The 64,542-nt window shown below is 41.1% G+C and overlaps 6 protein-coding genes across 11 annotated transcripts; 5 read left to right on the top strand and 1 right to left on the bottom strand.

Annotated features, from left to right (window-relative positions):
* Positions 1-13,652: 13,652 nt before the first annotated feature.
* On the top strand, positions 13,653-14,768 carry LOC114706719 (olfactory receptor 52M1). Its single transcript, XM_028889209.2, has one exon. The coding sequence runs from the start codon at positions 13,662-13,664 to the stop codon at positions 14,613-14,615; it is 954 nt and encodes a 317-aa protein (XP_028745042.1). The 5' UTR covers positions 13,653-13,661; the 3' UTR covers positions 14,616-14,768.
* Positions 14,769-26,371: 11,603 nt separating this feature from the next.
* LOC114706715 (olfactory receptor 51H1-like) lies at positions 26,372-27,319 on the top strand. Its single transcript, XM_028889205.1, has one exon. It carries the CDS (start codon positions 26,372-26,374, stop codon positions 27,317-27,319), a length of 948 nt encoding a protein of 315 aa, XP_028745038.1.
* Positions 27,320-35,619: 8,300 nt separating this feature from the next.
* LOC114706694 (olfactory receptor 52I2-like) lies at positions 35,620-36,614 on the top strand. Its single transcript, XM_028889184.1, is given in 2 exon segments — positions 35,620-36,460; positions 36,463-36,614. Coding segments are annotated over 2 exon segments (972 nt in total). The 5' UTR covers positions 35,620-35,640.
* A 5,756-nt stretch (positions 36,615-42,370) lies between these two features.
* Positions 42,371-43,784, top strand: LOC114706618 (olfactory receptor 52I2-like). The gene has a single exon (XM_028889095.2). It carries the CDS (start codon positions 42,790-42,792, stop codon positions 43,759-43,761), a length of 972 nt encoding a protein of 323 aa, XP_028744928.1. The 5' UTR covers positions 42,371-42,789; the 3' UTR covers positions 43,762-43,784.
* Positions 43,785-44,122: 338 nt separating this feature from the next.
* On the bottom strand, positions 44,123-54,293 carry Trim68 (tripartite motif containing 68). 6 transcript variants are annotated; one of them, XM_028889089.2, is made up of 7 exons: positions 54,086-54,293; positions 50,955-51,418; positions 48,925-49,020; positions 47,397-47,657; positions 46,905-46,927; positions 46,260-46,360; positions 44,123-46,053 (listed from the first exon to the last, which is right to left on the bottom strand). In XM_028889089.2, exons 1-7 carry the CDS (start codon positions 54,180-54,182, stop codon positions 45,506-45,508), a joined length of 1,590 nt encoding a protein of 529 aa, XP_028744922.1. In that variant the 5' UTR covers positions 54,183-54,293; the 3' UTR covers positions 44,123-45,505. The 6 variants fall into 6 exon arrangements, with proteins under 6 accessions (XP_028744922.1, XP_028744925.1, XP_028744926.1 ...); XM_028889092.2 differs by having other exon boundaries at positions 54,212-54,293; XM_028889093.2 differs by having other exon boundaries at positions 54,204-54,286.
* An 8,957-nt stretch (positions 54,294-63,250) lies between these two features.
* Positions 63,251-64,289, top strand: LOC114706704 (olfactory receptor 51D1). The gene has a single exon (XM_028889194.1). It carries the CDS (start codon positions 63,263-63,265, stop codon positions 64,235-64,237), a length of 975 nt encoding a protein of 324 aa, XP_028745027.1. The 5' UTR covers positions 63,251-63,262; the 3' UTR covers positions 64,238-64,289.
* The last annotated feature ends 253 nt before the right edge of the window (positions 64,290-64,542 follow it).

The following is a 64,542-nucleotide window of genomic DNA, read 5'->3' as shown; positions in this document are numbered from 1 at the left end:
GAGCTTTCCCTAAAGACAAAAGAAATACAGAAATGGCTTCTAGGTAATAGTTAAATGTAAATAAAAAATAACATGTTTATTCAGTATTTCTATATGCTTTTCTTATCATTGATCAATAACATTGATATCAATAATGTATACTAATTAGCTGTTTTAAATTTTAATTAATGTAAATAAAGCATTGCTTAAATTTTAGTTTACACATTTACTGAGTTAGAATTATATGTACTAATAACTGTATGTATTTTCTAATAGAATGCTTATATCATATAATAAGAGAGGGGATACCAATAGGCATGATAAACTATGATTTGATTTTACTAAAGTGTGTGGCATATAGAATTATATCCTTACGTTGAGAAGTGTCTGGGAAGATTTGCATTGTGCTTTTTACCTGTTGATTTTTATGTAGGTGGAATTATGGGTCCTTTTAATTTTCTTCCATATGTATGAATATATACTCTTCTATATGTATATACTTTTAAAAATAAAGTTATAAATTATCAAAGCCTGACAAAACACAAGGGAATAGTCTTATTAGGAAAATATGTTGGTGGGATAGCATTATAAAGATTTGACATAGTGGTTGGGGAGATGGTCACTTATACCGATACAATGGCTTGAGTTTAAATCCCCACAATTCACATTAAAGCCAGGCATGGTAGCACACATTTGTAACCCCAGAGCTCCTGTGGTGAGATGGGAGGCAGAGACAGAAGCTCAGGGGTCAGCGGCCAGCTGCATAAGGTAGGCAGATGGTACAGCAGAGACCCTGCCTCAAACCAGGTGGAAGGTGAGGATGGATAATGGAGGTTATCCTCTGATTGTCAGTGTGCACAATGAGATACATGTACCTGCCCACATGCATGCTCATGAGACACAGACAGACAGTCAGACACGCACGCACGCACGCACGCACGCACGCACACACACACACACAGATTTGACATCAACCTAATCTCTTAAAGAAAAAGATCTCACATTTCAGGTTGCTGGATTTGAAGCTTAAAGAGAATGAAGAAAAGACACAATTTCTTGACAACGGTTCCTCTAGGGAAAACCACTGTTAGTAAATTTTCCTGGCAAGTATTGAGCACCATTTGTGATTTGACTGAAGAGGTCCATTTTCTTTTCTTAGAATAAATTTCATTTAAGTTTTCTACCATCTGCTATTGGAGAGTAAAAAGAATGGATTGAACTAAAGGGATTAGGAAGCTCCTTCTTTGCATCAGAATCCTTGGTCTGTTGAGCACCAAAGCCCCAGCCATTGCCTTTAACAGGTCTTGTCTGCTTTCTGCTTTTCAGATGTATCTGCTGAAAGCCCTTATTTACATCCTCATTGTTCGGAGTTTGAGAGCTCCTAACATCATTCCCCTGTCTCAGGCTTGCTCTCCTGACCCTTCTCATCCGATCCTTGCTAAAGAATTTTTACCACACCCATGTGTCCATGGTGACTTCACTCAACTGTTACAGCCAAGAAGTTTTTCATTGTTTTTGTTCCCATCTAGGGACATTTTCCCATCCTTCAAGGCCAATTTCAGGTCACCCTTTCCAAAGTCCTCTATGGTATCTTTAACTTATAACATGTGTGTGTGTGTGTGTGTGTGTGTGTGTGTGTGTGTGTGTTATGGAGGACCCTTATAAACTCTCAAATTGTCTCAAACACACATTTTAGTTTTTGTCTAAAATAGAACTAGCCATTACATTTCCATACCAAATAGTAGTAAGTCCCAATGTAGCTAGCCTCTGAGGCTACTATATCAGACTCCAATACACAGTTTAGTTTAATGATTCATTTGCTTACTCAATGGCTAGACATTGGCCAGATATGGAGTAGAAACATGCAAGTTTTGTGAATCTTAAAATAACTTGCAAGATTTTTTTATATTAAATATTTGACTTGGATATTTGAATATGCACATTTCACAAATAGGTAACATTTCCCTGTGCTTGTTACATCTCAGAGGATGCTACCAAAGTGCAGGAATAGGTTAAATGGACAGAGATTTAAGGCAGTCCTTAGGCAATAAAGAATTTTAAAACTGGGAACTGTTTGATGTATATTCTGACTGTATCTATCACCATTCTAAAGCAGAAAGGAGCTCATGTGCTCAGTTTCTGGGTGAGTCAAAGTAGTGACCATTTGTCATGGAAGAGTCTGAGTCCAGGGATGGTTTTTAGTTTGCCTCCTTGATTTGTGTCTGAACTATGTGTTCAGCCAATGAAGCTGTGATTGAGCTTTAGGCTAGGACATGCTGAAAGAATGTTGAAAAAAATAAGTGTGTTATATTTCCATCACATTTACACCTGTCATCCTAAACGTCAGTCTTAACCAGGTTGTGGTGACTAAATTACCTCACTTAATCTAGAGCATTGCATAACAATATTTTCTGCTTTTACAAGAGATCACATTTTTACCTGCACGGTGGTGACTAGCTTGCAAGCCCAGGGAGAGGTGGTCTGATGGTCTGAGGCTTCTGAGAGAAATGCTGTTGACATAAGCGAGGATTAGAAGCAAGACAGACCTATGTCTACATCCTAACTCTATTCTTTGCTGTTCTAAAACTTCAGGCAATTTGTGTTTGTTTTTAATTGTGTTGCCTGGCCTATGATTGGGGAGAACCTGAGTGTTTCTTCACGTATTAGCCATCTCTCTCGGTGTTAGGATTCCTAGCCACTGAACAGTGCTGCATTCATTTCCCCCTGGGCTCCTTTCTCTTCCCTCATTCTCCCTTCCACAGAACACAGACAGTGCTACGTCTCCAGGACACTAGTGACTCTAGAACCTCCTTTGCCAACTGAATGACTAATCTCTCTCTCTCTCTTTTTGCATAGTCTTCACTCTTTAGTTTTTAATGGATTGGCTGTAAACATATCATGTGCTTTTTGCTTTCATGTAGTCAGAAACATAGAGTCTTATTTTGAAATTTCACAGCTAGCTTCATTAGCATGAGTTTATATTGATTGAAGAGACATACTGATTGTGTTGGGATCAGCTCAGGGTAAAGAGCTCCTGGAGCCTAAGACAAGAGGCTCAGTTGGGCTGCAGGACTCCAGACTTTCTCTGCTATTCCTAAATACTAGGCCACCATGCCTTCTATTTTGTGGTTTCTCTTTTTCTTTGACTCAACCAAAAAGTATCAACTAACTGCTGCTTTTGACTAAACCCAAGAAGAAGAGAACAGTTTCTAGCTCTGGGACACTGCTTCCAGTGACTTTGCTCCTCATGATCCTGGAATGTGCTTACCCATGGGGCGTGCCCACAGAGCTGTAGGCTCTGTTCCTCACTGTGGTTAGCTTTTGCCCGATGCATGAGAAAATGTAGTTGGCAGCCAGGGGAAGGCCAGGCCCCCTGATCACTTTCTTGCCTTTCCTTTATCTGGGTTCTGCAAATAGCCAGTTATTTCCCCAAGGCTGCATGGAGAAACTTGCACGATTCCCTCTGGATTTTAATTCCCTTTTAGGAGCGGTCTTCACTCCCTGTCCACTCAAACTCCAAGGACTAGAACTGAGGCTTGTTCTTACCCTCTGGTGGGCTCTTAGCTGGTCCTGGCTTTGACTGCCTTCCCTTGGGCCTGAGGTACTCACAGACTCTAAGGGTCTTATCTCATGATCTCTCACAAGAGAAGGGTGGGGGAAAACTACTAGATAGTTATGTAGCTATTGTAGGCTCTTGTCACCACGTCTACTAAACACACACACACACACACACACACACACACACACACACACACACACACACACACACACACATTAATTACCACTGGTTCTTGCTTTGTGAACACAAAGATCTTAGTTTGTTCTCCATAATCCATGTAAAAAAGCTAGGTGTGGTAGTGAAGGCCTGTAATCCTGGCACTGGGGCAGGAGGCCAGCAAATGGCTCCGTGGGGCTTGTGGCCAGCCAGCTTTGTGTACTTGGTTAGTTCTGGGCGAGTGAGAGACCCTGTCTCAGAAAACAAAGTGAACAGCGCATAAGGAATGACACATGCACACAGACGCACTGACAGACAGACAGACAAACACACACACACATACACACTCAAAAGCCCTACTTAAGATCTGACCTATACCAAGAAGAAAACACCAAAATTAAATGTTATTCTTTTAAAAAACTCAATTCATTTCTGTTTCACCCCAATACATACGAGTTGGAAATAGTTGTGTGTGGTTACTTCATTTAACCTTCCCAGTATAGTGAGAAGGCTAATTTCAGTTTTTCCCACATATGCAAGTGGCACAGGCATATTTTTCAACATTATATTTCTGTATAAGCCTAAATTAGATTTCTTGAAGGGAAACTGATGGTTGTGGATAGGGTGAGGAATCCTGTTTTGGTTTTCTCCCTAAGGAATTACTCTAGCCTATGTTCAATGATGTCAAGAACACTCATCTGAAAAATGTCCCTGAAGCAAAACACACATTTTACAGATAAGAAAAAGGGTTTCATTTGCTTTTATTTTTATGTAATGTAAATACTTCTATATTTGAAAGGAATTTGTGGCCAATATACTTATTTCGAGGCATTGTTTTGTTTTTATTTTTATGGAGTTTAAACACTTGGATATTTGAAAAGATTTTGTAGCCAATATACTTATTTACAGTTACTTTTCCCTTTTCTTCAGATTTTTAGTATTTATGACAGTGGGAAGTATTTGTGATTTAAGAAAATACTGAAAAGATCATTCTCTATGGGATGTTGACATACGTACAAGGAGAGAGTCTTACAATCTCTTTCCAGTTTTAATGCTGGAGACTGAACCCAGGACCCTGTGCCTGCCATGCATGCTCTATCACTAAGCTACACTCCAGTCCTGTAAGGATATGGATGGATACAGGTGGAAGAGGTTCTGTAGGTGGAGTTTTCCTGTGTCTCATCAGTTGTTCTCAAATAACCACAAGAGACTTATTATTAATTAGAAATGTTCAGCCAATAGCTTAGGCTTATTACTAACCAGCTCTTATAATTTAAATCAACCCATTTCTGTTAATCTATGTGCTGCACTGAGGCTCATGGCTTTTACCTCTCTTGTATGTCTTCCTTCCTTTCTGTCTGTCTGGTGACTCCTCTGACTTTGCCTTTCTTCTCCCCTGCATTCTCTCTGCTCTGAAAATCCTGCCTAGCTATCAGCAATCAGCTTTTTATTAACAATGAGAGTAACACATTTTCACACTGCACAGAAGGATTATTCCACAGCATTTCCCCCTTTTTATCTAAATAAAAAGGAGGGTTTTAACTTTAACATAGTAAAATTATATAAAACGACAACAGTTATCAAGTAAGAATTACAGTTACAATATCCAGTTCATTTGTCTTTAGAGAAAATATTCTATTTATTTATCTTATTTTTAGGAATTTAAAGTTTTATACCTAATTCATCTTTTTTTTTAAATCACAACTAAGGAAAACTTTAAGTCTAATTATTTAGTCTTAGATTCCATCAAAGATCACAGAAGGTTGAAATGTTACCTAATGACAGGGACTTCTGGCTGTCTGGATAGTCACCCAAAGTTCTTTTATAACACTTGGGTATCCATCTTTGACCTATAGGCCTAGTATATCTGAAAGACTTTTTTGAGAAGCAGGGAATTTTGAAGACTGTCCTACCTTGTCTTGCCAAAGTTTGGCAGTCACTTTTATATGTGTGTATATATCCTGTTGGTCCAGTTTGCACAGTATACAGTCAGCAATTGAGGCAAGGGCAGTTTCTTTGCCCAAATGGCTAGTTTTTGCCACAAAGAAAGCAAACTCCATACAGAGTTTCTTCAATGTCCATTATCTTCTCTGAAGTAAATTGATGCTGCCAGGAGCAGACCTATCTCACGGTCATAAAAAAAAAAAAAAAAAAAAAAAACCCTTATGTTATTAAAAAATTTTAAATGTCATATTCTGTAGGTCTGTGAAGTGTTTGAAGACCATCTATCAAAATATATCTGTGTATGACCTTGAAAACATATCTAACATGATTATAAGTTTGACTATTATAGATGACTATTAATCTATATTTAATTATACATTACATTTATAAATGAGCTGCATAAACACAATACCCCAAAAAGAATAGGATCATACATACAGTATAACAAAATTAGCTTAAATTTGTATCAATAAACTAAAATCCACATTAATGTGAAATACTTTGAGATTTATGGTTTTGTTTTGGTTCAAAGTAGATTCAATAATTCACCTTTTCCCCCCTATTATTCCAATATCACATCTCCCTTTTTTCCATTATTAAGGGATCTTTGAAATTAACCCTTTTGTTTAGCTTTTTTTTTTTTTTACTATGACCAGTAACAACTTGTAACTATTCCTTGCCCCCTTAAATAACAACAAATATCCATAAGGAATCTTTTGTAGGCATTATTTTATTTAGATTGCTTTTTGTGGTTTGGAGGTGCTGGCATCTTTAAGGGACCCTGAGAAAACTTAGGATAATGGTTAAGTCTTGGCTGGAGTAGTCTGTGAGGCTGGATCATCTCAGCCAGCCACTTGAAGCTGTTCTGGATGCTGAATCACCTGGGCCATCTGTTTTCATTGATATCTGGCCTCCTTGTTCTGAAAATATATAAACTCTTAAAGATAAAATACATTTTTTTATTAATATAAGTACAGACTTTGATTGTATACAAATCAGCCAAAGATGATTTTTTTTTAATGTTTGAGCAGGTAAAATATACATTACATGTCTTGTAGTTATTTTAGACTGTTTCTTTATGTCTGTAGTCAGGAATTTCAGGGTGTCATCCTCTATAAAATCTGATCCATTTCAACCTGGAATGGATCCATAACTTCTCATTTCCTGTGGAAATAAAAGCATAACCTTTTCCCCAAAGTAACACATCTTTTGACTTCCATTTTGAAGTTAAGACATTTTAAAAAACATATAGGTTGGTTTAATTCAGCAGTTTCCATAATCCAATATGTCTTAGCAGCTGTCATTCCATCAGTAATCAGAAAATTCAAAGACAACACAGTAACATACAGGATCCAGACTATCTATGTATTTTCCATCTTTACGTGGCTTTTCCCCTTTATATTACTGTATTCTTTCTTTAAAGACTTTATTATTTTTAAGCTAATTTTTGACTGTCTATACCATTTCTCTTTTCTGTCCCAAGTCTATGTACATTTTTAAACACACTGTAACTGGTTTAGAGTTTTTTCTGTCTGGATTTGTTTTTACTGTATATCTATAATCTTTTCTGTCTGCATGAACAAAACTTAAACCCACCATGGGCTTAGCTCATGGTACATTGGTGGCTCAAACATGCAGGCAGCTGCCAGGAGACTTCTCTCTACTGTGGCTGGCATGAGAGACTCGAGACTAGGAAGCCACGTTTGCCTCTGTTTTTGTGTGTTTAGAACCTTTTTTTTTTTTTTTTAAAGCTTTCTCAGGTCTTATGTGGATATATGTGACCCCACATTGGATGCCATGTATAGGCATAGTTTTTCTGTGTCTTGGCAGTCACTCCCAAATAACCACAAGAGACTTATTAATTATAAATGCTCAGCCAATAGCTCAGGTTTGTTACTTATTAGCTCTTACAACTTAAATTAACCCATTTCTATTAATCCATGTGCTGTACCCAGGCTTGTGGCTTTTACCTCTTCTGCATGTCTTGCTTCTTCTCTGTCTGTCTGGTAACTCCCCTGACTCCGCCTTTCTTCTTCTCTGCATTCTCTCTGCTCCAAAAATCCTGCCTGGCTATAGGCCAATAAACTTTTTACTAACAATGAGAGCAATGCATTTTCACAATGTACAGAAGGATTAGTCCAGAGCAAGGTTACAAAGATCAGAGGTGGTTTATAGGTGGAATGAAGGATACATGGGGAATCTCAGGATCTATGAAAATGTTGGGGAACTCATAAAAGTAGTGAAATTCAGGAGGAAATATCAAGGATGGAATAGGGATAAAGAAAAATTAAGACTTGAAGATGTCAAGGACCTACACCCATTAAGTACTAGAAGTGGTGGTATGATAGATGTCACCCTAAGCCGTACTTACCTAATCACCTGACAGGGCATTTCCCTCATGGAAATGAACATGGAATGTTTGTATGATTCCAGAACCTAAATATTGGGTCTTCTGCCTAAGATAGGAGGATTCTAGAAAAATTCTTTACCTATTCATTACCAGAATCCCATTTATGGATGAGAAAATGAACCATTAGTCTTTGGAGATATACATAAATCACTAAAATTATATAGGTTCCTACATATTTTCAATTTAGCATATATGCTAACAAGCTTAAAATTCTGTTTTCCTCCAGAATTACACACAACCAGTGGACAGTTTCAGAGACAATGTGACACTAAGCCCATTGATGAGGTTATAAACTTGAAATCAGAATTTCAAATTATAAGCAGAACTGTCTTGATTTTTGGTATTTCTGTGTTGGCTTGACCAACACACTTTCACTAGTGGTTTGGAAGTTGAGTTCTGTGACAAAGTTGATTGGATGAAACCCAAATTAAGGGCTAAGTAGAATCATTACACAGTTATGAGTCAAGATATTTAGTGGCATCAAACTTGTTTTCCTCTTTTTTTTAAATGTGCACCTACATTTAATGATTACATTTTAGTATCTCCTTTTGTTCTCACTTTAAAATGTCTTTCAACATTTTGTGCAATGTATTTTGACGACATTCACTCTTTCCTTCATTCCTCCCAGATCCTTTCTGCCTTCCCTGGCCACTCAACTTTGTGTCCTATTTAAAAAAAAAATTCAAGCACAGTTTGTGGTACCCATATATTCTTGGATATGTGGCCTTCACTGGAGGCCTTAGCCCACCAGGAGCTGTTTTTTAAGAATGTAGACTCTCTCTCTTAGCAGTTGTCAACTGCCAATAGCTCCTTAGCTAGGGGTGGGATTTTGTGTGCACCTTCCTTTTCTACACTGTTGTTTTATCTGGCTCTGGCTTGCACAGGTCTTCATAGGTTCAACTATCCTACTGTGTCCAGAAAACCCTTGTTAGAGGACCCAGTCTGTCCCTGGTATCATCATGTTTTCAGGTTATGTGCTCTCTTCTGCGCAGGGTTAGATTGATGATGTTTGCTTCTGATTCCAAGAATGTATGTAGGCATCTTCTGAATACATATAAGTTTAAGATCATTTTGTGGGTTAAGGCAAGGTCTTTACTATTGTTCTTCACATCAAATGTGCACTTTTCTCTATTAATTGGGAAAATGAAAAGGTTGAGAGTTGGTACATGCCAATTAAAGCATGAGACTTTACTATAACTTCAAAAAATGCCTTCAATATAATTAATGCAAAATATTCAGGTATAAAAGGCTTACCTGATAAACTAAGTTTACCAAAGGCAGAATTCTTCTGTCTGAGGTAGAAATACTGAACCAAGACTCAAAAGCAACATATGGAATGAAGCAGAATCCACCTTCTTCTGAGGTTGTGTAGCTGTAGGATGTCATGAAAGAGAGAGGAGGAGAACAAGCCCTTCCTGTAATGACTCTCCTGCGTTGCCCTCTTTCCTAACTTACTGGATCCTGAACTGAAGAAGGAAGCTGGTGTCTGCTGGGCTTCTGAGAGCTAATGTCTCCTAAGGATGCAGAAAGCAGACCACTGATGGGACGGTGCTGTTTCAGCATGCTTGTTTCCCCAACTCTTTTATAGAGAAGAACCTAAGTTACAAAGAGACACTTTGCTTCATGGAAAGCAAAGATTCTAATTTTCTACCTGAAGAAGCAGAATTAGAGCAGCTTGAATTCAAACCTTTGGAGTCTTGGAGACTTCTTTGTTCCATGATCTGGAACACCCATAACCCACAAGCATCCCATTAGGATACCCTGAGAGAGACTGGCTCCTCGGCTTGGCTATATGCTTTTGTGAGGAATGGCACATTTTGTAAAGTTAGTGCATATAAGTGTGCATGGAGTGGAATATTTCCTTTATGAACACCTGGGGACCTTCCTGTAAGATGTAAATCAGAGATAGAAAAAAGTCTCTAAAGTCTATTTTTTTTTTTTTTTTGTGATAATGTCCTTTGATACACCTTAGTGTTAAGTCAGGACTCACCCTGCCCCCAAATACTGTAGAGAGAAATGTCAGGAATATATAGTTTTCATAAATATGGACCTTCAATCCCTTCTGAATCCAGGAAGACTCATCTAGGAGGACTTTCTGATTTCTGCATATTGTCCTTAGAATATCTGCCAGATCCAAGGAGGCCAGGTCAGGGGAACAGAGCAGGACTTAGATCTAAGGAATTATGACTCAGACAGTCTCTCCTTTCCCTCTCTCACTCTGGACCAGCCATGGCATGCTGGGGTGAGATGTGCACATAGGCAGATTCTCTGTCTATCCTCCTGGGACAGGTCTGGGCATTATCCTTCTGCACTGGACCCCGAGCCACTCCACAACTCTCAGATGGAATCCTCAGGACTACTGAACAGAGTGTTTATAAGTCTCTGAAGCACTTATGGAGCTCTGGGCTCTTCTGACACCATCAGAGCATCTGATGGAGAGGAACCAAGAAAAGGATCAGTGACACCAGGAAGACCTGCAGCTGGTGAGGATGAGGAGACCTGGAATTCCTGAGCATTCAACTCTAGATCATGCCTCTATTTAAGTCTCCAAGGTAAGAACCAAAGGGAAGGAATATTCTTGGAAGTGGACTAAAAGGGTAGGAGCCTCATGGAATTGCAGCACATAAAGTGCTTGGAAAAACTTTTACTATACCAATGCAAATGTAAGACTTAATACTTCAAAACATCTCAAGCATTTTAAACAGACACAGCACTTTATTCTCATTCAACAGAGCCAGACTAGGGAAGAGTTTATAGTAGAGAATGAGATAGACAGAACCCTTGGCTTTCTGGCACCTGCATTGTATTCAGAGAAACATGCATGCATATCAGCAGGTCAGAGAATTGTGCATCACAGAAGAGGCCTAATTAAGGGTTAAAGCAGGCTTTCCTAAGATCATAATTAGGCTACAGCAAGGGGATTGCCAAAGGATTTTCCAGGTGAAGAAGATCGGACTGCCTCAGTGTCAGAAAATAGCACGGGTAATTCTCAGGCATAGAAGATCATGAACAGTTGAATAAATACTTAGCCTTGTTGGAAGGTAGCAGGCAGGGTGAGGAGCAGCGAGAGCTGCGGTTGGTTAGGGGGATGTATCTGGATAGGGGTCTCAGGCGGGAGATTGTCTTAATGTGAATACTGAACTCTTACATCTCTGCCCTCCTGCATGTTTTAAGGTACAAGGCTTGCTTCTGACTAAGGGCATAAGGATATATTTAGTGTTAGGACCCTAGAGAAAAGGTTGATTCTGTCTACTTTCATTTAGCAGCTGAGGTGCAGCTCTCCAGTCCTGAGTACCGTTTTCACTGTCACAAAGTGTTTGGAGATGGTTTGGAGAGATGAAATGGAGGTGGAATATGCAGAAAAATAGCTCCACATGTGGTCAGGTATAGGGAAGAGGAAGAAATATTCCACAGTGCAACTTACCTGCTTAAATCTAAAAGGGAGTCCCCTCCCCAGGGCAGCAGTGCAGGGACTTGCATGGCATTGGGAGGGAAGATAGGATCTGAAATAACTCTCTCATGAATGCAAGAGTTGCAACAGCCATGCAGAATTGTGGGCACAAAGGCACTCATCTAACAGTCTATTCCATTCAAGGATTTTACTGGAGCAGAGCAAAGCAAAGCTATTATGTTCCACATTAAAGAATTGCTTAGTGTAACCTGCATAAACTATGAAAGTAATTTGATTAGAAGCAAGAGGTGAAATAGACAAATGTCCATTAATTATAAATCTCAAAGTCATGGACAAGGTTATCTAGACTTTGCCCTCACATTGTAGCTGTTTTTCCTTTTGATTCAGTTCTGTGACTGTCCCCTCTCAGATTTTATGTCCCACTAGGGAAACAATCTGCTTGTCAGGAGACAATACCGGATGAAGATTGTTCACCATAGGATCTGATCTAATATCCACAAGAGAACACATGGCATGCTCATGGAGACAATGACCATCCACAGAGGTGCAGGCAGGGTTGATGGGTTTAAGAAGTATCCAGATGAACAGTGAGCATGATTACTTAGCCCCGGTGTAGTCAGCAGAAGAGAGGAGGGGCCACTTTTCAAGAGCTGGAGCTTTTGGTAAAAGAAAAATACAATCTGAACATGCCTGGTGGGAAGGGAATTTGAGAACAAGTCTCTGGTTTCTATTATTACCCCTCTATTTCTGGCTGGTTCCTCATCATAGCAGGGCCCAGCTAGAAACAGGGGAATCTGGATGATCCCAGAAACAGTCATCTTCTAGATGCACCATGCTGGGATCTGGTGGGGCAAATAGACGATAGCCAGTCCGTAGGGTCAAGGAGCTGAGACGGACTTACCTCAGGTGTGGCCCTGCCCCACTCTGTTCAGTGAATTCAGAGACCAGTTGTGATGCACCCTTCCTTCTGGCCCAGTGGTATACTTATCACTTATTTTATACTCATTGCTAACACTAGGTCTATTTAGCAATCTCTGTGGAGCTTGAGGGTGAGTCCACTGTATGGAGAGAAGTATTGAGCTACAACAAGCTTACAGGGCAGCAGCTGCCCTCATGCCAGCGCTGCTCCCTGGGATAGACAGCTCCAAGTTCTTTGAGGGTTGATGAGCATATTCTTACTTTTGCACACTGCTATGAAATGAATGAAAGAGCTGGGGCTTATCACCACTTTGTTGGACATGATGTGCAATAGTCATAACAAGTTTTCTAGGCTACAGCTTTTAAAAACTGTTGGGAAGTCATGCTAGTTGTATTTCAACAAGAAAAGGTAAATAGTTAATAATTGTTCCCAGATTAGTTTACCAGAGTCTAGAATTCTGACCTTGTGTCTCAGCTCTAGTGAGTTTCTTTTAGGAATGTTTATTGTGAAGAATCACTGTTTCTAGCTGGCCCCTGCCATCCTGAGGAATCAGCCAGAGATAGAGGGGTGATAATAGAAACCAGAGACTTGTTCTCAAATTCCCTTCCCACCAAGAATGTTTAGGATGTCTTTTTCTTCTACCAAAAGCCCCAGCTCTTGAAAAGTGGCCCCTCTTCTCTTCTGCTGACTACACCTGGGCTAAGTAACCATGCTCACTGGTCATCTGGATACTTCTTAATCCCATCAACCCTGCCTGCGCCTCTGCGGATGGTCCCTGCATTGTCTCCATGAGCATGCCATGTGTTCTCTTGTGGATATTAGATCAGATCCTATGGTGAGCAATCTTCATCTGGTATTGTCTCTTGACAAGCAGGTTGCTTCCTTAGTGGGACATCAGAAGATCATTCTAATATTATCCCCAAAAGCTACTTTATAGTATACCCAGAGAAATAAATCACCAAATAAGTTGACTCCTGCCTCAGGACAATTCATTTATTGATGTAAAATATCACTCATTGAGGATTATACTATAAAAAATCATCCATTCATTCAAACACATATTTTTGATTATGTTTGTATCCATTTACATGGATAGTTTAATGTAACATGAAATTCAATGTCGTATGAAATGTCATAGTTTCTTCTAAAAGTTGTGTTTCACTGTATATTCAATGATGCTTTTTTTATCTGTCCCAAGAATACTATCTTTTTTTCTTTAATTTCCAGGGGAAAATGTCTTGCTGAGTGTGGGGACACAAATGAGATTTACTTATAAATAGCGATGCCCACTTTTCATAATGTCTGCTCAGTCCCCAGCTCGTTCTGGCTCACCGGCATCCCAGGACTGGAATCCCTGCACATCTGGCTCTCCATCCCCTTTGGTTCCATGTACCTTGTGGCTGTGGTGGGGAACATCACCATCCTAGCGGTGGTAAGGGTAGAGCACAGCCTGCACCAGCCCATGTACTTCTTTCTGTGCATGCTGGCTGTCATTGACCTGGTTCTGTCTACTTCCACTATGCCCAAACTTCTGGCAATCTTCTGGTTTGGTGCTGGCAACATTGGACTGGATGCCTGCTTATGTCAAATGTTTCTTATCCATTGCTTTGCTACCGTTGAGTCAGGCATCTTCCTTGCCATGGCTTTTGACCGCTATGTAGCCATCTGCAACCCACTGCGGCACAGCATGGTGCTCACCCAGGCAGTGGTGGGTCGTCTGGGGCTGGCTGCCCTCCTCCGAGGAGTCCTTTACATTGGACCTCTACCGCTTATGATCCGCCTGCGACTGCCTCTTTATAAAACCCGAGTCATCTCTCACTCCTACTGTGAGCACATGGCTGTGGTTGCCTTGACCTGTGGTGACAGCAGAGTCAACAATGTCTATGGGTTGAGCATTGGCTTTCTGGTGTTGATCCTGGATTCAGTGGCCATTGCTGCCTCCTATGTAATGATTTTCAGAGCCGTGATGGGGCTGGCCACTCCCGAGGCCAGGCTTAAAACCCTGGGGACATGCGGCTCTCACATTTGTGCCATTCTGATTTTCTACGTTCCCATTGCCGTTTCTTCCCTCATCCACCGGTTCGGTCACCATGTGCCTCCTCCAATCCACACGCTGCTGGCCAACTTCTATCTCCTCATTCCCCCCATCCTTAATCCCATTGTCTATGCTGTTCGTACCAAGCAGATCCGAGACAGGCTTCTTCAGATCCTAAAGACAGGAACCAAGATCAGGTGACTGCCACTTCTTCTTCTCTCTCAAGTAAGTCCCTGGAGAAGAACACATTCAAATATGGACGGCTACTTTCCAAATGGGAAACCCAGACTGAGCTGTTGGGCTAGTATTTATAGTCCCAAACGAACAACGAGAGGAACGCATAATTCTGAAATATCTGAGGGTGGAAGATATTTATCTTTTTATTACTGGAGGGTGCTTGAATTGTGAAAAGGTAAATCAACAATGATAATGACATCAGCAGCAAATAAATAGCACTTTAAAAATCTCACACTTTCCACACAATTCTTTTTAAGATTTATTTACTGTGTACAGTGTTTTGCCTGCATGTATGCCTGCAGGTCAGAAGAGGGCACCAGATCTCATTACAGATAGTTGTGAGCTACCATGCGGTACTATGAATTGAACTCAGGACTTCTGAAAGAGTAACCAGTGCTCCTAACCTCTGAGCTGTCTCTCCAGCCTTCCTCAAAATTCTTATAAAATACTCTCAGATCTTATGAGGCATTATTGCTCATATTTTATGTATAAGGAAATAGGAAAAAATGCTTTATAATCCATATACCAAATGACTTAAGCATTCTAGCTCAGTGTTTTGAAATTTGTAAGACACTTTAGGTCATTACTAACCCTTTGTATTCAGTTTGTTTTCTAGACATACTTTCATAAGTACATTTGAAAATCTTACTCATTTCAAAGTCACCATAGCCACAAAAAAGATTTCCTGAGTTAACTGTTGGCAACTGAAATGCTGCTAATTTTTTAATAATAGATAGAACACGGTGTTTTAGAAGACCGAACTGTATACACAACTGGGTACAGATCCCACTTACGGAAGAGAAGAAGGGTTGGCAAAGCTATTGGTTTTATAAGAAAATGACTGTATTTGCCAATTGCTCTTGTAGTTTTTGCTCTGGGCACATGAGGCTTCAAGGAAGAGAAACTGTCCCTTCCCACCCAAATCCTGCCTGCCCTCCATCTCCACCCTGATCCACCTGTAGGATTTCTGCACAAGAGGGATCAGTTTAAAATAAAGTTGCAATTTATACACACATTGGGTTCTAAACTTCCAGGTTTTATTAGATCAGTACTTCAAAAATAGTTGTGTTAGCTAGTGTTTTTGTCAAGCTGACACAAGCTGGAGTCAAGTCATTGAAGAAGAGGGAAACTTACCTGAGAAAATGTCCCACCAGATTGGCCTGTGTGCAAGCCCATGGACCTTTTTTTGTGATTAATATCTGATGTGGAAGGACCAGGCCGTTGTGAGTGGTTACCATCCCTGGGAAGGTGGTCCTGAGTTGAATAAGAAAGCAGGCTAGTAAATGGCATCCCTTCATGACCCCTGTATAGGCTTCTTCTGCCTTTAGGTTCCCGCCCTGAAAATACATTTAAAAAGCCTCCAAGTTAATCAAACATCTCCAGTGGAGTGTCACTAACTATGTCAACAACAGTCCAGGGTACGTTCTAGTCTCAGGAGTAGAAAAGTGGATCACATGGTTCTTCTGTGTACACTTTCTGTTTTGTTTTGTTCTGGTATGTTCTTTTTGTTTGCTTTGACATTTTTGCTTTTTGTTTTATGATTATGATTTTGAGAAAGAGAGAGAGAGAGAGAGAGAGAGAGAGAGAGAGAGAGAGAGAGAGAGAGAGAAGTGTTGTGGAATAATCTTTTTGTATACTGTGATGATGTATCTTTGCCAAGGTGCTGAACAGCCTTTTTTTGCTGAATGGCCAATAGCTAGGCAGGAAGAGGTTAGGTGGGACTTCCAGGCAGAGGAAGAGGATATGAACCAATGCACAGGAGAGACACAGAGGACAAGGAGAGGAAACAGGAGGTGCAAGATGGAAAAGAGGTAAAAAGCCATGAGGCAAAATGTAGATTAATATAAATGGGTTTATTTAAGTTATGAACTAGTGGAACAAGCCTAAGCTAAAGGCTGAGCTTTTATAATTGATAATAAGTTTCCATGTTGTTTTCTGTGAGCTGGCTGCCCAAAGGAAATTCCGACTACATATAGTGCCCAACATCCAGCCACATGTATCCTTATAATGCCTGAGAAAGCTTTAAAAAAAAGTTCAAAACATGGAGTCAAACATGGCTTTCTGGTGACCATGGGTACGCTCAGCGATGTACAGAGACATGGCTACCAGCTACTGCCTGTGGGCTGGAGCCAGCTGCCAGCACCATATGCCAGTACCAGGCACTAAGCTGAACCACCCAATGGCTGACATAGCTGTTTAAGATTTATCTCATGTGTGTATGCATGGTGCTTGGGGGTGGGGGGAGGTGTGCATGTGCATGCATGTGTGTGTGTGTGTGTGTGTGTGTGTGTGTGTGTGTGTGTGAGAGAGAGAGAGAGAGAGAGAGAGAGAGAGAGAGAGAGAGAGACATTTCAAGCTAACTATTCAGTACCAGAATTAATAAAAACCAAACCCACCTAAAAGATATTCAGCCTTCAAGAACTTAACGCTGAATTCTATCTCTGACTGACTCTTCTCTTTTTGTTTATTTGTATGTTATTTTGTTTTTTGAGATAAGCTTTCTCTGTGAAACAGCTCTGACTATTTTCAAACTTGTTTTGTAGGTGAGGCTGGGATTAAAGGCGTGCACCACCACTGCCAGGCTGACACTCCATCTTAAAGAAAAATACTAAAGACTAGGGGTGGGAATTATGTTCATGTGGTTAGGCAACATATTATTCTGTGCAAACAAATGGTTGTCTCATCGTCCACATAGGATGTTTTATTCATACTGGTGCCAGGACTCCCTCCTCTCTGTGGTCCTCCCTCTCAGGAGGGGGATGGAACCTTCCCATCTAAAAACATATGAACGGAAAACAGATACCCATGGTCCACCAAAAAGGGAAATTACTAAAGTGAAAACAACCCTGGCAGACTGGATTCTTGTCCAATAGAGACTCAACACCAAAATCAACTGCAAGAAAGACAAGGCATGTAGGGCCAACTGATCTCACCACATAACTCACACACCTCAGTTTTCTAGGACTGAGGAGGAAGGTGTTTCAACAACTGTTTTAGCTTCTGTATTTTGTTTTGCTCCTGGAGCTTCAATTTACTTTACTACAATTTTAGTAGTATTTTTATTTCACTGTATTAATATATTATGCATACATTAGTCTAATTTTGTGCACATTTTCTTTCATTATTGGGCAATTTTTTTTAGCCTTGTTTTGTTTTTTCCCCTGGCGTCCTCTCTTTCCTTTGTATTGTAATTTTAGTTGAATTTGGTTTTGTCACCTTATTCCTATTATAAAAGAGTTAGTTTACTTCCATTTTTTATTGCCTTCTTACATTGATCTAAGTTTACTTTTGAAGTTACTAGGAAATTTGGGGAATTTATTTTCATTTTTATTTTTATTGTTGCTTGTTCCTTTCTCTTTCTTCTTAAAAGTAAGCTGCCCATGAGATCCTCAGATAAAACTTGGAAGCACTGAAGCCAATAAATGTGCCAACAACAAAGCAAAGCCTACAAAACCATGAAAAAGAAAGACAACGTGATTCCTCTAAAGGATCCTAACTTCTCAGTTACTGATCTCAAAGCTACGGAAGAAGAACATGTCCAATGAAGATTTTAAACCAATGAGAGCTAGGAAGGAACCCATCATGTCCACAACAACAAACTAGCAAATGCACAGTTCCAACAGGGGATTAAAAACAAACAATAATCTAACAGAACAGAAAAGCAATGAAAATTACAGGAATCAGCAAACATCTCTCAATAATAACCTTAAATATAAATGGCCTCAACTCCCCAATGAAAAGGGATAGACTAGCTGATTGGATTAAAACTACTCTCTTTCTATCTATTGCCTTCAAGAAACACCTCACTGGCCAAGGTATCCACAGGATAAAGTCTAAATTTCAAGTAAACTGAAGCTGAAAACAAACTGGTGTAGATGTTTTTGTATCTCCTAAAGTAGACCACTCAAACCAAAATGATAAGAGTTAAAAGGCCACTATATATTAATAAAGAGAAAATCAATTAAGGAGATACAACAATTGCAATATATACATTGAACATTGGGGTTCTCAACTTCATAAAAAGCTAATCATCACAATATGTCACCTAGGTGTTTCAATATTTCGTTCTCACTAAAACTGAAACCAACAAAGGAACTTCTGAGTTAAACTCTGTCATAGGTCAAATGGAATTAATAGTTATCTATAAAATGTTCCAGCTAACAGAATAATTTGGAATTGTGAGCTAAATAACCCTTTGTTAGGGTATTTAATTACAGCAACATTAAATGAAACTAAGATAGGTATCTGTGTGGTGCCACATGGTCTGCCAAGGGGGTAAATGCATGACTGATCTTCTGGGGGGACTTGGGGAGTAATGAGGAATAAATCCTCAAAGTGTTCCCGACTGTAGTGCAGGCCCTTCCATTATTACTATTAATAGTATTGTCGTCCTCATTTGTTGAAAAATCATGAAATAGGTGTTACAAAATTGAATGAAATTTTATACTATAATTATGGAGTTTGGGGCTACCCTAGTCTACATAGTGAGTTCTAGGCTACCTGGAGCTAATGGTAAGATTGTATCTTTTGTTTGTTTGTTTGTTTTTGTTTTTCAAGACAGGATTTCTCCCTGTAGTTTTGGTGCATGTCCTGGATCTTGCTCTGTAGAGGAACTCACAGAGATCCTCCTGGCTCTGCCTCCCCAGTGCTGGGATTAAAGGTGTGTGCCAGTGCCGTCTGGCTAGTAAGATTGTATCTTAAAAAACAATATAAAAAAAAAAAAAAAAATGACAAATAAATATCAATGAGCTACAATATAAGCATATACAAAAACATTCTATTCAATTTTGATTGTTTTTCAGATATGAAATAGTAGAGAAAAACCTATTAGAAGTAAAAAGTGAAAACAGATAAACCTGGAAAATAAAATTAAACATACTTGAAATTTGTTCATGTTTATTGGTTTACTTTTAGCCAATGGAAATCTTAAGAAAGGATGATGTGGGGAGCTGGAAGTCCCAGCTTTGGTAAAGGTCAATGACTTTGAATAGTTGATGTGTCTCTATGAGAGCATTGACCTCAAGAAACTTATTAAACTGATCCAACTTCAAGAAGAATTATTCTGCCTTTTGGAAAATTCTTCTCCATTTTCTTTCTTTTTCCTTTCCTACTTTATATATATCAGTCATACAAAATAAAGGGTTTGATTATCACATTTTCATACACATTCTGCTCTATTTCTTACAATAAAGAGTTTAATAAAGAATTCCATCGACTTTTTTCATTAGGTGTTATTGATGGCCCAAAATAAAATTCTTTCCTTGAAAAATATTGTGAGGTTCTAGTGAAAATTAGTGAAAAAGGGTTGTGGGTTAAAACTGAGCTCACGTATCAGTACTTACTGTGTGTATACGTGAATGCACACGCAATGCACCATGTACACCAGTCTGACTCCTCCTTTGAATCAAGGTGGTATTCCCAAAACACTTTTGGTTTAGTGACTCTGTACTCTTGCTTACCTACAAGACTTCTAGGTTGCATGTTTGCAAACATCTGAAGATTCCCACTGCTGCCTAAGTTCATCCCCTTGTCTAAATCACCACTTGATTTCCTGTTACACTTTCTTGAGCTGTCTAACATATGTCCTAAGACATTTTAGGTTTAAAATGTGTGCAAACATGTTACAGTTATTAGAGTTATGTAACATAGACACGTATGTCACCTTATTGGATAGTGTATGCCCTGGAGACCAATGTTACATCCCCAATGCTTGCAGCAGTGATTTTTTAAAAGGAGTGGTTTGGAACAGTGCTTCCCAAATGTTGATGCATATGCAAACCACTTGGGAGCTCTGGAAGTGCACTGATTACTGGGGCTTGGAGGTGAAAGTTTTTTTTTTTTTCCTTTTTACATTTTAACAAGTTCCCAGGTGATATACTACTTGTTTGAGGGCCATGCTTTGTGCAGCAAGGACTTACAAAACCCTGGTAATTCCCGATGTTAAACTGAAGTTTAATTTTCAACATTCACACAAAGATTTTGTTTTTTCATTAGTGACCATAAGGATATATACTTATGAAGAATTTAACTTAACCTAGACAATATGATAAACTCTGTACACATAGTTAAGTATTTTTTTTATATTTTATTGGATATTTATTTTTTTTTGAGGTAATATGAAGATATTCTCTTAACTAACATTTGAAATTGAGTCTGGAAACATCAACAGATTAGTCAATTAATAGTCAGCTACTGAATATTTTCCACAAGAATCATCACTCATAATCAATGACATTTCTGGAATCAAGATGATAGCAGCATACAAACTCTCCCAAATCTTAGCATATCTGCACCTCAGGCACCTTTCCTGGACTGATGTTTTCCTGACCTTGAGAAGTAAGGTGCCCTCTCCCCACAGTTATGTTAGAAATACCAAGTCAAGAAGGTACATGGTTTCCTTTAGTTCTTATTCCATAACAAAATATTGTATGATAGAACTGAAGATGGTCTGACACAGATAGCACATTGCATTTTTGCACATTAAACTCTTTATATATATATATATATATATATATATATATATATGTATATATATATATTTATTTTACAATACCATTCAGTTCTACATATCAGCCATGGGTTCCCCTATACTTCCCCCCCCCCCCCCCTCCTCTTACCCCCAGCCTACCCTCCATTCCCAAAGTAATTTTTTAAAAACTAGTGTAGTAGATATCATGGTTTCCAATTTACCAATGAGGAAATTCAGGTAGAGAGATACTAAATGACCTGGTTTGATGATAATAAATCCTCTTATTTAAACGATATGTTGGTAGGTTTTATTTTCTAAACATTCATGGGTGATATATCAATCTACTGTGTTTGGAAAACAGAGAACCCTCTGGAAATCAATCCTTTAAAAATAATTTATTTATTTATTTATTTATTTATTTATTTATTTACTTTTGAGAAAAGATCTCATGTATCTTGTGCTAGTTTTCAACTCTCAGTCTAGCTAAGGAAACCTTGAACTTCTGATCCTGGTCTTCACATGCTAAGTGACTGGTTTACGGGCATGGATGTTTATGTGGTGCCAGGTACTGAAACCATCATGGAAACACTAGAAGAAAACGTAAGAAAAATCCTTCAGGAATTTGGAATATACAGGACATTTCAGATAAGACTCCAAGGGAAACAGAAAGCAAAACCTGACAAATGGTTTCCAGAAACCTGAAGATTTTGCAAGGCAAAGGCATCAGTAAACAAAATGACAAGACAACACAGAGTTTGAGAAATTATCAACAAACTTTGGTAATGGGTTGCTACCCCAAGTTTAGAAGGAACTCCAAAAGCTCAATAGTAAAAAAAAACAAAACAAAACAAAATGGTAACTTGATTAGGAGAGAGCAACAGACCCAGGTTGTCATTTCTCTAAAGAAGCCCTACAAATGGTCAATGAACACATGGAAGAAATGTTCCGCAGTAGTAATTATCATGGAAGTTCAAATTAAAACTTCCACCAGATATTAGTTCTCCTCCCACAACTATAGATAGCAAGTGCTGGTGAGAGAAAGGGATGCTTGTACAATGTTGATTGGAACGCACATTAGTAAAGCTATCATGTAAGATAGCATGGTGTTTCTTCAACATACAAAAATAGAACCCTTCCATCACCCTGCAAATCTCTCTTCTGACTTTATATTTAAAGGAAATGGAAATAGTGTGTTGAAGAGGCATCTGCATTCCATGATTATTTCAGCACTATACACAATGGGTAAGAAACAACCTAAGTGCCAGTTAAATGATGAATGAATAAAAAAAATCATATATATGCACAATGGTTAACTACTCAGCCATAAATACAATGAAATCCTGTCACTATGCTAAATTAAAACAAGCCACGGAGATCAAGAAAAACTCTATGATCTCACTCATACATGAAATCAAAGAATGTTGGGCTCACAAAAGTCAAAGGGGTAGAGACTGAAGAGAGTATGGGGGAGGGAAGAATGGAGAGTTTGATCAATGACTACTAAGTTATAGTTATGAGAAAAATGTTCCTGTGTTCTATTGTACAGTAGGATAGCCACAAATAAAAAAATAATGTCCATTTCGAACACCCATAAGAAAATATTTAGTGGATAGAATAAATATTTGAAAACATATATATATATGTTTAACTTGGTTTAAACATTATGTAATGATGTATACATCTATCAATATATTACATAATTACTGTAATATAGAATTGTTAAGGCTTTTATATATTATCTAAAATAAACTTAATAAAATAGTATAAAAGAAATTAAAGTTCTGCTATATATTCTCTAGTATGGCTAAGAAAAAACTATCACTTCATAAATTATTTCTATCTGATGTGTGATTATTTGCTGTGGAGTTGAATATGCTTACGTAGAAAAACAAACAAGCTCCCAAGGAACATGAAGGGTAGACTACACAAAGGCATGGGCTGGAGTAACTGACTGTTGTAGTAAGAATGATATCATTGACAAAAAGGTTCATCATACAAAAGTGTATTAAAACAAATGTGAGAACTTAGACATAATACATTGAAATTATAAACCAGAAAACCCAAGAACTCCCTACAAACTCAAAAATCTTTGTTTCTGATGGACAGAATCTAGGCAAGTTTTTCTTCCATCCAAAAGTGAGTGAACTCCGGTACAGCTTCAGGGCAAACTGTAGCATGATGTAGTCACTGAGGCTAAGAATAGCTTTAGAGGCAGAAGACTGGGATCTGAAGAGGGGTGGACTCATAAATGAGTGATGTAGTAGGAAGCAAATCAGTGTGTGTGTGTGTGTGTGTGTGTGTGTGTGTGTGTGTGTGTGTGAAAGAGAGAGACAGACACACAGACAGAGAGACAGGGAGACACACACAGAGAGATATAGAGACAGACAGAAAGAACACAAATAAAAATAAAATGAAAGTTTTGAGATGAAAAAAAAAAAACTTTGGTCTGTGTTGTCTGAAGAAAGAGGTTAGAGTTCTTGAAGAAACAAGGATAGAGTAGCCCAAGCAGCTGCACATCAGTCCTTAAGGGATGTTTGCCAGAGCAGCTGAAAAATCCCTACGGAATCATGTTGGATGTAGTCACCCACAGAGGTCTGAGTTGTCTTCATAAATATGTTGTATGCTATTCTCAGGGAAGATAGAGCAAAAATAATTCAGAACTGGAACACAGGGATTGACACAGGTAGGAAGAGTCTTAATTTGTTATGTCTTCTACATAGGCAAATTTTATACAAGATATTTTATGTGTACTTTAAAGATCAAGCCCTCAGAGAATTCTAATAGAGGAGAGGATTAAGACAGAAGAGAATAGTGTATAGAGTCATGCTATAATGAAATGCTAAGAGGGAAATAAGATATGAAACATGAATGCTTTTCCTAGGAATAAAAGAAGCATACAGGGGGAAAATAGTGCATGGAGAAGTTGAAATAAAGATGAGATTGAGGAACAGATAAGGATTTAAATTGAGAGATGGAACAAAGAGAGATGTGAATTCTTAGTAAAGAGGAAAAGATGTAGACTAAGGATAGGAGTGACAGAGGACTGTACAGGGTAAAAACAGTAAAAGGGAGGGAATAGAAGACCCAGCTATTTGCATACAGTAGTAATTCAGCTGGCCCTGAGGATTCCATCAAAGGTTACTAAAGACTCTTCAAGAACTGCCAAAGAAAAACAGCCTGGGGGATGCCCCATCTGATCATTATGGAGACTATCAGACTTGCCTGGAAAGAGGGACTAATAGGCCCTGAGAAGTGAGGGGCTGCCATGCAACATGTGAAGTCTCACAAAGTTCCACACTCAGGACATAGCCAGAAAACTAGACAGGCACTATAAAGTTCTTGCTTAGAGATGACCATCTACTTGGAGAGAAGCCTGGATTCTGGTTAAAAGGCAGGATGGTTTTTGGTTGTGAGCCTAGCCTTTAACGGCTGAGCCATCTCTCCAGCCCCAGGATGGTTTTGTAAATGGACACGGATTCTACCTTTCGAGGATTCCAAGAGATCACAATCTGAAAACTAGCTTATTTGTAATCATGGACCCCATACAACAATTACTCATCCTCCAACAGAAATGGGGCAGAAAGAGCAGGGAGACTACCTGGTTGTATGGCTCTGACCCCTCCTCACTTGGAGTCCACAGACCAGCTCTCTGGATTGTATTTCTCTCTCTGTCCCTGTCTTTAGGTCTCTGTCTTTCTCTCTCAAATATGTATGTGAGCCAACTCCACTATTCCTTACCTCAAAACTGTCCCATTTATTTTCTGTGGACTTGAGAAGAGATTTTCTTTCCCTTGGTTGACAATTTTCAATCCATATAAAGAAGATAATGGGGGTATTTGATGGTTTTCAAGAATCTTTGAGAGAGCCTAATATTTAATCATTTATTTTCATTCATTTATTGTTTTCTTTCTTCAACAAATATATGAAAATGCTTGTATATTTTATCCTTTATTGTGTTTAACTTTTAATATTTTCAGAAAGGTATATATACATATACTTATATGCATCTTTCTGAAAATACTTATGCAATATTTAATTAGCTACATTTATTTATAAGAAGAAAGATTCCAGCATGTGAAAGCAACATACCAAAGAGTTTTAAACTTCTTCTAGCATTTGGAAAAGGGCTACTTGGAATGGGTAGATGGGCCAGGCAAAGAGAAACAGATGTGGGGAGACATTATAAGGGAATTGGAAAAGGCATTTTCTAGAAACTTTATATCAGGAAGCATTTTAATGAGATCCAGGGATGCAAATTTGGCTGGATTAGAGGGACCAAATGGAAGAGTAATGGTGTAGGTTGCTAGAGATGTAAAGGCAGGTAGGTAGGTGTAGCATCATGGACTTTGAGAGCTCTGATAGTGGAATTTATGTCTCTCTTCTAAGTACATCAGAAGCTCTTAAAGGACATTTTGTTTGTGATTAATAAGGCAGATTTATAGAAAAAATAGTTTATTCCATCTTCAGAATGAAAAAATGTACTGAAAGAGTTGCAGATGTGGAAAAAATGATACAGGGTATTTGACATAAGAGAGCCACACTATTTATTAGCTAAAAGAATAGAAAGAAATGAAGCTGAGCATGGCGGTATATGCCTATAATTCCAACATTCATGAGGCTGAGGCAGGAGTATCACAAGTTCAAGACCAACCCTAGCTACATAGTGAAACTTTGTTCAAATCCCCTCCCCCACCAAAAAGAATGGAAGAAAAGATAAACTTCTCATATATTTCAGAGGTAAATTTGGAAAGGAGTTAAATATTGCTTGAATGAACAGAGTTTCCAATATTGGTTCCCAGATTTTTGGTATGTTAAGAGAATCTGAAAATAAAATTTATATAAATTTTTATATATCTTATCTTTACTCTTTGCTTCCTTAAAATTAGGTTTATAAAAATTGTGTATTTTTGACATTCATAAGCATTAAATATTAATGATGTGTATGTAATGAACAAGTGTGTCCACAAATATGTCTATCGTGACATATAGTTCATTGTAAACACAGTGGATTAAGGGCATGGTAAAGTATATGTATACCAATAGAAGAGAAGTCATTACATTTATCTAGGAAGCTGAAGAGCAAAGTAGAACAAAAGTTACCTAGGCACTATTTGCTAGCCTGATTCTTTTCTCTGTTCTTGTCATGTACTTATAAAGCCATTTGCTTATCTCATCTGAAACTATCTTTTCAATTTAGGAGTTGTGAGCTAAGCGGGAGAGACCAGATTCATCCAGTGGTGAGATCACCAAGATGAACTCAAATGCTTCATATAAAAATCACCACAGTTTCATTCTGACAGGCATCCCAGGGATGCCAGACAAGAACCCCTGGATGGCCTTTCCCCTGGGATTTCTCTATGCACTCACCTTCCTTGGAAATGGCACCATCCTAGCAGTTGTCAAGGTGGAGCAGAGCCTCCATGAGCCTATGTACTACTTCCTCTGCATTTTGGCTCTGACTGATGTTAGTCTCTCCATGTCTACTCTGCCCTCTATGCTCAGCATCTTCTGGTTCAATGCCCCTGAGATTCCCTTTGATGCATGCATCACACAGATGTTTTTCATTCATGGATTTGGAGTGGTAGAATCTGGAGTCCTAGTATCCATGGCCTTTGACAGATATGTGGCCATCCGAGACCCTCTGCGTTATGTTTCCATCCTCACTCATGGCCTTATTGGAAAGATTGGATTAGTTGTCTTTGCCCGGGCAGTCTGTGTGGTCTTCCCTGTGCCCTTTCTTATAAAGAGGCTGCCCTTCTGTCGTTCCAATGTCTTATCTCACTCATATTGTCTTCACCAAGATGCAATGAGGTTAGCCTGTGCCAGCACCCGTGTCAACAGCCTCTATGGCCTCATCGTGGTCATCCTCACACTGGGGCTTGATGCTCTCGTCATTCTCTTCGCCTACATACTCATCCTGAAGACAGTGCTGGGCATTGCCTCCAGAGCCGAGAGGCTCAAAGCCCTCAACACCTGCCTCTCTCACATCTGTGCTGTGCTTCTCTTTTATATTCCTCTCATCGGTGCCACCATGATCCACAGATTTGGGAAACATTTATCACCAGTCATACACATGCTCATGGCCAATATCTACCTTCTTCTGCCCCCTGTGCTAAACCCCATTGTCTACAGTGTGAAGACCAAGCAGATACGTAGACGGATCATCCAAGTGTTTCAAGGGAGAAAGAACAGAGCCTAGTAGGGTTGAGTCATATACCAGATACAGAATAAGCAGACAGTGGAAAAACCATGAGCTTCACATTTACTTATTATGGTAAAATCAGTTTTGCAATCCATTAAAATACAAGGTCAAGAAAGGTTTGTGCAGATAAAAATACAGGTAATTCTTGTTCTGTATTATATTTTGGGGTATAGACATTTGATATGTGTCTCATAAAATCCAATTTAATTGAGAAAGGTACTTTTTCTTCTTGGAAAGTAGAGATGAACATAAGATATGACAAATTGTTTAGCTACATAATATAAACATGCATTCTTATAGTGTTAAGAATTATTTTAATTGAGCCAGGTGGTGGTGGTACATGACTTTGATCCCAGCACTTGGATTCCTGTGAGTTTGAGGTCAGCCTGATCTCCAGAGTGAGTTCCAGGATAGGCTCCAAAGCTACACAGAAAAACCCTGTCTTGAAACACCAAAAAAAAATTATTTTAAAGTTGCACATCAGTTAGTTGTTTGTATTATTGAAAGTAACCTCTATTAAGCTAATTGGTTCTCCAACTGATTAAAAATTATTTTATTTATTTATCAATTAAGTAATAACTACATCAAGAAAGATCCAGTAAGTCCTATAGTAATTCTGGAGAAATGGGCATATAAAATACTCTTTTGTCTTGGGACCAGCCCCCAAGAAAAGGCTATCCAATTCCAAGAGGTCAGCCCTAAACACATATGAGTGAATGATCTCAGCACCCTGTATTTATAAATTTACCTACATATATGTGTAATAATTATAATTAAAAAACAAGATGTTATGAATTTGAGGAGTGGGAGGGACACAGGAGGAATTGGAGGAAGGAGAGGAAGAAAGGAGAATGATGTAAATACAGTACTCATATTTGAAATTCCCAGAGAAAAGAAAACTGTTACATGATCAAACTACATTTTTCTATGTCAAGGTGTCTACTGAGTGAAGGGTTTCTATGATGTAACTAAATCAGATACATGTGTGGCTCTTTATATATGCCTTCTTCTAGTGGTATCACTTCTTTTCACACACTTAAGGCAGTAATGTATGTCTCACCTTTTCTCTCTTTACCCAATGAAAATGAACAATTTTTCTGCATACTATATAATCCCTAGTCTTTGTATGGGGCAAGCAAAATTTCTCAATAGAAGTGTTTTTATTGTCTGAGAATTTCATATGTGCATATAATATGTTTTGAAGGAAATTTACACTTCATCCTTCCATTTAAAATCTTCTCTATATCCACTACCACTTTTCCCTCCCAATTTCAAGTGGTCATTTTTTAAAACCACTGAAATCACTTAATATTGCTAGTATGTACATTGGTGTAGGGACATATACTGGAGAATGCATATCCTATCAGGGGCTGCATCCCTGAAGAAAACCAACTCTCTCTCCCTCCCATAGCCACCAGATTGACAAAAGTTCTCCAGCTGGGGAGAAAGGGACTTGATGAGCCCCTCTTCCATCCATGCTTGGATTTTGCTTTTGATCTTGTGTAGATCTTGTGCATGCAGTCATAACAACTTCGAGTTGTATGCAATAGTCCTGTCATGTCTGGAAAACACTGTTTTGAAGCAGCCATCCAATGCTTTTGGCTCTTATAGGCTTTCTGCCACTTCTGAGATAATCCGTGAGTCTTGAAGGGAACAGGAATGATAAATATGTCCCATTTAGGGCCAACCACGCCACAACTCTTGGTTCTCTGCACACTGACCAGTTGTGAGTCTCTGCATTAATCACCATCTACTGCAAAAAGAAACTTCTTTGATGAGGGTTGAGAGATGCACTAATCTATTGGTGTAAAGATAAGTATGTTGGAGAAAATGTAACACCATGTCCATTTAGCAAAATAATAGTAATTGGTTCTCCCCTAGAGTCCATGAACCATTTAGTCACTGGTTCTTGGCCTGTTGAACAGTACTAGATGTTTTGGCTTCTGGAGTCTGCTTTGTGGAGGGTCTTTATGGCTGTGTGTCTGCTGCATGTGTGTGTTTCCTCACCCCAAATAAACACCTTCTCCTGATGAGTCTATCTGCTTCTGTTTATGGTGTTTGAGATTTCTCCACTGCTGCCTGTTACAAGCAAGATTTTTCCTGCCTTTTAAATCTTTAATGGCAGAGAAAATGAACCCACTCAAGATCCCTAGACTGTATCAACAGTTTTAATTCCAGCAATCTACGAACACTGGAGTCTCTCCACCTTCTGACTTCAAAAATATCAACTACTCACCCCTCACCATAGGCATGCACCTCACCTGGGAAGCACACTAGAGCTTCCCTGTGGTTGGGGACACAGGTGAGCCATCCCTGATAGCACGAGAGCAGGAGAGTTGACCCTACCCCTCCCTCATATGCCCCCTATAGCAATTGAGAGAGAGGGCCCTGTGTCTTGCCTGGGCAAAACAGTAGAGCTGGCCTTGGTGATATGAGTGAGGGAGACTGGGGTCTGAGGGTCGGAGAGCAGAATTGCCTGCTCCTTGCTGTAGGCTAGTTGCATTGGGTGAGCTAGCTGAGGCAGTGTCACTCATCTGGGCAGTGACAACGAGGAAAAGCTAGCAAGCTGACCAACCCAGCTACCACCCAGGCTCAGAACTAAGGCTATGAGTCCCCCCCCCCAGTAACATTCACCAAATCTATAAACTGTTAGAGCATGTGAAGAAGATGAACCTACAAACCCAAAACAGAGGGATTTCCATGACACAGGAAAACAACAAGATACCCAAGAGGAGAGCTCATTACTTGTGGTATAGCAGAAACCAGAGGCCTCGAGTCAGACTGATAACTCAAAGCAATGAACACTTACAAGTAAAGGTATAGAGTGTGGCCCAGTGGGCCACACTACAGCTTCCATGACAAGATTGTTCTTTTTTGTTTTTGTTCTTTGTTTTGTTTAGTTTTTGGTTTTTCTTTTATATTTGGTTTTGTTGAGGGGGGGTTGCAAGGGCAGAGGGCAGATGCAGGGGACAGGGAGATAAGTGGGATCAGAATACATGTTATGAAACCCACAAAGAATCAATAGAAGTAAAAAAATATTGACTACTATCTTATTTTTCACACATTTATTCAACTGTACATGCTAGGCAAATGCTCCGCCTCTGAGCTACGTGCTCAGACCATCACATAATACTTCTTTGATTTTGAGATAGGATCTCACTGTGTAGCTCTGGATAGCCTACAGGCTATGTGAACTCACAGAGATCCTCGTTTGTTCAGAGAGAACTTTACAATGTCATGAGAAATACTTGATGGATAGAGGTCATCATGAATCTCCAGGAGGAACTGAGGAACACTGAAGTGAATTTGAGAGATCAGTTATACTACTAGTCTGAACAGTTGTCAAGCAAGGCTAGATGCACTGATGACTAGACTCTAACTTTGGATGCTCTGGCTCCCTAGCTCTACAATTTCTGTCGCACATCATCTACAACATGATGGCAGCAAAACCAGAGGGTTGAGAATGCAATGAGAAAACACCTTGCAAAGACTCTCTCCGGGTGCCTGGCACATACAGGCTTTCCATCGAACCCTTGTTTTCTTTCAGGATGAACTCTCTAGTATCACACTGGTGGGTAGGTATCCTCTGAGACCAGAAGAAACAAAGCCTCTTAACTCACTAGGCATCTGACTCGTCCTGAAGTCTGGGAAGCCCCAGATAGAACACAGAGAAAAGCCAGTATTGGGTATCCAGGGAAAGGTAGGATGGTAGATAATGGGGAGGAGAGATCCCAATGGGAGGTCTTTGAAAAGGACAATACTTGACTCCCCATTGTTTTCTTTGTTCTCCCATGGAGCTGCTCACTGCTTCTGGGAAGGATCCTGAATAAATCTTACTTCTTTTGGGTGAAAAAATGTGCATCACCATACATAGATAATTAGAGAAAGTTAAGTAAACAAAACTCTGGCGTGTAGGCAACTGAGAGAGGAAGTTGGGCTGACACTGTCTCTAGGGCATGACCACCCTGGAAAGGAGGATTCAAGTCCTCTGCCGAAGTGTGGAGGTTGACCGGATTTGGAAGGTACTGCTAACACCAAAGGCTTCTGCTGGAAGCAATGGGAGACTGGAGGAGATGGCAGAGTGAACAGGAATATAAAACTCTGTGTTTAAAGCAGAAAGAAGAAGGGAGAAGTCCATCTTCGGGATAATGGAGAGAGAGTTTTTAAGACAAAGAGGAGCTATGTGAAAAGACTGTGCAGTGCAGGCTGAGTGTCAGTGTGTTGGGTGGTGGGGAGAGGCACCGGGACAGGCTCACAGGTTATCATTGGCATCAAGGCTGCATTCAGATGAGATATGCAGTTCACTTTCACCTTCAATGAAATGTAAAAGCTGATAAAGCAAGGAGGAAGTTACTGATGCTAAAAGGAATCACAAGGGTGGAAAGAGATCTTGGATGGAGGCCATTGATGATCTTCACAAGAAAAAAAAACTTCATAATAGGTCGAGTGAGATAAAAACTTTAAAGAAAAATGATCAAATCAAACGTTTGTTCTTGGAAAAGGCCTGTAATACAAGCAATCTTCTGCGAGTATTGATTAACAGGAAAAGTAGTAACCAGAAGGTCATAGAAGGCATGTCGAGGTGAGGTTGTCAGGGCTGGAGAGAGGAAGAGCGGGCAGGGCATAAGCACACCATGCCCTCAGCAAAAAGGCGGGTTTCCGTCCGGCACCCAGGAGAGGAAGGTCTTGGGTCACAGATGAATGGGGCAGCTGGAATTCTGGATCTTTGAGATTCTCCTCAAATCTACAGGTAGTGATGTCGAGCCTTGATTTTGTGGCACCCGGGGAAGATGGAGCAGCTAGAGTATCCTGAGTTGTTTGGACTGCTTTCATCTGTTCTCACCTGTTCTTTCTACTGAGGTTGTCTCACTCCCGGGGCTACACACACAGCAAGGTTCCTGTGATCCATCATGTGGGGCTTATCACGACCTTCAGGCTCTGTCATTACACAGCCTTTTCCCTTTGTGGTTTGTTTGTTTCAAAGCTTCGTAATTTGCACCGAGATTTGCACATTTGGTTTTGCAGATAATTCTACATTTTTGCAGATAATTCCTTAAGACTCTGCTCAAGGTGGCTGTAGGCACCTGGGTGTCAGGTCAATTAGTGTTTAACTGTCCAGGAACTACACAGAAATGGCAAGTGTGTCATACAGTTAGGACAGAGAACCAGGCGAATGTTTTCCTAGTGCTTAGACAACAGCGAAAATGCCCTCTGTGGCACATGGGATGGAAGAAGAGATGCCCACTGGTCTGATCTATACAATTACTCAGGGAAAGACCAGACATCCAGAAGAGTAACTAAAGAGGGAATCATTGGGACATTGTCCAACGATAAAAATATGTCAGATTAGCCTGGAAACCCATTACTGACTAGGGGTCACAGGGTTTAGTGGCTAGTCAGCCTGGTCTCAGAGCTTGTCAAATAAGAGCTCTTCATTTGACGATTCCTGGAAATTTAAGGAATTAGTTCCTAGGTTATATTTGTCTATAATTAAGTGAACACAAGCCATGCCATTGGTGTGGTAACCTACTAGGCTGAGGCTTTCGTGATGCAATTTTTAGATAAGGAGTTTGAAGAAAGGTTAAATTGGTCTTAATGTAGTATTGTCCATATTTGGGATGTTGTATCTAGTTATGGGCTAAGCTGCCTGTCTGTTTCCCTTGGATGTAGAATACTGTTGAGAGTAATAGGAAAAACAGTGGGAGTGCCAATTTAACTGCCGTGAGGATTCTTATCATACCCACTTCCAAACCATCCTTTCATCTCTGGAAGAATTTTTACACAGCAGCAGCACCACCACCAAATGACAGTTCTTAGACCTCGTTATCAAAATGAGCTGTAAGTAGATGGACAAGTACCCTTTCCATTAAAGTGACAATGAAAAAATTAAACAGCCCCCTACCTGCGCCCCCCCCTCCGCAAAAAAAATACAGCAAATTACAGATGATTAGAACCTTGCTGTGTCTGTCCCTGGGGAAGAGATCTTCCTGTGGCAGATCAAGGGATGATAGGAGAAAGCTTTCAGGCAATGCATGCTTTTTAAAACAAATTGATCTCTGAGTTACACTTACCCATTTGAGTATGTTATTTAGAGTAATTTATAGAATTAACTCATGCAAACAGTCTTTTCAAAGTTAGTTCTATTTTATTGAGCACCTGAGTACCAAGCACCCTGCTAGACACCAAACGTCTTTCAATATAGGGACATCTGTGGTGGCAGCTCATTGAAGGGCAAGGAGGAAAACTTCAGGAATGCTTGTTTTGCTGATGGAATTTTGATTGTTATTTTGCCTTGAATTCAGTCATACTCACTTAAGTATGCTAGTTAGAGTGACCTGGACATACTGGATTAAGCAGAATAGGCAATGTTGTGTTTTACTTTCTATACTTTACTGGACATCTATTGTTCAAACCAGCATAGTAAGCATTTTGCCCAGCTTTTCATTTAAGTTCAAAATTACCTCTTTGATTCGGGGATGGTTATTTCTCTCCTACCATTGTGGGTGGGAAGGTTTACAGGATTTGATCAAGGTAAAATGGCTAGCAAGTGACAAGCTAGGGTTTTCATTCTATGCAACACGATTTTAGAGTCACTGCTGTTAGCCACTTTTTTTCTGTCTCTAAATGACATCACTCTAGTAACACATTTTGCATGAGACTACAGAGGGAATTTTGTGTTTTGCTTCTAGAAGATCTACCAGCATTCCCAGGTCTGAGTGATATCACCAAATCAAAGAGAACTTTGTGTGATGTGTTCTCAGAGTATTGTGGGTCTGGACACACATGCAAGTATCATATAAAACCACAGAAAATGAGCAAATTACAGGGAAGGGAAGTAAAGGCTTTTAGCACAGGAGTGTGATGGTAGTGTTGATCTTTTGTTTGGGGACACCTGGGGAAGTCATTACATTCCCAAGGTTCTGGCAATACCTGAATGAGGAAGATGCAGGGCAAAGACAAACACAGTTCTAGACTTGCAGAGTAGTAAAACTGTCAAGGTAAATCTATAGTACTTTATCTGGTGAGTATCCATAGCTGTTTTTTTGACTTTAATGCTGTGTTAAATATACTGCTAGGAGTCAATGCTTGGAAGACCTAGATAGGAACCTCAAAATGACTATATGTTGTTACATGATATTGGATGAAGTATCTTCTCATTTAAGGACTTAAGTCAATTGTTTTACATGGCTATTTGTTGTATGTTATCAATGTAGAAATTCACTCATTATAAATACTGTTTCTCATCTTAGTATGACCATACACTTTGTTTAAAACATGCTTTACTTTCATAAGGATAAAGTTTCCTTGGTCTCTGGAGTGTTTTGGTAGTTTATCATGAAAAAGGGTAAACTATATTGAAGAAGCAGAGAAGATATGAGAAGTTTCATCTCTATGTGCATCTGAAGGGTTAATGTGTAATTATTTAGTGTAGTAATTGAAACTACAAGGAAATTGAGCCCCAAAGTTAGCAGATTAGAAATATTTTAAAAATATTCTCTTATATGGAAAGTGATTATGTAATTTTCTAATGGCCTTATTTCCTGAACCTATATTTTCTATATAATGCATTTCTGACTGACAAGAATGTTTTTTCATCTTTTCCTTAGGTACTATTCCAAGCAGATACAATATGATGTTTGATCTCAATAAGTTTGTTTAATTTAGCAATCACGAAGAAAAAAAAGGCAAATTCCTCTGATTATTCATTATGCTGAAGTAGCTGACTATAAGGAATATATGAAATGTATCTCCTAACTTTGTTCCACAGGCTAGGATTACACAAAGTTACATGCTTGACTGTATATCATAAACCATAGGTAAACTATTGGAATCATCAATTTGAAATCATTAAGGGTCGACATGAATGATTTCATGAATGCTTGAAGTAAAATAAACATGCAATGTCTGCATGGAATAGGGGGAGAGAGAGAGAGACAGAGAGAGAGAGAGACAGAGAGAGAGAGAGAGAGAGAGAGAGAGAGAGAGAGAGAGAGAGAGACTAAGAGAGATGGAGAGAGACAAAAAGAGACAGACAGACACACAGATGGAAACAAAGACAGAAAAAGAGAGAGAAAAAACATTGCTGTAGGAAAAAACTAAAGAGTTGATCCTTGAAATGTGAATATAAATCGACAAAGCACAGAATCTTTATAGAATAGGTTATTTTTTAATATGTTAATTATTTTAGGTCATGAAAATATCACCAAGAAGAAAATACCCCAACAATTTGTGACCATCACACACAAGAATCAATTTTATAAGAATATTACCTCTCTTACAGTACCTTATAAGTTAACAGGAAAACAGTCTGACCAGTGATGCTGGGGACATCCTACAACCACACAACGGAATCCCCTGCCACCTTCTTCCTTGTGGGCGTTCCAGGTTTGCAGTCTTCCTATCTTGGGCTGGCCATCTCATTGAGTACCATGTACAGCATAGCCCTCTTAGGAAACAGCCTCATCATTACTGTGATCTGCATGGATTCCACTCTACAAGAGCCCATGTACTTCTTTCTCTGTGTTCTGGCTGCTGTGGACATTGTCATGGCTTCTTCTGTGGTACCTAAGATGGTGAGCATCTTCAGCTCAGGAGACAGCTCCATCAGCTTTAATGCCTGTTTCACTCAGATGTACTTTGTCCATGCAGCCACAGCTGTGGAGACAGGGCTTCTCCTGGCCATGGCTTTTGATCGCTATGTGGCCATCTGCAAGCCCCTACATTATATGAGAATTCTCACCCCTCATGTGATGCTGGGGATTAGTGTGACTATCACCACTAGAGCTGTTATTTTTATGACTCCATTGAGTTGGATGTTGAGTCATTTGCCTTTCTGTGGCTCCAATGTAGTTCCCCATTCCTACTGTGAACACATGGCTGTGGCTAAGTTAACATGTGCTGACCCCATGCCCACCAGTCTCTACAGCTTGATCTTTTCCTCCATCATTGTGGGCTCAGATGTGGCTTTCATTTCTGCCTCTTATATTTTGATTCTCAGGGCAGTATTTGGTTTGTCTTCAAAGAATGCACAGCGGAAGGCGCTGAGTACATGTGGTTCTCATGTTGGGGTCATGGCGCTGTACTATCTCCCTGGGATGGCATCCATCTATGTAGCCTGGCTAGGGCAGGACAAAGTTCCCTGCACACCCAAGTGTTGTTAGCTGACTTGTACCTGATCATCCCACCCACCCTTAACCCTATCATTTATGGTATTAGGACCAAGCAGATCCGGGAGCGGATATGGAGTCTGCTGATGCCTTGCTTCTTTCTCCAGTCCACTCAAGGTGCATGAACACAAGCTTCTCCTACCTCAAGTTCCAGCCAACTGCCAAGATAACTTTGAGATCTATGAACATGGACTCGTTTATAGGTGTAGAGTGTCCTTACTTAGCACTTCAACTTCTCACTAGAGTTTGACAGAAGGATTGTATTTCCTGGTGTATTTATTTAGAATGCTATCTGATTGAAGTTTGGGCAGAGAATGTGTTTGTTATTTTGTTTCTTTTTTTTTAAAATCTCTATTCCCATCTCACATCAGCCCTCTGTTGATGAAAGTTACTCTTTGTCACCTTTTCCTTACTAGAATTTTCTTGTTCCTCTCCTTGTATGATGTTGTGGTAGAAACTAGATCTTGCTCACCAATGAATACATTTAATTTGATACCTGTGTTTTTTCCTGGAGCACAAACCTCTTCTGCCTAAAACAGATTTTAGTTTATATTATGTAAACTTAAGGTCAATGGTGTTGGCCCCTTTCTAATGAATGAATTGGAAAAAGAAACCTGAACCACAGTGAAAGAAACCAAGTCAGACCATGAGTTGAAAAGGATAATGCTCTGGCTCCAACCCCCTTCTGATAACTACACAATTTCACAGTACAGAGACACATATATTTGATTCTTAATGAAACTGTAAATCTTAGTAAGACTAATTCTCTGATACTAAAATTCAAAGTGCTAGGAAAAACTGCAACAGTAAGTTGGTTAATTGTTCCAATGATTAGAATGAATTGTCCTTCACCTCTTCTCATTAGCCTTAGTGTTAAGTCTATCAAAAATCATCAGTATAGTACTGGTATAAAGATAGAAAAATAATAGAATAGGGAGCTCAGACCTAAACTCAGGCATATTTCATTAATAGATCTGACATTGGACATGGTGTTACGAATACTGGACAGTCAAATGAAGAACTATTAGATGAGACTCTTACCTTACACCATATGCAAAGTTTAATTGAAAGAAATGTAAAGAACTAGTTGAAAGACTAAAAAATCATGAAACTAGAGAAAATATTTAACATTTGCAAAGATTTCTTGGATATGATGTCCAAAAGTGTAGGCAGCAAAAGTGAAAAATAGATGTAACCACAAGGAACAGAAATTATTTTGTGTAACAAAAGACAAAATAGAATGCAAAGACACCATGCAGGATGGGAGAAGATATATTTGAATTGTATATTTAGTAAGAATTATTTACCTAGTAAATGATAAAATCTTATAATTCACCACCACCAACAAAAATGAGATACTCGAACTGGAGCAGACATTTCTGTAAAGGGTATGTACAAATGACCAGCTAACATATGTGAAGATGCTCTTTGTTACTAATCATTATGGAGATTAAAAATAAAACTACAGTGAGATAATACATTTGACTTATAGGTATGATCATGAAAACTCAAACCAACCAAGCAACCAAACAAACAAAAAGTAAAAACCAACTTTGGGTAAAAATGTGGATAAACTGGAACCCCTTTGCACTGTTAGTGGAGATTGTGATAATAAAACTGTGGCAATAGTATGGGTAATCTATGAAATATGAAAAATAGGGCTAACCTGATGCAGCAACCACTTCAGGTACATCCACAAACAATGGAAAACAGGCTCTCCAAGTTGTAGTTATTGGCACTCAACATTTCATGGCACCACATGGATGTGCTAACTGTATGAAACCAGTGAAATGTGTTTTGATGTAGAATCTGCAGCTTCACTCTTGGTTTTAGAAGCTTTGTGCACTTCTCTGTAACTTAAGTTCCTTCAAAGGACTGTGAACCCAAATGTGGAAAGCTTAGGAAAATACCCATTAGAGCAGTGGATCTCAACCTGTGGGTTGTGACCTCTTTAGGGGGTTGAATGACACTTTCACAGGGGTCACCAAAGACCATTGGAAATATGAGCTATTTACATTATGATTCATAACAGTAGCAAAATTATAATTATGAAGTAGCAACAAAAATAATTTTATGGTTGGGGTCATCACAACATTAGGAACTGTATTGAAGGTTTCAGTTGAGAGCCACTGCCTTAGAGGTTCTGAAACACTGAAGAATTAAAAAAGTAATCAGGGCTGGTATAATGGCTCAGTGGGTAAAGGCACTTGCTGCCATGCTTGACAACCTGAGTTCGATTCCCAGGAGCAACATGATGGAAGAAGAGGACTGACTCCTGTGAGTTGTTATCTGACCTTCACACGTGCACTGTGGCATGGGCATGCCCACATGTACACAATAAATAAACAAATAGATAAGTAAATAAATAAACGAATGAAAGAAATGTACTAAGGGGAAAAATGAAACTTGGACCATTTGATTTTCTTTCTAGATGTACTCTGTAACATTAGTCTAATGTTTAGGTATCTTCTGGGGACTAGAAGACACAAACACTGTACACTCTCCAGGCTCCTGACTCCTCTCAGTCTGGAATGCCCAAGGGACTGTGCATAGAAGAGAGCCAGTCTCCGGAGGAGTCACAGTGTTTGGCTGCTGGGCAGAAGCCAAGAGCAGTGGTGTCCTGGGAAGAGACATATGACAGAGTATCTCATGGGAAAGAAAGTCTCCCAGTGGGAGGTGTTTGGAAAGGACAGCACTCATAGTAACCCCATTGTCTTTGATCTCCTGTGGCGCCTGTATGTTACTGCTTCTCTCAAACGTCTTATATGAATCTAAATATCATTTGGTATGAGAAATGTGGAAAAGTAAGCATACTTAATCAGAGAATGAATGTTATAAGAGGAAATCTATTATGCCGATAACTGAATTAGGAAACAGAGTTTGGACTTAAGAAGCCTTGAGTTTAGGGTCACCTCAGAAACAAGGATTCAAGTTCTCTACCCAAGGAAACAAGTATAATGTGGCTGATCAGGTCTGGAGGCATTATGGACACCTACAGCTTCCCCTGGAAGTGATGTGAGGGATGGCAGATATAGGAGAAGGGTAGGTATATAGGATTACTTGTGTTCAAAGCAGAGAGATGAAAAGGTAAGTGCAACACTGGAATGGTAAATACATATTTTTAGGGACCCAGACTTGCTTTGAGAAAAACAGATGCCATAGGGCAGGGTGAGGCTGTGTTTGGGAGTTGACGGAGGTATTTAGGTAGGGATACGAGGCTATCAAAGGCAGCAAGGCTGTATTCAAGTGAGACATGCAGTACTTCTTTCATCTGGACAGCATGTTAACTCAGAATCCCTCCATCCTTTTATTTGGAATAAAATATCATCTCACATCCTATGATTTACTTATAGATGTTACATGATTTGGGCTGAAGAAACCAGTGTAAAGGTGTCTCGTGAGATTTGAGCCCAGGCTTTCTGAAAGAATTTACCCCAACAAGCAGAAGCAGTGTGTCTCCATGTATTGATAGGATGACCTCTACACTTTAGATTTCTCTATCTTATTGTGTGTGTTTTCAGTGGCCCAAAGAGCTAATGAAAAAAAAAACACACACATACACAAGCATACAGGAAATGATGCTTAAAAAGTTATTGGATTCACAACAGATCTTCAATGGAGGTCACCATTGATGCTCTCAAGAAAAAAGTTTAAATATTTTAAAGAAGAGACAATAAATTAAAACAAATGTTCTTTATTTGAAAAGACTACACACACACACACACACACACACACACACACACACACACACACCCTCTAACAACACCAATCAAGAAGGAAAGCAAATAAAATGAAATAAAAACAGTTTTAAAGAAATGAAGACTAACACTAACTCCAAACCACTGTGAGCATCTGTGGACAGGGAGATAGAGCAGGGCATAAAGTGAGGACACTCTCAGATGAAAGGTGAGTTTATATAGAGCAGTTTCTGGGTCAGAGGTGAATGGGTGCAGACATTCTGGATCCTTCAGTTTTCTTCAAGTCTCTAGGCACCAAAACTCAACTCCAAATCTGTAGCACCCTAAATGGAGACTGTGGTGGTAGGGATACCCAGGCTTGCTTTTCACACTTCTCAATTTTACTTTGAAGCTCTTCTTCATGCTGACCTCATCTGCCCATGATGTTAGACATATACATGATTATATTGGTATATATATATATAATATATATATATATATATATATATATATTATATATTTATATACACCATGGATTTTATTTGAGAGTGACATGGAACTTGTTACTCAGTTCAGTCAGACTTAGTATACAACATTTATCATTCTTAGGCTTTCCCCTCATGGTTTGTTTCAAAAAGACCCTATGTGCCCATCAATTCCCAGAAACCTGGTTCTTTAGAAAACTCTTGAAGATTCTGCACCAATGTGGAGTCAGTCAGCTCTCCAGGAGTCAAGTGGGTACCTTGTGGTGAGGATGGAGAGTCAGGTAAATGCTTGTCTTATGTTTGGGTAACATAGAAAATGTCTTTTTTTATCTAGCACATGGGACCCTAACAAACTTCCACCATTCTGACCTATCCAATCATTCAGGAGAGAGAATTGAGAGGTAAGAAGAGTCAGGATAAGGATGAGACAACTTCTTAGGCTGCAAACCCTTTATTAATAGGGGGTTACAGGACTTGATAGCTAATCAAAATAACTAGTCTTGAGGCTTGGCAAATAAGCTCTTTTCACTGAAGGTTGAATGGAAATGTAAGAAACTCTTCTTGGGCTACGTCTGAATATTGTTAAGTCAACACTTGTCTTGGTGAAATGGCCACCCCAGGCTAAGGCCTCAGAAGATGCAATGTTAAGGCTCTGTGGGCTTAAGGGAAGAGAGTGGGGGCATTTAATGTGGTCTACTCCATAGTCAAGAGTCTTGAGTTAATTTCTTAGGTCAAACTACCTGTGCATATCCCATGAGAGAGGAATGATCTGGGAACAGTCAGAAAATGTGTTGAGGCAGGAATGTAGCCTCATAAAGCATGCTTGCCACATCCATTCCTATCTCTAATCCAAGTCACTTTAGTATCAGTATTCTATATGACATCAGAGCCATGTACACACTCTTAGGCTTTATAATTGAGATAGAGTTGTACATAGTGAAAGAGATATTTTTTTAATAGAATTGATAATAACAGAAAAATATTAAATGAACAGATAAAAGTCTTAGTTTTGGAACTACTTTATAAAAGAACAGAGAGTGAGCTCCTTATTGTATTTTAAAATTATCTTGGCATTTATGCCAGCTCTAAGGGAAAAAACCTCAGCGGCTGATCATGTTAGGACAACTGCAAACCTTAAGAGAATGGGTGTTGTGTTGGTGGATTTAGTCACCGTGACCCCTCCTCACCCAGGGCAGGGTTTCTCTGTGTAGCTCCGGATGTCTTGAAACTCTCTCTGTAGACCAGGCTGGCTTCGAACTCAGAGGTCCACTTGTCTCTGGCTCCCGATTGCTGAGATGTGCCACTATTACCCAGTTTTAGTTATTTTTAATTTTAGTCTCTGTTGTACGTACTCACTTATGTATGTTCTTAGAGAGATCTGGAGTTAAAAGGTTAAGCAGAGAAACTCAGGCTTGTTTTAAAATTTGTTGATTTTTTTTGAAAATGAAGTACTTTATGTTTGTCTTCCATTTAAATTCTAAAACACCAGTGATCAAACTAAGGCATGGAAAGTTTATATGACTGGATCAAGGCAAAAACAGGTAGTAAGTGACACAATGATGTTTTTAGTTGTGGGGGTTGGACTCAACTAGCAATATAATTAGTTCCTTTGCTTTCCTGATTCATGGTGATGTAGGGCCAACACCACATCTGCAGCAGGGCAAAAGAAGTACATAGAGCTTTGTTTTATATTCTAAGAAAAACTCTGTGTTTCCCCCTGAAGATTAACCAACATCTGACAGTGATACCACTTGAACAAGAATCACCCACTAGAAAATACAAGGAAGACCTAGGTAGAGCATTAGGACTACTAGATCATATCTTTTTTAGGTCATCCCAAGAGACTCGATGAGAAACAGAAAGGTTTCTAACTTCACCTCTTCCTGCAGTGTGAGAGGAGAGAGGGCACAGACTTCCTAGAGGAGGATAAGCAACAGGTTATTCTGAAGGAGTACTCTGTTAACACAGAGAACCTTGACAAGCATGGGAAACAGAGCAAATGGCTTCATTTATGTTTACTGATTTGTAAAACACTGCCCTGACACTTTGATTTGTCTACACCAGACAGGAACACATCCGATGGCATTCTACCCCCTTCCCTCACCACTCTGTATTGTAATAGAAAATCCATCTCACCTATGATGTCAAGACTATCCTACAACTACACAGTGGAATCCCCTGCCACCTTCTTCCTCATGGGCGTTCCAGGTTTGCAGTCTTCCTATCTTGGGCTGGCCATCTCATTTAGTGCCATGTACAGCATAGCCCTCTTGGGAAACAGCCTCATCATTACTGTGATCTGCATGGATTCCACTCTACAAGAGCCCATGTACTTCTTTCTCTGTGTTCTGGCTGCTGTGGACATTGTCATGGCTTCTTCTGTGGTACCTAAGATGGTGAGCATCTTCAGCTCAGGAGACAGCTCCATCAGCTTTAATGCCTGTTTCACTCAGATGTACTTTGTCCATGCAGCCACAGCTGTGGAGACAGGGCTGCTCCTGGCCATGGCTTTTGATCGCTATGTGGCCATCTGCAAGCCCCTACACTACAGAAGAATCCTCAGACCTAAACTGATGCTGGGGTTATGTGTGACCATCATCAGCAGAGCTGTCCTTTCCATGACTCCACTGAGCTGGATGTTGAGTCATTTGCCTTTCTGTGGCTCCAATGTAGTTCCCCATTCCTACTGTGAACACATGGCTGTGGCCAAGTTAGTATGTGCAGACCCCACGCCCACCAGTTTGTACAGCTTGATTTGTTCCTCTATCATTGTGGGGTCCGATACGGCCTTCATTGCTGCCTCCTATACTTTGATTCTCAGGGCAGTATTTAGCCTGTCCTCAAAGAACGCACAGCAGAAGGCGTTAAGCACATGCGGCTCTCATGTGGGAGTGATGTGTCTTTTCTATCTCCCCGGGATGGCATCCATATATATAACCTGGTTGTGGCAGGATGTAGTTCCCCTGCACACCCAAGTGTTGCTAGCTGACTTGTACCTCATCATCCCACCCACCCTAAACCCTGTCATTTATGGTATTAAGACCAAGCAGATCCGGGAGCGAATGCGGATGTTGATGATGTGCAGCTTTAGAAAAGGTTTGTTAACATAGAACTCTTTACATTTAGTCCCCTAGACAAGGGCACAGGTTTTAAAGATGTATGGAGCAAGACTGTTTCACTTGTCAGTGCAGAGTCCAAGATGAAGTTGTAAAGACCATGCTTGCATAAAATTTCAATTTTTAGTGGGAAAATTGTTATGGATATGGGATGACTGTAATAGTCTGATATGTTCAATACTTTCATTTAACTTGTATGTGCAATAGCTTATAAACTTGGAAACATGGAGGCAACGTACAATTGGTCCCTTCCCATAGACAGAGCCAACAATTCTCCCACAAAATCCCAATTTTGTCACTTGTGGGCTATTTTTGTACAACTCTCCATGACATAACAGCCACTCTACAGCAACAGTTCCGTGTACAATTTTAATTCCTGTTCATTATTCCTTTCATCTGACTAGGTTGACTTTTGTTTAGTGGGATTCTCTCCCTACATTTCTCTCCCCTACACCTTCAAAGAGAATGTTACAGTTACAAGAACCATGTAGACTCCCCTGATGGCATCAGAAGATACTAATGTAACACCAACTAGCTGCTGGATGGGCTTTCCTTCCTTCCTGTTGACTTTATTTCTTCTTCCCTGCTAATATCTCGTTTTTTGATTTTAGGGTCACAGACCTTACTCTAACCCAGAGACAAACACATGTAACCAGATACATGATATACCTCTGTGGCCACATGTCAGTGTGCCCTTGTGACACAGTGTGACATGGCCATCTTTTTGTTTAAAGGGCTCTAGACTGCTGGGAGGGGCCCTAAGGAGCAAAGGTGCTGATATGAAGGTTCTGGCTGCCTGGGGCAAAGGTGGATGGTTGCCACACGCAGAATCTATTGTTTGCCCTCTCTCTACAGAGAACACAAGTAGGGGATGGATTTTGTGACTTTACAATGAACTGGTGAGGTAGGATATGCTATTTTAAACCAGATTAGAGCCACTTTTCCAAAGAGGACACCCAAATCCTCTCAAACACGTTTCAGACGTGAATGTAAAGAATCACTCTGATTTGTGATCTGTGAGGTGTTTGTTGACTTCGTTTCATTTGAATATGAAAATCATTTATAACCTTTAAAATCTCACCTCCAAAATCTCTGTAGGAAACAACTTAAGGCTGTTTCAGTTTCCTCATCCACAAAGTAAAAATGAACACCGAGGCCCCCAACTTTTCTGATCCTGCCCCTTAGAGAAAAGACAGGCCCAGGACACAGATCCACCAGCCCTCAAGTTCAGGGAGGTGGTAAGGTGAGGATACTGGGTGAGTCCTGCATTGTGCTCTGGGAAAGCACAGACTGTGCCTCTTTAGTTTTGGACTTGGGGTTCGTTTGGTAGCAGCAAGCCTCATGTGAAACACCCTTTCACCAGGACTATCAGCTCTGGACATGTACATTATTATTTTGTCTCATTGGGAAACCTCATTTAAACTCTTCTCTGGAGTCTGCAATCATTTCATCATTGGCACACAGTTAGGGAGCCAGTGAGGAGGGTTGTGATCTGCAGAATGGACAAAGTCCACCATCCCTGTCATGTTTCCATCATGGGTCACAACGCTTATCTGACGGGACTGCTTTTCTGTGAGAGGTACCGACAGTTTGGTGTAACAGCAAGATACCATGAGGTCAGGCCGAGGGGCCCTTAGGTTCTAAGCTGGGTTCAGGGGTATGCTTATCAATGGCAGCATCCTCCAGCAGCCCCGTGTCCCAGGGCAAATTCCAACATTTGGCTAGGATGGTGGCTCTCCTAGTCTTCCCCATCCAGGGAACAAATGGTGAGGGGGGTGGTGTTGGTGACAATACTATAGCACGGGCTAAAATAGGGCAGGAGGCGGCCAGGGAAGGGACAATGGGGGAAAGTAAAAATGTGGGAGCCGCCATCAGTCACATTGTAGAAGGAGATCTCATGGGCCTCATAATCCAGGAAGATTCCTACCCGGTGCGGCGGGACTGACAAGGGCAAGAGGGGGTACTCATTGGTGCCTGCCCGGTACTCTGTTCCCTTCCTCAGCCTTATCACCCAGAAGCCATAGTCGGGGGACAGACAGACCGCCTCCTTCCGGTCTACATTTTCCATACACACTCCCAGGCCCCACTCAGACCTGTCTCCAACCTCCACCTCCCAATAGTGCCGGCCCGAGGAGATGCACTGGCTGCCCAAGACAATGTTATAGCGGTAAAATCTCTCAGGATTGTCAGGTAGGTTCTGCTTGGTGTCTCCATAGTGCACACTTTTTCTGTCCTTGGACACGACAAGGCGGGAGTAAGCTGTGTCTGGATCGAGGCGCACATCGACTAGAAAAAAAAAAAAAGATCCTGGTGGAAACATTGATGCCAAACCAGGGGGGAGTGGGGGAAGAGTGTAGGTACTCTGATGAAGACAGAGCTCTCAGCGATGGGTCGGGTGAGGCTAGCTGACACACCCAGACAACACTGAGCCATTTTATCTCTATGGGTGGAGTCCCTCCTACTGCCCATCCCAATCCCCAAGCATCGAATACCTGCATATGTCTTCAAGATCTCTCTTAGTCCCAGCACACGACAGTCTGTCTTTAGCTCCAAGGAGATTGGTTCTGGCTGCTCCAGGCTCCAAGATTTGCTCCTGCAGAAGAGGGTGTGTTTTGGACCCAAGGAGTCTTAGCTCTGTCCCCGAAGCCTCCTTACCTTAGTTCAGGGAAGAGTGGCTTGGCCAGAGCCAGTCAGTCAGAGTCCCCTGCTCAGCAGGGCAGAGGTGGGATGCTGGCTTGTTGAGCTGTAGACTATTTGTGACAGAGAGTTAATGCTCACAACTTCCTGTTGTGGGGAAGGCTAAGCATTAGGACAGAGGAAGAGGAGGAGATGGGCTGCCAAGGAGAATGGCTGATGCCCTGTGCTGAAAGCCTCATGTGCCATCTTCTTGGACTAGTTACATGAAATAACATACTTCAGCTTTTCTTAAATTCTTATTGGTAATACCTGAAATGAGTTTGAGTAAGTGCAAAAAAGGAGAGGTCAACAAATCTTCTTTAGCCAATATAATGTAAGATGGGGAGTCAGCATCCGCTTTCTGTAGGTACTCAGTCTGTATTCCATCTCTAATTTTGGCTCTGGCCAGGCCTCTCTGTCCCCTGCAGAGTGTCACGGAGGATCTGAGGATGGGAACATACCTATTTAAGGCTTCCTGAACACCCTAGAAGGAGAAAAAAATGCAGCACGTGAGTGTGCTGTGCCTCAGCGAGACTAGACAGACACAAATGCCCAGAGGGGCTTTCTGAAAGGGAGACACGGACTTTGAGGCTGTGGAGAAGCTTATGGGAGGCCAACAGAGCAGACGCGGCCTGCCTGAATGAACAGCTTTGGGGTCCATTTTGAGAGGGCCAGGATGGAAGAGACTGGAATGCTGTCAAGCTATCAGAATAAGTACCTGGTGTCCCTCTACTCCTTGCTGGGTGGATGCTCTGTCCTATGAGATAGGAAGGGTCAGGTCATCTACTCTACGATGAGGAAGGGAACAGTAGGCATCAGCTGAAGGCTACAGGAGCCTCAGCTGGTGGGCAGTATGATGACAGGCCCCATGAAGAACCAGTGAACACTCTGCCCTGGAGTCCCCGCCTATCTTCAGTTCTCACTCAGGTGTGCCAGGAAAGGATGCTACTCACCTGCAGCATCCAGTGCACGGGTCTCTGGGATCTCTCTTCCAGCTCCACAATCATCCTGCACAGGGCCTGGCTCTGCTGGATGATCTTGTCGTGCCTCAACTCCAGTTTGTTGGCTGTCTCCCTCTCCTCCTGCTCTAGGCTAGCCTGAGCTGCAGCTGCCTCCTCGTCCACCTGCAGACACGGCAGCTCTTTTTCCTTCAATAACTGCCGATATTTTCCAAACTCCCGTAGGATGTTCTGCTTCCGTGTTTCCATCTGTGTCTGTGGAGTCAAGAGTGGAATCAGCCCTGATCCTTTCAGTGTAAGGGTCCCGTGGGATGGAGGACACTAACATGTGGGAACGTACACTGTGGAAATGCTTTGGTATGACCATTTACTGGGTGCTATGGAGGCAAAGACAAAGGGTCCAGTCTTCCTATCTTCCTGACTCCCCACAGCCTCAGGGCATAGTTTCTGGTCCTTTTCACAGGTAGAGTATTTTCTTACACATAATGAGTGGGAACAGAGTATTTCAGACTTGGAATTTCCCAGACTTGAGATTTTATGTATATAAAGGGATTTTGGCAGTGAGGTCCAAGTCTGAACATGAATTTCACTTATGCTTCCCATATATTTTGTACATAAAACCTGAAGGTAATTTTATAAAATAATTTTACTGTGCTTGCATTCTGAGTGTGACTTATCATTAGGTGGAACTTTCTTCTATTTTGGTACCATGTTGGTTATAAGACACTTTTGGATTTTGGAGCATTTTGGATTTCACATTTCTGGATGAGTGACATTTAATCTGTTCTACTCTATCAGCCCCAGTAGGATCTAGCTAGGGTGCTACCTTGCTTTTTTCTTGAGACAGGGTTCCAGTTTATAGCCCTACTGGACTCTTATTCACTATGTAGACCAAGTAGGACTTAAAGTTGTAGCAATTCTCTGCCTTTGCCTCTCAAGGGCTGGTTTATAGGCATGCACCACCATCCTGGTACAGGATATTATCTTGGTATGATAGGATGAGAACTACCTTCCATTTTCAGAGTAGCAGCCGGAAGGTTACACTGATGGTTACTAAGGACGTTAACTACACTGTTGGGTAGTTTTTCTTCTTGTTGATGTTTTTAAGCTTATTGTACCATTTTAGGCCACTTTGATGTTACTGTCTCCTGATCAAAAGTTCTGAGAGTTTCACGCCTCTTGGCTTCAGATATACTTCAGAGGTGGTTTTCTAATATTTAGGTAACAGAAGTCTTAGCAGCTCTGCCGTCGCTAGGCAAAATGAAACAGACATTGTGCTTGACTGCCACTCTACAAGCCACACTCCCACCAGCCCGTGTGCGTGGCACTGTTCCTTCCTCATACATGAAGATGTGAGATGAGAGGCGACTGCTACCTCACAACCTATAAGCTGGGCCTGAAAAGTTATGTGGCCTTAAGTAAAGGGAAAGCTGAAGGCTCTGCCTCACAGATATGAGGCAGCCTCCACTGTCAGCTCTGGAAGAGAAGAACACTCTGAGCCCCTTTCTCAAGTGCAACCTGCCTTCCAGTTGGCAGCTCGCTCCTTCTCGCTGACTTCCAGCTTCCAGGCTTCTTCCTGTTCTTTCCTCAGAAGTTCCAGAGCTTCCTGGAGTTTCCACTGCAAGAGACAAGAAGCTCATGAGTGTGATCAATGTTCCTCAGGCAACAGGCTGGTATAAATGCTAAGAGAAAACTGAATGCCACAGAAGGCACAGACTGCCCATGTGGCACCCAGGGAAGCTCTTGGGCTGAGAATCATTTTAACTCCCATAGTTCCCAGGTGTCTGTAAAGGTCTATAGCTAGACTTTCTAGAACATGAAGACTTTCCTATCCATGACTAATTTTATTCTCATTAATTTTCTTCCCTATTATTTCCCAGAACCTTGCTGCTGAAAATGTGCTCCAAGGCCAGGAGCATCAGCATGGCAGAATCTTGAGTCTTACCCTATACTTATCAAATGAGAGCTGGAATTTAGGAAGCTCCTTGGGTAGCTCAGGTACTCAATAAAGGTTAGACACTTTCCTAGGAAAGTGATGTGAAAGATTCTTACGGGAAAGCCAGAAGTAGTTAGCTATTTCCTTTTAATCTGATAAGAGTAACCTTTTTGTTAAAGAATTATAAAGTACCAGACACGGTTCAAGCACTGCTGCGGTTTGAATGGGAAACGTCCTCCATAGGTCATGTGTGAAAAGACCTGGTCTTCAGCTGGTGATGGTTTGGGAAGGTTGCAGGAAACTTTAGGAGGTGGAGCTTGGGTGGAGAAAGTAGATCACTGTGGGGCAGGCCTGGAGGTTTATGGCCTGGTCTCACTTCCTGTTCATCCTTCCTAACTACAGATGTCATGGGACCAGTTGCCTATTGCTCTTGTCACTGTGATTTTCCCACCACGATGCCCTGGATCCCTTTGAACTGTGAGCCAAAACAAACCTCTTCTCCCTTACATGGCTTCTCGTCAGGTGTTTGATGGCCGCAGCAAGAAAAATAACTAGTGCAAACACATTCCCCAGATGCAGTGTCATCACCACTTTATAGATAGGAGAACTGAGGCTCAGAAAGTGACCCATCCAAGGTCACCCAGCTAGTAAATGACAGGGCTGGGAATTAACCAAGATCTTAACCTCTATGTTAGCATTCCCTCATTGTTCTAAAACGTTCAAAACAAAATGAAATATACATACCTTTAATGTTTTAGATATCTGTCCTGTAGAGAAAAATGCTTATTCAGAGGGTCTGCCATATATTCTTACATTTTAATCATAACTTGAAGAAAGAGAATCAAGGCAGAGCAAGATCACTCATGCACATCTGAGAAAAGAGCAAGGTGGGGCCTGGAAGCTGATCACAATGGTTAAGACAAAGAAGCAGTGCATGAGACCGAGCTGGCTTACCCTAAAGTGTGGGAAACAGAGCCCCAGCCAAAGAACAAGCTCTCTATTCCAGCCTTTTATCTCTCTTTAACTAGTTTAACCTAAAGTCAGAAAAGACCTGACAATATGGATACTGTGAGTGCTAATACATGATTACTACAAAGCATGCCTGGCAACTGGAACATCAGTTCTAAGTGACTCATTTATGGTCCTTTCCAGCTCCAAAATAATGTATCAGGATCCAAAATTACCAAGTCTGAGTTGTGTTTATGAAATGAAGAGGTTAACACGATTCAGGTAATGTCAAGTAACAATTTGTGGCCCTAGTAGGGGGAAGTTAGTAGGTTCTTGACTAATAAATAACAGTCATCATATGTAAACTCATTCAAGCCATGTAGAACTCCAGTGGAAATCAAAGGTCTGCTTCAAGTTCTCAACACTAAACTTATCCTCTGGTTAGTCATCCCCATGTTAAGGTTTGAGATGGGATGCAGGGGAAATGGGAGAGAAGGAAATCAAAGGTGGTTATGAATAAAGAAAAGGATGTAGTTCAGAATATTAGATGCAAAGATCTGTAGCCATCAGGGGTGAAGGGACTCAGCTCTCAAATTCAGGCTTCTGATACAGAGATGGCCAGATGAGAGGCAGAGGAAAGGCTGGCATGGCCAGGTTCTATTGCCTACCTTATATTCCCAGGCAACATCCTTTATGGGCGCAACAGTGTGGGCTTCATGCTCTGGGGACTGGTGACAGGCCTTGCAGGTTACCACATCATCCTCTTTGCAGAACACCGTCAGCTGTTCCTTGTGGAGATTACACACATCAGTCTGCAGTCCCATTTCCATACAGAAGCCTAGCAGGCGGACCTTATCTACAACACTGGCCAGCTGCCAATTGGGACGTAGTTTCCTTGGTTGTGCGGGAGCTCGACAAAGTGGACATGTGTAGCCCAAGTCCTGGGATTCTCCTGAGAGCTTCCAGAGTCCAGAGAGACAGCTGTGGCAGAAAGTGTGGCCACAGTTGATGCTCACAGGCTCCCTGAGGAAGGTCATACAGATAGGACAGTTCATTTCTTCCACAATGGCTTCCATTAACGCTGCAGGATCCATGGTTCCATCTAACAACAGTCTCAGAACATGAATAAAGACTGCAGAAAACAAAAGAAAAAAAAGAGAAATCAAGAGGAAAAAGTAGCAACAGTATGTTCTCCCCACACATCAAAATCAGTGATTGATAAGAATACACTTATTTTAGAACCTTCATTGGCCATGTATAATAGGCACTGGTGTCCACTGAAGCTATTATTGGGCAACATTGTTCACACCACAGAAGGCGCAAGTAGGGTAGGAATGTCTAAGAGAGTGGATTTGGAGAAATCTTTATTTATTTGTTCAATTCTGATTCTCCTGAGTTTATTATACTCTACTGTTCCCACTCTAATCATGCTACGGAAATCAACATATTCTCTCTTGGACTAGGGCAAGTTAATACAAGATGTGATGTTCCAACATTCAGAAAAAGGCCACAGAATACTGTCAGCCTTCCCCTGGGATGCCTTTGGTATACAGTTATAGTCTTCAAGATGCAAAACCACAAATGCCAGACGCTCATTGTCTAGCTGCTCAGTTTTTCTTACGTTGCACACTGATGTGTAAAGTGAAAGTGTAATTCTTTCACTGTGTCCTGTAGATCACTATCTGCCTCTCCTGCATGACATTTCCATGACTGGCCAACGTAACAAGACACTCTCCTCAGCACATAGTGCTGCACGTGAGAAAGCAGAGGGGAGATCACATCCCTTGGAGAAGAAAGCAAGGATCACTTAAGGATATATTGATGTATATGGGTGATTATTGCCCAGGCCACATGTATGAGCTTGAATGGCCAGTGGCAGGCTTCTTGGCATTCTTGGTAATATTTATTAACTCACCTTGTAAGTTTGTGCTACTAGATAGGCTATGTAAGGGGAGAATCATATTGACTTTAAATACTGCTGCATCTTCAGGACCTAAATAGTGCCTACCAGGCAAATAACTGCTGAATACATGCCTGCCAAATGATTACATCAGAGTTAGGGAATAGTTCCTAAACCCCAAATGCTTTTATAGTTTATTAGGTAACTGAAAATAAAGCAAACTAATAGGAAACACTCTTTTAAAAAATATATTTATTTATTTATTATGTATACAGTGTTCTGCCTGCATGTTTGCCTACAGGCCAGAAAAGGGCACCAGATCTCATTACAGATGATTGTGAGCCACCACATGGTTGCTGGGAATTGAACTCAGGACCTCTGGAAGAGCAGCCAGTGCCCTTAACCACCGAGCCACCTCTCCAGTTCCTAGGAAACACTCTTGAGTATCTAGTATGTGCCAGGCATGGCTCTGTGCACTTTACATGGATAATATTGGTTTATTTCACAATCCATGATAGAAACCATTATTCTCATTTTGCAGGTTTTTGTACCAGGTTTCTATTATTCTCCTTTGAGAAAACCACCTATCTTCCCCAGCTTCAGGGTATAAGACAAATTCAAAGGCAGAGAGGAAGAAATCACTGTGCTGAGTCATGCAGAAGGACATTTTGGAGGCACCAGGACAGGAAGTCTGCAGGACTTAATGCGGCCATCAGCAGGTCATTCCTTCTCACCCCTTCCCTGCTTCCTGTTCTTCTGTTTCCACTGTCACCACCAAACCATGAGATCCAGACCCTAAGATCCAGTTCTGCAGATACCGAACTCAAAGGCCTACTGTGGTTCATCGCAAGCCCTATATGAGCTCAACTGGAGGGATCCTGGACCCATGTCTGCTCATTTTACCCTATTTCGGGTCATGCTGTTCTAACTGGAACTGTTTCCATGATCCCACAGTTGACATCAATTACTGCAAGTTTGTTTGCCTTAATTCTCACACTAGGTATTGACTATGCATACTGTGTTTTTTTTTTCTCACGATATTCCTAATGTCATGATAAATTTAAATTACAGAGATATCTTCTGTTTTGTTCATTGTATTCTCGATGCCAAGAGCAGGGCCTCAATATTTGTTAAATTCATGAGAATTAAATGTAAATGTTGAGATCCAGTTGATAGTAGAAGTGTTAATATCTTCATCTAAGGCAGTGTGTGTGTGTGTGTGTGTGTGTGTGTGTGTGTGTGTGTGTGGTGCGCGTGCATGTCCGTGGCACATGCTGCTTTGATATCAAAAGCACAAACAGCAACAGAAGAACCAAAAGTAGCAGTTGAAAATTTGGAAGATATTGGCTGTAGGAAAGTGAGGTAAAGAAACAGAAATGATAAACCAGGAAAATAGCAGCATGCTATTTCTACACATGGCTTCAAAAAGACATAAACATGGGAAAGCCGTCAGAGATCTGGGGATAAATAGATGTCTTTCTCCAACAGAACATTTGCTTTTATCACACATGAATTACTTGGTTCAAGTCTTAAAACCATTAACCGCTCAGGCATGTTCAACTTGCAGCCGAGGACACTATGGATACGGCCCAACACAAAACTGTAAACTTAATTTTCTTTATGCGATTTTTATGGATAGTGTGGTTCTCCAGCATGAACTTGGTAGTTGGCAAATCGTTTTACAATGTCAAAATGATGCACCCAAGGGTGCTTCCATAGTGCCTAGGGAGCAGATGGAGGGGGCGGAGCCTGGCAATATCAGGGAAGTTGGAGCTGAGGGGCAGAGGGCTCAGACTCGGGCACCCGAGGGTCGGGGAAGGGCGGCGGACAGCGCCTTCCTGACCTTCGGGCGTTCACCAGGTCCCCAGGGTAGTGGGCTGGGTTAAGGAGTGCAAGGACCTGTGTCTTCCAAAGATCCCCGGCTGCCGCCTCCTTCTCTCTGCGTAGGGTAGCCCGCTGTGGAGATGCCGAGCGCCAGCCGCCTAGTCCGCAGCATCAGGTGTGTCAGGGCGCTCACCTGCTCACCTGCGGGAAGCTGCGGAGCCCAGCCGGAGCGCAGCGGCCTAGGTAGGAGCAGCACCCGGTGGCTTCCGTGAAAACTCCAGGGCCCGCCCACAGCGCCGGAATCGATGAACCATAGCCTGGGCCTGGTCTATCCTACGTCTGCACCATGAGCGGCCTGATTGGCTGTTAACTTGTCACTTTCCCTTGTGGCATTCAGCAGCCTGGGAATGGGAACTCTGCCAGGTTTGAATGTGTCCCAGCCTGAGTGTATGGTGGCACATTTACACATTGGAATCCGCGTTTCTCTGGAAGATATGCAGCCGGGCATGGCTCCAGGTTTCAGACACTAACAAAATTATTAATAAACGCTTCTGGTTTTCCTGACTAACTCGACATTCCCATACTTCCCCAGGTAGCTCCTCATTGCAACAAACTAGTTTCAGAGTTAGAAACAATATTGAATGACGAAGCAGAATAGTCCTGATCATAAGCAGTTGTTAAAAAATTCTTGAAAAAATATTTATTTTACATCCCTGCCACAAAACATGGCATATCAAGTTGCAGTAAGGCTAAGCACCTTCCTTTGTATTAAGGCTAGGAAAGGTGACCCAGCATGAGGAGTAAAGTCCCAAAAGCCAAGAAAAGACTTAGAGACAGCCCCTATTCCCACTGTTAGGAGTCCCACAAGAGGACCAAGCTACACAACTGTAGCACACATGCAGAGTGTCTAGGTCAGTCCCATACAGGCTCCCTTGTTGTCGGTTCAGTCTCTGTGAACCCCTATGAGCCCATGTTTGTTGATTCTGTGTTTTCTTGTGGTGTCCTTGACCCCTCTGGCTCCTACACTCCTCCTCCTCATCTTCTGCAGGGTTCTCTGAGCTTTGCCTAATGTTTGGCCAAGTCTGCATCTGTTTCCATCTGCATTTGCTGGATGAAGCCTCTCTGATGACAACTGGGCTAGGGGCCAATCTATGGGTATAGCAGAATATCGTTAGGCATCATTGCATTGACATATTTTTCTTCCAGTTGTGTTTGGTTCTATCCTAGGTCTTTGGGTCATCCAGCCTGTGATGCTCCAGGCAGGGTCAGGAGTGGGCTTACTCTCCTGGCATGAGTTTAAGGCTAGACCACTCATTGACCACTCCCTCAATCTCTAGGCCACTCTTACTTCAGCACATCTTATAGGAAGGACAGACTATAGGTCGAAGGTTATGTGAATGGATTGGTTTCCCACTCCCTCCATTTGAAGTCTTACCTGGCCACAGTCCATTTTAAAAATGGGGTACAGATCTAAACAGAGACTTCTCAACAGAAGAATCTCAAATGGCCAAGAAACACTTAAGTAGATGTTCAACATCCTTAGCCATCAGAGAAATACAAATCAAAATGAAATACAAAATCAAAATGAAAGCTAAGATTCCATCTTACATCTGTCAGAATGGCTAAGATGAAAAACACAAGTGACATCTCATGCTGGAGAGGATGTGGAGCAAGGGGAACACTCCTCCATTGCTGGTGGGAGTACAAACTTGTATATTTCCAAAGTGCAAACTTTGGGAATCAGTGTGGCAGTTTCTGGGAATCAATCTACCATAAGACCCAGTTATACCACTCTTGGGCATATACCCAAATGATGCTTAATCATACCATAATGACACTTGCTCAACTATGTTCATAGCCAGAACCTGGAAACAGCTTAGATGTCCCTCAACTGAAGAATGGATAAAGATGGATAAATGGATAAAGAGAATGTGATACATTTACAAAAAATTCCCTCATCCAACCACACAGACACACAAGACAAAAACAACAATCAGTGGCCTGGGCTTTTATTTGCATTCCTAGGGCCGTGTTCTTTTTCTGATATTTGGACTTTTACTGAGTAATCAAGAGAAGGCACTCATTGACTGCATGGGAAGTAATCAGAAAATCCCCTGATGAATTCAAGTTCCAGTGCTATATTTATTGCTAGGACCAATTCCCTTTGGATTCCATGCCAATGTCAGAACTCTGGTCATGGCTGAAATTCTTCAGTGTGAGACCCAGAAAATTCCTGAGAATAATGGGACCATCTGCAAAGCAGGAGGAGAAGTGGGGACTGAGATCTGCACGGAACCTCTGCTTTTTGGTAGAGCAGTTGTTCTCAACCTTCCTGATGCTGCAACCCTTTCATACAGTTCCTCATGTTGTGGTGACCTCCAACCATAAAATCACTTTGCTTCTACTTCATAACTGTAATTTTGCTACTGTTATGAATCATAAAGTGAATATCTTAAATGTAACCCCAAAGGAGTAGTGGCCCACAGGTTGAGAACCACTGTGGTAGAGTGCAATCGCTGTCCTTATATTGCAGTTGAACAGATTAATTCAAATCAGACTTTTTTTTTTTAAAAAAAGATTTATTCATTTATTGTGTATACAGTGTTTTGCCTGTGGGCCAGAAGAGGGCACTGGATCTCATTAAGGGTGGTTGTAAGCCACCATGTGGTTGCTGGGAATTGAACTCAGGACCTCTGGAAGAGCAGCCAGTGCTCTTAATCACTGAGCCATCTCTCAAGTCCAAATCAGACTTAAAAAATATTAATTGAGCACAAGTGCAAAGAGTCCTGGATTGCAATTATGGATCATATATTCTCTGCCTTTATGTCACTTAAGTTCAAGTGAATTTAAAGTAGTTAATGGGAACATCTTTTTCATGTATAGCTTGAATATGTCTGTAACTATAATTGACTCTCAAAGGTCCTGACAGCAGGATGACATGGAGTTGCTGGGGGAAGAGGCTTGTGTTTATGAGAAGGGATAGGCTGGACTTAAAGCTTTTGAAGATAAGACCAAATCATCTTGTTGACTGATGAACTTGTACAGAATAAAATTGAACAAGGGTTTTCTATATTGTTTACATTTGTATGGCTTCTTTCAGTATGGGTCTGTTCATGGATATGAAAAGAACCAGATTTACAAAGGCTTTCCTATAAAACTTACACTTAAATGATGTTTTAGGTAGGGTTCTCCAGAAGAATAGAATGAGAAGAATGTGTATGTTCACATGCACACACACACACACACACACACACACACACACACACACACACAAACACAGAGAGAGAGAGAGAGGGGAGAGTGGGGGGTTATTCAAACTGGCTTGTATTATAGGTGAGTAGGTGCTGGGTATTAAAAAAAAACAGCCATCATTATCCTTTAGAGGCAAAGAGCTCAATGGCTACTCAATCCATGGAGTTGGATGTCTCAGCACTGAAGACACAGGATTTCCCCAATCCCTCCCAAGTCTCTGGTCCTTTTATTGAGACCATATTGGAAGGCTGAAGAACTTGGAGTCTAATGTTGGTGGAGCATGGCAAAGATAATGACAGATGCACTCAGGAAGAAGTGAAGGTGGGTTTTCCTTTAGCCTTTTTATATATGGGCCACCTGTTAGATGATGCCACCCAATTTGAGGGTGGATGTTCATCGCTCAGCTAGTCTTCTCTAGAAGCATTCTCACAAACATAATCAGAGATGTATCTCTTAGGTCAGTCTAAATCCCATCAAGTTGATAATCAAGTCCAACCATCACATTGTATCCTTTTAAATTTGATATCTAACCACTTCTCAAGTTACACTTACTTTCCAAGTAAAGACAATAAAAGGGGCTGGGATGCAGAAGAGTTGGTAGAGTGCTTGTCCACTGAGTATGAAGCCCCAGGTTTGAGTCCCAACCCCACTTAAGTTGGGTATGGTGGTACACGGATGTAATCCTTGAAGTTGGGATGTTTAGTAAGAAGATCAGAAGTTCAAGGTCATCCTGAGTTACATAGCCATTGATTCTGTCTCAAATAAAACAAACTGATATCTCTGAGAACCTGTCTTAAAACAAACAAAAGGACACATGTCATAGCTTCACCTATGATGGTATAACTATCCCATACAACCCAAAGCACACTACTTATTATCCAAGACTAGATAGTCAATATTCCCTTGTGGAATATTTACAATTTAAATACACTAATATAGATTCAGAACTTAAGTACTGATATCAACTCATTGCTATGTTGCATAATAAAAGAATAGGAGAGGAAGGAAAACGTGGATGCCATATATATATATATACACACATATACATTACACACACACACACACATATATATATAATGTATATATGTACAAATATATCCTTAACAAAATAGGGCAAAAACAGTTATGTTAAGTACACTCCTCATTTCTGTAACTGGTCATGTGCCCATAGTTGGTATTATCTACCTATCTGTCTGTCTGTCTTTTTGTGAATGCATGTGTGAGTGTAGGCACACATGTGCCATGACACACATATGTGGAAGGAGGACAACCTTGGGTGTTCACCCCATCTTCTACCTTGTCTCTTGTCATTTGCTGCTGTGTGTGCCAGCCTGGCTGGCCCATAAGCTTCCAGGGACTCCCCTGTCTCTGCCTGCCATCTTGCTGTAGGGGTGCTGGGGTTACAGAGGCTGACCACCCCCCATCCAAGGTGATGTGGGTTCTGGGGATCTGAGTTCAAGTCCTCATGCTTGTATACGGTTCTCTTTCCTGCTATCAGCCATTCCTAAGCATTTGTACAAACTCCCTGCTTTGGAATGGTCAACTCCTTTGTGTCCTTTCTACAAATCTGAACAATCCTTAGATTATACTTAAGTGTGATTTATACAACAATGACTTTCCTGTAGCAGTCTCTCATTTCTGTGAGTATCTGAATTTAATCTGCAAATGATCAAAACCATGGCAGGAACTGAGAACAACCACAGTGTTAAGTGTTGAACCTGAGGGGTTTGAGGGACTTCTATGTCTAATAGACAATATCATGTCTTAAATGAAGGAGAAAAACCTGGCTTGTTTAGGTGATGGGAACAAGTAAAATTGTTCAGGTTAACACACAGGGGGAAGAGTCAGAAGGGATACTTGGCCTTTGGAAAAAAACAATCCAACACCATGAGAAATTAAGGACAGGCTGTCCCTTTACTAGTTCCAACCTGTTAGCATTTGTTTGTGTCCAGTCTTTGCTTGCTCTGAAATTCATTATAAACAAATGCCTCTGGGAGTGACCAATTCTTTGAGTGTTGTCTGGTTCACCCCTGTTCACACATAAGCACTTGAAGAACTATGCACAACCACTTTCCTGGTTCTCTTCTGCCTACTTCAAATGCTGCTGCACCCAAGAGTTCATCAGCCTATCAAAACATCTCTCAAAATAACCCAGGACCTTGTCTGGGTTTGTTGGGTCTGGGGTCACACAATAATGGAGGACAGACCACCAAAGTCTATTAAACCAGAAGCAGACTTTTTTCCAGAAAAAGAAAGAAAGAAAGAAAGAAAGAAAGAAAGAAAGAAAGAAAGAAAGAAAGAAAGAAAGAAAGAAAGAAAGAAAAGAATCATTGCTGGGCACAAAAGCTTATCAGCTAGCTGAGACCACAGCCAGAGTTGGATTTTGAGGCTGTGGCAATTGGAGGGGGTTATGAGCTCCCTTTTATAGTAAGGGAAAGCATTAGGCATGAACAAAGGAATTTTTACAATTCTGAAGTTAAACTTTTAGAGACAAATTGTTTTAGGTTTTACAATTTTCCATTAACAAGGTTTTGGACGGTTTCAGTTAAATGATTTTTGTATATCCCTGCAGCCCTTCCTGACACAGCTAATTGATGTTTGCCCCAACCCTGTCACTTTTCCTGACACAGCTGCCTTCCCATAGTGGGAGAAATATGAAGCAGTGCAAAGCAGGTTGTCATGTAGAACTCGTTAAAGTTAACTTTGGTTTCGGTAGTGAGTGGTAGGGGGTTTATCGAGAATAGCTAACCCCAGGGCTACAGGGGACAATCTAAAAAACTTACATTTGGGGTGCTGACAGAGCTGCCCATCGTAAATCACGGAAGGACACAGTTAAAGGTTAATCCCTATTTGCTGGCAAAGCTGACGGCTGTCAGCTTTTGTTTTCATTTATCTATCTGTCTGTCTGTCTCTCTCTCTCTGTCTGTCCGTCTCTCTCTCTCTCTCTCTCTCTCTCTCTCTCTCTCTCTCTCTCTCTCTCTCTCTCTCTCTCTCTCTCTCTGTCTGTCTGCTGCCTGTTTGTTTTCAAGACAGGGCTTCTCAGTGTAGTTTTGGTGCCTGTCCTGGATCTTGCGCTCTAGACCAGGCTGGCCTGGAACTCACAGAGATCCACCTGACTCTGCCTCCGGAGTGCTGGGATTAAACATGTGCGCCACCACCGCCCGGCTCAGCTTTTATTTTTTTAGATTTGCAATTTTATATTTTTATATTCCTGGACCCTTCAGGTTAGTCTTTACACTCTTCGTTTTCATTTTTTTCTTTCTGACATTTGCAACAGGATCGCAATAGGGTTTCCCCTTGCTTAGCTGACCCTTTCAGTTGTTTAGACTACCACAAAGGATCACAAACACCCATCGGAGGGTTGTTAGTGGATTATTTATTTTTCACTAAGTAACCTAAGTCTGTTTCATTCAAATCTCCATTCTGTGAAAGAGCTACGATTGACCACACAAGGAGGAAAGACTACAGAAAGAGAACTGACCGCAAGTGTTATGCCATGGAAGCAACCCAGAGTTAACTTTTTGGTCTTTGAGTTACCTTTTCTTGAAGCTACTAGGTTACAACTTCTCCATATGACCACAAGGGGGCAGCATCAAAAAGCGAAAATAGCTCCTTGATCACCAGTACAAGTATCCTTCCTTGTCCTGTTTTCTGGTGAGGGCCTATCACTCCAGTCCAGTATTTACTGTTTTCCACCCCGGTCATTTCTTTTCTCTCTTCCACGGAAAGACATTCCCCCCGCCGCCCCCGCCCCGCACCACTTTCCTAAAAAGGTCTCAGAAGAACTGGGTAGGAGTCAGGGCTTAGCTTTCCTTGGGGGTTTGAGTGGACCTTGAGTCCCAGATCACAGATCTCTGCTGGCGCTCCCAAAGGCCACCAGACAATTTATATTTAGGTAGCAGAACTGATGATGGACATGCCCTGGCTCAGACCTGAGAGAGGCAGCAAAGGGGAGGTTTGTCTTGGCTTTGGGAAATCCATAGAGATTGTGCAGGGCATGGAGGGTGCATTTGGACAGCCTGGCTACTTAGAGACATCTGTCATTAAGCAGCCCTTCCAAATTACAGTAGCCTGGACCAGAGACTGTGTTCAGTGACTGGCTTAGAGAGGAATTTCCTTCAGCCTCTGTGAGGTCAGTTCCAATTATTACCAACCTCTTTAAGAGGACTCTACAGTTCTAGCCTTCTGCCCTTAAGTAGCGAGGCAAGGGAAATTACTTTACCAGGGAAAATGTAAAATGTAAAGTGTGTGTATGTGTGTATACATGTGCGTGTGCGTGTGCGTGTGCGTGTGCGTGTGCGTGTGCGTGTGTGTGTGTGTGTGTGTGTGTGTGTGGTTGTGCGTGTGTGTTGGTCGTATAGGTAGTGCCTGGTTCTGATAAGGAAGCAGAGGATGGAAGCTGGGCTGGAAAGCAAATTTGAGCCTCACTGTTAAATGCTTGGTTAACAGACGCTGGGTTCTGACTGTGTCCGAAGGCTAGGGAGATCGCCTATGACTCTATAATCAGAAGCCTGACACCTCAAGTCATGCTTGTGAAGGTGGACATAGGTTTGGGAGGGGTCTTATTGGGGCAAGGGGAGGCCCATAGATATCCAGGCAGAAGTGTCTTAGGACTGGTAGGTTCTATGATTGGGCCTCAGGTTAGGGCTATGTAGCGGAGTGGTGTGTGTAGAGAGGGAGTTGAGTCAGGAGTGACATGAGCTTACCAGGAGAAGAGGTAGAAGAGTGTGTCTGTGGCCACCTGACTGCGACAGCAGCTGCACTCACTGACTCTCTTTTTGTGCCTCCATTGCGTCCCATTTCAATGACACACCCCAGCTAAGCACAGCTTGGGGTCAACTCTCACACTGACCTGGAGATATCCTGATGAGTGATTCCACTCTGTTTTGTGTTGGCCACCTGGAATGATAGCTTTTCTTCACCCCCATTTCTCCACTCCCCAGAAGACCAGAAGAGGTTTCCACAGTTCTTGCTGATGAAAAAGGGTAATTACTTAGGGAGAAAGGAATCATTTTAAAAAAAACTGCCTCTTGTATGCCTCACCTGGAAATTCTGGCTTTCTGGGCTTGGATGAACAGGTTCTGTTTGCAACTCCCTCAGATACGTAAGAAATTAATTATTTGGGTATTTCATATATGGGTACAATGTATTTTGATAATATTCATCCCCCTTCCTTCCCTTCGACTTCTTCAAGGCCTCTTCATCCCAGCTTCACATTTGAGAAATGCTATACAGAATTAGGAAAAAAAAATCTGTCTTGCAAACAGATTCTAAGATGAGTTCCCATTTCCTGCCGTAAATCGGATTATGCTAGGTCAGAGGCACTTAGATACCAAGCCTCTGGTTCTAGACCTAAGCCTGCCCCAAGCCCAGAAGTGACAGTGTCAGAGTGGAGGGACCATGAGAACCTGATGGAATGTAGCCAAGAGTCATAGCCAGGTCAGCAATATCAGCTCCAAAAAGAAAGAGAGGTTGTTCGGAGTGTTTGAGGAGGAGGAGACATTCACTCATCAAGATGAATTGAATGAGATCAAAATTTTCTTATGTAGTTCTGGGACCTTGGAGGGTCAGGATGAAGTCTGGGATATTCAGAGAGAGGTGTATAAGCAAAATGACTTTGGATCTGGTTAATTTTTTATGTATGCTGTTTTTATTTATTTACAACTTTTTATAATAATGTTTATAAAATTAAAAATAGGAAGGATGAGAACAGGAAGAGGCAAGGGCCAGGATACTTGAGTATTTTTTAAATTAAATCTTTTTTTTTTTTTTTTTTTCGGACAGGTTTCTTGTGTAGCTTTGGCTTTCTGAACTCACTTTAGCCAGCTGCCTCACTCACAGAGATCCGCCTGGCTCTGCCTCCCGAGTGCTGGATTAAAGGCGTGCGCCACCACCGCCCGGCCAAATTAAATCTTTTATACTATTACTACTCCAGTGTCTTTTTCTCATTAGCTCTTTCTCTTTTCTGGACCATCACTGAATCCAGTCTCTGGATCTGGCATGAAGACACTACAGCCCTTGGTCCCTGTCATCACCACTCCAAATGGAAGTTTGGCCCATCCAGCCCATTTTCTGCTGGTAGGCATCCCTGGCCTGGGACCTAATACCCACTTCTGGCTGGCTCTCCCCTTATGTTTTATGTATGCAGTGGCCACACTGGGCAACCTGGCCATCATCCTCATCATCCGTGTAGAGAGATGCCTGCATGAACCCATGTACCTCTTCTTGGCCATGCTTTCTACCATTGACCTGGTCCTCTCCTCTGTCACCATGCCCAAAATGGCCAGCTTGTTTCTGACTGGCATTCAGGAGATCGAGTTCAACATTTGCTTGACCCAAATGTTCCTTATTCATGCTCTATCAGCCATGGAGTCTGCTGTCCTGCTGGCCATGGCTTTTGACCGCTTTGTGGCCATCTGCTACCCATTACGCCATACTTCTGTGCTCACAGGGCCTACTGTGGCCAAGATTGGACTAGCTTCCCTGGCCAGGGGATTTGTATTCTTCTTCCCACTGCCCTTCCTTTTAAAGCGGTTGTCATACTGCCGAACACATACTGTCACACACTCCTTCTGTCTTCATCAAGATATTATGAAGCTATCCTGTACTGATACCAAAGTCAATGTAGTTTATGGACTCTTCATCATCCTCTCAGTCATGGGTGTGGACTCCCTCTTCATTGGCTTCTCCTATATCCTCATCCTGAGGGCTGTGTTGGAGTTATCAACTCGAGGGGCAGCACTCAAGGCTTTCAACACCTGCATCTCCCACCTCTGTGCTGTCCTGGTCTTCTATGTGCCCCTCATTGGGCTATCAGTGGTACACAGGCTGGGTGGTCCTACATCCCTGGTCCATGTGGTTATGGCTAATATCTATCTCCTGCTACCACCTGTAGTCAATCCCATTGTCTATGGAGCAAAGACCAAGGAGATCCGTTCAAGAGTTATCCGTATGTTCTCACAAGACGGCAGGTGAGAAGGACACCCAATTCTGATGTCCTCAATAATACCAAAGATGACAGGATGAGGATTTGCAAAATGACTTGATGATTACAGCATGCAACTCACTGGGCTGTCCAATTCTGGTTAGGGTACCAGATGGACTTTGTGTCTTTGTTTCTGGGAATATGTCAATACAGAACTTAGAATCAGTCTGGACAGATGACCATGGAGAACAACTGTGTTATGTGGCCTCTGTTATAATAGCTGTGTCATCTCCCTTCTTCCTAACTAGAAATATCTATTTTGAGATAATATAAATACCACATCTCATGATTCTTT

Source organism: Peromyscus leucopus, chromosome 1 (assembly GCF_004664715.2).
Source record: "Peromyscus leucopus breed LL Stock chromosome 1, UCI_PerLeu_2.1, whole genome shotgun sequence".
Classification (NCBI taxonomy): domain Eukaryota; kingdom Metazoa; phylum Chordata; class Mammalia; order Rodentia; family Cricetidae; genus Peromyscus; species Peromyscus leucopus.
Note: the sequence above shows the minus strand (reverse complement) of the source record. Positions and strands in the feature narration are given on the sequence as shown.

Coding starts and splice junctions, on each gene's coding strand:
- LOC114706719 (XM_028889209.2), top strand. CDS start 13,662: ATGCCCACTTTTCATAATGTCTGCTCAGTCCCCAGCTCGTTCTGGCTC.
- LOC114706715 (XM_028889205.1), top strand. CDS start 26,372: ATGAACTCAAATGCTTCATATAAAAATCACCACAGTTTCATTCTGACA.
- LOC114706618 (XM_028889095.2), top strand. CDS start 42,790: ATGATGTCAAGACTATCCTACAACTACACAGTGGAATCCCCTGCCACC.
- Trim68 (XM_028889089.2), bottom strand. CDS start 54,182: ATGCTGCGGACTAGGCGGCTGGCGCTCGGCATCTCCACAGCGGGCTAC. Junction 47,658..48,924: donor AGCGAGCTGCCAACTGGAAG/GCAGGTTGCACT, acceptor TTGACTCCACAG/ACACAGATGGAAACACGGAA. Junction 46,054..46,259: donor GATCTTGAAGACATATGCAG/GTATTCGATGCT, acceptor TTTTTTTTCTAG/TCGATGTGCGCCTCGATCCA.
- LOC114706704 (XM_028889194.1), top strand. CDS start 63,263: ATGAAGACACTACAGCCCTTGGTCCCTGTCATCACCACTCCAAATGGA.